Source organism: Sciurus carolinensis, chromosome 18 (genome assembly GCF_902686445.1).
Source record: "Sciurus carolinensis chromosome 18, mSciCar1.2, whole genome shotgun sequence".
Lineage (NCBI taxonomy): Eukaryota > Metazoa > Chordata > Mammalia > Rodentia > Sciuridae > Sciurus > Sciurus carolinensis.
This window is the reverse complement of record NC_062230.1, coordinates 34,511,573-34,582,427: the sequence shown is the minus strand read 5'-3', so window position 1 is coordinate 34,582,427 and position 70,855 is coordinate 34,511,573. Positions and strand designations below refer to the sequence as shown.

Sequence of the window (70,855 nt, the reverse complement as noted above, 5' to 3'; positions counted from 1 at the left end):
CTAAGTTGTTGAGGCTGGCTTTGAACTCTTGATCCTCCTGGCTCAGCCACTGCCGCCTGGCTCCCGTTTTGTTTTAACAGAGATATTATTCCTACACTAAAGTATCCACCATCCTCTTTTTTTCTGGTACTAGGCTTGAACCCAGGGATGCTTAACCACTGAGCCACGTCCTTAGTTCTTTTTATTTTGTGACCGGTTCTTGCTAAGTTGCTTAGGGCCTCCCTAAATTGCTGAGGCTGGCCTTGAATTTGTGATCCTCCTGCCTCAGCCTCCAGAGCCTCTGGGATTATGGGTGTGTGCCACCCAGCCTGGCTAGTATCCACCCTTTTATACTGCACAGTTCAGTGGTGTTTAGTATCATCCCCAAGTTTTACAGCCACTACTACTATCTAATCCAGAACATTCTCACCACCCCTATAAAAAGCCACATACCTACGTCAAAAGATAAAATTGCAACAAATTTAGACTAACAATCTTACTTCACTTTTATTTGTGGTTCTAAAATCCAGCAACATCTCATTCTATAAAATAGAATGAGCCAGGCATGGTGGTGCATGCCTATAATCCTAGCAACTCAGGAGGCTGAGATAGGAGGATTGCAAGTTCTAGGCTAGCAAGCCCTCTCTCTCTCTCTCTCTCCACACACACGCACACACACGCACACACACACACACACACACACACACAGACTGGGATGTACCTCAGTGACAAATTGCCCCTGGATTCAATCCCCAGTATCCTGGTCCTGCCCCCTACCTCCCCAAATAGAATGAATTTTCTGATGAGGAGAGGGGTTCACTTTTTTTTCTTTTCTTTTTTTTGGTACTGGGGGTTGAAATCAGGGGTACTTTCCCACTGAGCCACATCCCCAGTCCTATTTTGTATTTTTGTTTAGAGACAGGGTCTCACTGAGATGTTTAGTACCTCACCATTGCTGAGGCTGGCTTTGAACTTACAATCCTCCTGCCTCAGCCTCCCGAGCTGCTGGGATGACAGGCTTGCTCCACCGCGCCCGGCTGGGGTTCACTTTTTGTTTGGCTTGGTTCTGGGGTTTTTCGGGGGCTGGGGATAGAACCCAGGCCCTCACGTACTGGGCAAGAGCTCTACCTCTGGGGTGCAACCCAGCCTGAGGGGTTGATGGGATAGACCGGAAACAACTGAGCAAAGCAGCAACAAAGAGCAAAAGGCAGACTGGTCCTTTCCAAGTACCCTCTCCCGTAACAGTCGAATGGCTAAGGCTGGCTCCCTGGGAGATGTAGTAGATCTCTCTTCTGATCACTGGGAAGATGAGATCAACAGCTCAGGTTTGGTGTGATCAGGTGGAACTTGCACGTGGGGAATTCCATTTGGTTTGCAGTCCTGGCGAGGAGCTCAGTCGGAACCTGTGCTCTTCCATCAGTTTTATTCAACATCTATCAGCAGTCACTGCCCCGGCCCCCATCCCACAGCCCCGGCCACCACAATCTACTTCCCGAGCACGGATTTCCCATTCGGGCTACTTCACGTAAATAGAAGCATATCATTTGTGGCCTTTTGTGTCTGGCCTCTCTGAGTTACCGGAACGTGTTTGAGGTTCCTGCACATCACAGCATGGATGGATGCCTCGTTCCTGCTCGTGGCTGATGATATTCCACCACAGGGGTAGGCCGTATTTGATTTACCCACTCACCAAGTGGCCGTGGCCGGTCTTTGGCAATGGTGACTTTCCTTTCTATTTTTGATTAATATTGGTCTTGGGCATTTGCAGACTGTCCTGGGATGGGAATTCCTCAGATCTTTTTCTCATGGTGAGACAGGAGTTATAGTTGTTTCTGGGGGAAGGGAGGAGTTGCTGGAGAGGAACCCAGGGCCTCACACAGCATTCCACCACTGAGCCACCCCCCAGAACTTTTGGAAGTTTTATTTTGAGACCGGGTCTTGCCATTGTCCAGGCTGGCCTTGAACTTGTGATCCTGCTGCCTCAGCCTCGGGCCTCTGGCCTGGCTGGGATTATTAGTGTGCATCACCATGCCTAGTTGTGGGTTTTGGGGAGGAAAACCATGGGGTAAAGTGCTCTTCTGCTCACTTTGTGTTTGGGGTGTCTACCAGCAGCAGCATGCTTTATCACTGTTGGGGTGAACCTTGATCACCTGGGGTCTCTCAGTTTTCTCTACTGGAAGTTGCCCCAATTTGAACAGACAGGTGCATTAATTTTCTCTTTTCTCTGGCTGTGTGGTTAGAATTCTAGTATTAATTTTTGCTACATAGTTATTCAAAGAAAAGTTAATTTTAAGTTATTTGATTAGAATTTGTACTTCAAATAAAGACTTTTTTTTCAAACAAAAGTTATATATAGTTGAAAAATCACACTGGCTGTGGGTGATGACTTGGGCCTATGATTGCTGCTACTGGGAAGGCTGAGGCAGGAGGATCTCAAGTTCAAGGTCACCCTGGGCAACTTAGTGAGACCCTTTCTCAAAATAAAATTTCTTTCCTTCCTTCCTTCCTTCCTTCCTTCCTTCCTTCCTTCCTTCCTTCCTTCCTTCCTTCCTTTGTTCCTTCCTTCCTTCCGTACTAGGGATTGAATCCAGAGGTGCTTACCACTCAGCTGCATTTCCAGCCCTTTTTATTTTTTATTTTGAGATAGGGTCTCACTAAGTTGCTGAGGGCCTTGCTAAGTTGCTCAGGCTAGCTTCTAACCTTCATTTCTTTTTTCTTTTTCTTTTTTGGATACTGAAGATTGCCCAGAGGCACTTTCCCATTGAGCTACATCCCCAGCCATTTTCCATTTTATGACACCATTCCGCTAAGTTGTTTAGAATCTCATTAAATTGCTGAGGCTGGCCTCAAACTATTTTTTTTTTTTAAGTTGCAGATGGACACAATACCTTTATTTTGTTTATTTATTTTGATGTGGTACTGAGGATCAAACCCAGTTCCTCACATGTGCTAGGCAAGTGTTTGACCACTGAGCTACAACCCCAGCCCCTGGCCTTGAACTTGCGGTCCTCCTGTGTCAGCCTCCTGAATGGCTGGGATTACAGGTGTGCACCACCATGCACAGCTCAAAATAATATTTCACGAAGGGCTGGGGATGCAGCTCCGTGGCACAGCCCTTATCTAGCAAGTACGAGGCCCTAGTTCTGTTCCCAGCCACACACAAATAAAAAATGTTAAAAAAAAAAAAAAATCACACAGAAGTAATTTGCAGAAACTTTTAAACAAACATTAATATCCAGTGTTGCTGAAGATGTGGGGAAGCATTCATTGTATAGTCCATCTGGGGTCGGGGTGGAAATGAAGGGGGAAATTTGGTGATTCACAACCAAAGCTTTAAAAAGTGCTACTTGAATCCATTAATTCCACTTTTAGAAATTTCCATGAAGAAAATTAATACCCATGCAAAGATCAGGCCAAAATCATCATTACATTTTTATTTGCAGAAACCAAAAATTGAAAATAACTCAGGTACCTCCAAATAAGAAATTAGTTTTAATATTGATTATTGATGATGCAAAAAGTCCACAATGCAATGCCACACAACCATTTAAAGACGGTCACCACTTATTAAGTGGCAAGAAGAAGGAGGAGGATAAAGAACATGATTAAAAACAGTGTGTAACTCTACTTCATGTACAACCAGAGAAACAAGTTGTACCCCATTTGTTTACAATGAATCAAAATAAATAAATTATTTTTTAAAAAAACTGCGGATAGCTCAGTAGTGGAGAGCATGCTTGGCATACATGAGGCCCTGGTTTCAGTCCCCAGCACAAACAAAACAAGACAAAACAAAACACAACAACAACAAAACCAGTGTTTGTAGGAAAATACATGAATGCATAAAAAAATAATAAAAATGTGTGTGTATCTATACATATTATATACATAAAATGTTACATTTGGTTTTGGTTGGAAAGACACTAGTTTGATTATTTCTCTCCACTAATCTGTATTTTTAGAATTACTTACAATTAATATGGTTTGGTTCTTCAATAGAACAAAACTGGTTTTAATTTTTAAAATAGGCCATACATGGTGTCACACGCCTGTAATCTCAGTGGCTCGGGAGGCTGAAGCAGGAGGATTGCAAGTTCAAAGCCAGCCTCGGCAACTAAGCAAGGCCCTAAGCAACTTAGTGAGGCCCTGCTTTAAAAAACAACTACAAAAAAAAAAAAAAAAGAAAGAAAGAAAGAAAAGAAAAGAAAAGAAAAAAAGGACTTGGGATGTAAGCATGGTTCACTTTATGCTTTGAGCAACCCTGCCTGCTTGGCCACTGCAAAGTATTTTTTAAATGGACATGTTTCTTTCTCTTCCTCTCTCCTGCTCCTCCCTAATCTCTCCCCCTCCCTAATGTCAGGGGAAACAGGATGACCTTTCTTTCCCTCCTAGGCAGAGTTTTCTGTCCCTGAGCACACACCCACCACAGGAAGGAAGTCATCCAGACTTTGTGGATGGTACCAGAAGATCTCAGAAATGATCTTCTCCCAGACAAGTGAATGACAACTCCAACAGGGAACACGTGGAACGTAGCCTTTGAGTCTCCTCTTTAAAAGCCCCCTGCTCCTGCTGATGGGCAGAATCACAGTCTCTGGGACAGGAGTCTCCTGTGTTTCTCCATTGCTAGCAAAGCAATAAACCTTTTTCCTTTTTCTCAAAACCCTGTCCTCATTATTGGATTGGCATCAGGGATAAGAACTGAAATTTTGCTAACAGGGATGTGGCTCAGTGGTTAACACCTGCCCCTGGATTCAATCCCTGATAAAAAAAAAAAAAAAAAAAAAAAAAAAAAAGTTTTTGAGGTAGTGTATGAGATGGTGTGGTATGTATGCATTTAGCCATCCATGTGAACTTTAGGAAAAACTTTGACAAATAATCGTATAATGGGGCAAACCAGGCAGATGCTGACTCCTTGTTATCTGCAGCAGCCAGGGTCCTTGCAGGAGTGAAGGTACGGGGCAGTTCAAGGGACCTCATGCTCTGAGGCCAATAACAGCCAGGTACCAGCTCTAGGGTGCAAAGGGCGAGGGGAGGGACCCCCAGGAAAAGTCCTGGGGTCGGGGCATGGACCAACATCCTGCAACTCCACAGATATGAAACCGGAGAAACAAATCCCCAACTCACGTCCCTCCTTCCGTCTGCTCACCGAGGGCTGCCCGTGGCTGAGCTTGGTGGAGCTAGACAGCACTGCAGCCTGTGGAATTTGGCCCCAGCTCAGCCTCCGGTGACCACGGGCAGAGCACGCAGGGTGCAGAGCGGACTTGGCAGGGTGGATGGAGGAGCCAGCACGCTGGCCACATGGCCCTGGACGAGTTGCTTACCCTCTGTGGCATACTGCCATGGGAAATATATTTGGCCAGGAGCCTGGCGCGGTGGCACATGCCTGCAATTCTAGTGACTTGGGAGACTGAGGGAGTAGGATCACGAGTTCAAAACCAGCCTCAGCAACTTAGCAAGACCCTAAGCAACTTAGAGAAACCCTGACTCAAATTAAAAATGGGCTGGGGATTTAGCTCAGTGGTAAAGTGTCCCTGGGGGTCTATCAAAAGAAGAAGGAGGAGGAGGAGGGGGAGAAGAGAAGGATGATGGTGAGGAGGAGGTGCAGGAGGAGGAAGAGGAAGAAGAAGGAGGAGAAGGAGGAGGAGGAGAAGAGAAGGATGATGGTGAGGAGGAGGTGCAGGAGGAGGAAGAGGAAGAAGAAGGAGGAGAAGGAGGAGGAGGAGGAGAGGACGGGAAGGCAGAGGAAGCAGCAGCAGCCTTCTGAGGACTGAGCCCTCAACTTGGGGTCTGTCGTTAACTCCGGTAGACAAGGTCAGAATTCAGCTGAATTATGGGAGACCCGCTGCTGTCCGGAGAACTGGAGAGTTGCTTGTTGTGTGGACCGCCGCCCCCGACATTGGTGGCGTACGGGTAGAAACAGACCTCGGGCCTCTTCATGTCTCACGTTGGGATGGGTAAAGGGGAATGAAAATACTGACCTCCATTTGCGAGGCGCAGATGGGACTTGGCATGAATGTGGCAACAGGTGGAATCGTGTGAGAGGTACTTTCTGTTCACGTTTTTATTACTTTTCCTGCGGGCTGCGTCCCGGCTTTAACACGTCGATGGGATTTGTACCTCCCGATATTGGGGTCTGTCCAGAATCTCCTTCTTGCCCTGTCATCGATATTTGCTCTCTCTCCAGTATCAAGTTCTCCCTTCCTTTTAGGGTGCCTGGAAATCCCTGACCCAGTTCGCTGAGTTAGGCAGGGCCATATGACTCATTCTGGCCAATGGAATATGATCAGAAGTGACGTGTCACTTCCTTTCCCACCCGCGAAAAGCCCTGCAAGACTCTCCAGGCTTTGTCCGCCCCACTGTGCAGGAAGCTGTGTGCTGGAAGGGTGGGGTCACAAGCTGGAGGCTGCCTGGATCCTCGGGTCACCCCATGTCATCACACAGAGGAGGCGGATGCCCGGAGAGTCACCTGGACCCAGAGGAGGCTTGGCCTGAGCCAGGCGTAAACTTCTGCGGCATCTAGCCAGTCTGACCCTGTTAAGCTCTCTTGTCTGCTCACAGCAGCAGAACGGATCCTGAGTAGTGCAGCACAGATGTTTCCAGAAAACAACCGGGAGCATTTGGAGGGTCCGGCCCGTCCTCTCCTGTCCGCCACCCACCACGCGTCTGTGACGCTCCTGTCCTCAGGGGCTCTTGCTTTCGTGGCTAGGGAGAACCCACAGACACACTGCGTCTTTGGGAAGCGGTTCTGACGTGCCAGGTCACGGGCACCATGACCTCGTTTGGGCGAGTCTGCAGGAGGCTGCTGGTGTTGGACTCTGCTTTTTGCAGCGGGGAGCCTCTAAGAGAACCCCAAAGATCCACTCCCTGTGTAATGATTCCCGTAGACTGCCCGTCCCTTGAGTGTGGGTCGGGTTTGTTGACCTGCCTCAGGTGCCTGAGAGTGGCAGTGAGGGGTGGCTTTTCCCCTTTGTGTTAACGGGGATCCGATACACACATCCATTTGCATGCTAGGCAGGTGCTCCACCACTGAGCTGCACCCCTGGTCCTTTTTATTTTATTTTGTAACAGCGTCTCACTAAGTCGCCGAGGCTGGCCTTGAACTTTCCATCCTCCTGCCTCAGCCTCCCTGGTGACTGGGATCACAGTGGTGTGTGATGGATGTCACTTCGGAGAGTAGGTTACAGAAAACCATGGCTTCTGTCTTGGGCACCTCTTTCCCTCTCTCTCCTTGTGAACTGCTCTGTGGAGAGCTGAGACCCATCACCAGCCAACTGTTTGCTTTCCCAGAGGGGATTAGAATGTAATCTCCTTTGTAATCTCTCCTTCTCCTTCCTCCCTGCCCTTCCCCACGTCTATCTGCAAACTTTGATGCTCTCTGTGATGATCAGCTAGTTCACATTTTCTATGATTTCGTGTAAAAGGCATGAATAATAAAGCATCTGATAGATGCTTCTTTTTACCCAGCATAATTACCGCGAGGGTCCCTTATGTTGTTCTGTGCACCAATGGTTCATTCCTTTCCACTGCATCTGGGTCCCAGCCTGTTTGCTCACTTGTTGATGGACGTTCGGTTGCTTGCAGGTTTTGGCGATTTCAGATGGGGCTGGTGTGGACTTTCCCCTATGAGTCTGGCCACGGGCTTCCCTTTTTCTTTGGTGAGTGACTCTGAGCGGATATGACTGGACTGTATGAGGAGGTGTATATTGAATTTGTTTCTTTTTCTGGTTGTATGTGTGGTTCTGGGGATGGAAACCAGGTCTCACTCATGCTAGGCAAGCGCTGTAACACTGAGTCACACCCCCAACCCCTGTTCATTAAATTTGGTTCATTAAAGATTGAACCCAGGGAGCTCTACCACTGAGCCACACCCCCAGCCCCCTTTATTTTTAATCTTGAGACAGAGTCTCTCTAAGTTCCTCCCAGAGTGACCCTGAACTTGCCTCGGCCTGCCCAGTTACTGGGATCACAGCTGTGTACCCTGGCGCCCAGCTCGAAATCTTGAAGTAACTCCTGAGTTATTTTTCAAAGGGATCAAACCATCTTACGTTCCCACCCGCGCCTTCCAGGGTGTTTGACAGTGCTGGCACTCTGTGCCGGGGTCCTCAGTCATGGTGGCGACCCCGAGCCCTGCTTGTTTTCTAGGACTGCCCACCACAGGCCAGGCGGTCACCGTAGAGGGCCGCAGGACCAGGGTTGCTTTGGTTCCTGCGGCAGGCAAGGATGCCTTCCACTTAAGAAGATGCAGGGCAGGAAGGGATCTTCTCTCACTCACTGCTGCGTTCATGGCCGAGCCTCCATCACCAAAGTCAGATCAACACATTCACTTGGTGCCAGTTCTGTGTGATACGGAGACTTTGGAGATGAAGACCTAAGGGTGTGGAGCCTCGGGCATGCTTGTGCTCAGGTTGAGGAGCGTGGAGTCGTGCAGAGGTACACCTGCCACAGCGCATGCGCCCTAGCGAAACACACCAGGGACTCAGCAAGCCCACCTTAGAGAAGAACCCCTGAGACTCCCCTCTGGAGGTAAGCACATTATTTTCCTCTGACCTGTTGAGAGGACCCTCAGAGGACTCTTTCTCTGTTGACAACTTGCTTTGCAGGACAAGGCCAGGGGAAGGGAGGGTGACCTTCCACCCTGTCTTCTCAAATGCCAGGCTGCCATATTTGGGGGTTTTAACTTGAGCTGAATTCACTGTGGCCCATTTCACGAGATAGTAACCAGAGCAAGAGGCAGCTGCTCGGGGTCCGCCCTGCCGTGGCCTTGCATTTGTGGTTCTTGGGTTTCTGAAAAGACCAGTGCGCTCTTTATTTAAGGAACCGTGGTTTACGCTCCTTGCTGAATCACAAGGCGGTGGCTGGAGTGGAGTCAGATGACCCGATAGCTTTCTATTCTTAACTTTCTCTCTGGCCCGGAGCCTCCCGGAGCCTCTCTGGGGTAAAAATAAGCAGTGTTTGGTTATCCTGAGCTGTAAGGTGGTACTTAAGTCAAAAGCACACCTGAACACAGCTAATTTGCCCTAATCACTCTCACCCACTGAGGATTAGCCAGCGGGGAAAACACTGTGTCGCAACCACAGGCTCGCACTGTAAGACTCCGGCAGGCCCAGAAGCAGTTTTGATTTCTGAAATCTTCCCAGGCCCCGATGCTGTGGTTATTAACTGGAGAACCCCTGGAGGGCTTGTTAAAACGCAGATTGCGGCAGGCACGGTGGTGATGGAGGCTGAGGCAGGAGGATGGCAAGTTTGAGGCCAACCTCAGCAATTTAGCGAGACCCTGTCTCAAAATAAAAAATAAAAAGGGTTGGGGACATGTCTCAGTGATAGAGCACTCCTGAATTCAATCCCTGGTACCCAAACAAATAAACCAAAAACCCCCAAAGAAACAAAACACAGATTTCCTGGGTCTGTCCTTAGAGATTCTGGTTCCATATACCTGGAGCAGTGCCTGACACTGTTCATTTCTTTCTTTTTTTCTTTTTTTTTTTTTTTTTTTTGGTCCTGGGGATTGAACCCAAGTGTGCCTAACCACTGAATCACATCCCCAGCCATTTTTTGAATTTTATTTAGAGACAGGGTCTCACTGAGTTAGTTGCTTAGGGCCTTGCTAAGTTGCTGAGGCTGACTTTGAACTCTCGATACTTCTGCCTCAGCCTCCCAAGCCATTGGGAGAGATTGCTTATTTCTAACAAGCTCTCAGATAGTGCTGATGTTACTGGTCCAAGGGCCACTTTCAAAGACCTTCTTCCCTGTTGGAACCGTATACAGTTGTCCCTCAGTGTCTGCATCAGATGAGTTTCAGGAACCCAGGAGGAAGCCAAGATCTTAGAATGCTCAAATCCCTTCTATAAAATGACATGTATTTCCATATAATCAACAGTCTTCTCATATACTTTAAATCAGCTCTATAGGTTACATATAATGCCTTAGGACGATGCAAATACTATGTAACTAGTGATTTTGCTGGATTGTTCAAAGCATAATGATCAGGAAAACAGACTGGCCTGGGTGTGGTGGTACATACCTGTAAGCCCAAAGACTCTGGAGGCTGAGGCAGGAGGATGTGAATTTGAGACTAGCCTCGGCAACTTAGGAGGCCCTGTCTCAAAATAAAAAATAAAAAGGGCTGGCATGTAGCTCAGAGGTAGAGTGCCCCGGGTTCAATCCCTAGTACCATACACAAAACCAACCCCCACAAAAAATGCCTATATATGTTCAGTACAGATGCAATTGCTTTTTTCAAACTTTTCCCATTCTTTTTTGTTGTTGTTGTTGTTCTTTTGCGCTACTGGGGATTGAACTCAGGGCCTTAAGTGCTTGCAAGGCAAGCACTCTACCAGCTGAGCTATCTCCCCAGCCCATAACATTTGCCATTCTTGCTTGATGAACCTGCCAGTGTAAAACTGTGGATACCCAGGGCTGACTGTGTTTGCCAATTTAAAGTCATGTAAACCAGGTGCCGTGGTGCACATCTGTAATCCCAGCAAGGTAGGAGGCTGAGGCAGGAGGATTGTGAGTTCAAACCCAGCCTCATCAACTTAGCGAGGCCCTAAGCAACTCAGTGAGACCCTGTATCTAAATAAAAGGCAAAAAAAGGACTGGGGATGTGGCTCAGTGGTTAAGTGCCCTGGGTTTAATCCCCGGGACCAAATAATAATAATAATTTAAAAAATAAAGTCAAATACTTCCAACTATAGCAGCGGTCCTCACTGGAGGTGATTTTGCACCCCTGGGAAGACATTTTTGGTCATCAGCTGGAGGAGCGGGTTGTGGGGGAGGCAGAGCTACTGTCCGCTAGTGGAGAGAAGCCAGGGATCCACTCAGCATCCCACCGCATGCAGGTCTAGGTCGCCCCGACAGCAAGGAACTCTGGCCCTGAGTGTCGCCGGTGCTGAAGTTGAGAGATCTTGAACCACAGAGACTGCTTCCACATGCTGGACGAATATTCTCAGAAGTCATAAATATTCTGCATTCTTTAGGAAGAACACCTCTCTTAGAGGAGGGGAAGTTTATTCGGGCTCATGGTTTCAGAGGTCTCAGTCCACAGACAGCGACTCCACTGCTCTGTGTCTGAGGTGGCCAGAACATCAGGGCAAAAGGGCGGAAATGATGGAGGAAAGCAGCCAAGACTGCGGTGATAGGCGGCGAGAGGCCTCGGGATCTTTCTAAAGGTGGAGAAACGATCGGCATACAGGAGGGAGGACAAAAAGTGTCACTTGTTTCACACGATTTTCTCTGTCCTCTTTCATTTCCTACAACTGTCTTCTTGGTGTCTGTTTTTACCGAGGTATCACCTGTCTCCATTCCTAGGGTAAAGTTCCCGGGACGCCGTAAGTGAGTGTTCCGTGGTTGGCAGACTCAGGAACGGGTAAATCAGTGTCTGTGAGCGAATCCGTGGCGTGCGGGTAAACGTCTAACAACTGGCTCCGATCTGTTGCACTTGCCAGTTTCCTTGGTGTCACTCTTCTCCTGGTGGCTGACTTGAAGCCACCTCAGGATGTCATTGGGGCAGAGGTGTGTACAACTGATGGTCCAAGCCCATAGCAGCTGGCTCCCGTCACCACCAGAAATAACGATGTTAATATAAAAGCCTGGAAGGAAAACCACTGAAATGCTAATGGTAGAGCAGAGGAAGGTGCATATGTTAGACCCCGGGAAGCTCTAGCTTCATATGAGATGAAGCCAGGCACAGTGGCACACCCTTGAAGACCCAGCAACTGGGGAGGCTGAGGCAAGAGGATTGCAAGTGCGAGGCTAGCTTCAGCAACTTAGGGAGGCCCTATTAAAAAAAAAAAAAAAAAAAAAAGAAGGGGCTGGAGACGTGGCTCAGTAGTAGAGCACCCTTGGGTTCATGCCCCAATACTGCAAAGAAAGGAAAAAAGGAGAAAGAAAGGAATTGAAGGAGAAGGGCATTGGGTTAGTTAATGTTTCCCAAGGAAAGGTAGCCATTAATTAACCTAGCCATTAGTGTGACCATGTTCCAGCTCCAGGATCTCTGGGCCGTTGTGGCAGGGGAGGGGAATGATGCATATAATAACAGTCTCATGCAAACAGCCTCGATGGGGAGGCCAGACAAACAGCCTCGGTGGGGAGGCCAGGGGAGGGGGCGTTCAGGCTGTGAACCACAGGAAGAACTGCCTGGAATGTGCCCTTTACATCATGCACACGTGTGACATTGTGGGACTGAAGCCAGCAGGCGCGAGATGCTGGGTTCTCCCACCACTGAGTCCCGAGGCCGTGGGAGAGACCTTCCCCTATAAACCCCCAGCCAGCCAGCCCCGCTCACGCCTCTGAGGGCGCACACAGACAGCGCTGTTCCGCGTGCACGTGTAAGGCTGGCCGTCCCCAGGGCTCCTGGCTCCTCAGAGCCTCAACTCCCCATCTCTCCTTGCTGACCCTAGTGCTGGACTTGGCATGGTCGCTTCACTTGGGGACAACCGGCAACACACGTGAGTTCTGGGCTGCCTTCGAATGGTCGAAGATAATGGCATGTCTGAGCTGCGGTGCTGCCTCCCTGGCCACCGGAAAGGAGCAACATAAAAATCACGTGAGAAGAAATCACTTGAGACACAGAAGGGGTCTCAAATGTGTTGGCCCCAGAACCTGCAGACGCGGCTGGGTGTAGCTCAGTGATGGGGTGCTCACTAACAAGCCCAGGGCTCGGGGCTCCATCCCCAGAACCCTAACAAACAAACGTGTGACAAACTTGCACACAAATATTCACAGTACTCTGACTGATAATAGTCAAAAAGTGGAATGAACTCAAATGTCCATGGTAGATGAATGGACGAACACAGGAGGTCTAACCACACATGGAGCGTTATTCAGTCACCAATGTGCAGGGCTGTGGGTGTGACTGAGCGCTAAAGCACCTGCCTAGCATGTGTGATTGTGTGTGTGTGGGGGGGTGGGTACTGGGGATTGAACCCCAGGGTGCTTAAATCCCCAGACCTTTGTTTTTTTTGCGGGGCTGGGGATTGAACCCAGGGCCTTGTGCTTGCAAGGCAAGCACTCTACCAACTGAGCTATATCCCCAGCCTGTCCCAGCCCTTTTTATTTTTTAATTTAGACAGGGTCTTGCTTAGTTGCTCAGGGCCTTGCTAAGTGGTTGAGTCTGACCTCAAACTCGTGATCCTCCTGCCTCAGCCTCCTGAGTCATGATATGTGCTCTAACATGGATTAAGCTCCAAACCACTGCAATAAGGAAAAGAGGCCAGACTCAAAAGACCATGGGTTACATGCCTCCATTTGTGAGAAATATCCAGAACAGGCAAATTCACAAAGTGGAGAAGCAGATTTGTGGTTGCCAGGGGCTGGGGGGCTAGGGAGTGACTGCTACTGGGTGTGTCGTTTTTCATAACGGTCATCAAAATGTTCTGGAATTAGATGATGGTGATGGTTGTACAATATAATGAATTTATTATTATTATGGGGGGGGGTCCAGGGATTGAACTCAGGGGCACTTAGCCACTGAGCCACATCCCTAGTCCTATTTTGTATTTAATTTAGAGACAGGGTCTCATTGAGTTGCTCAGTGCCTTGCTTTTGCTGAGGCTGGCTTTGAACTCCCGATCCTCCTGCCTCAGCCTCCTGAGCTGCTGGGATTACAGGCGTGCGCCACTGCACTCGGCATTAATTTATTATTAAAACTGCTCAACTTTACACTTCCAAATGGTGAGTTTTATGGTAGACGAGTTATATCTCAATTAAAAAATGAGTTCAGGAGGTTGCAATCTGACCTAGTTGTACACAGACTTGAAACTTATAACTGCTGGTTGTCCTTGAAATATGACTTCCAGAGGAGACCCTGGGAATGGGGTGATGAACAGACATGCTGTTGCCAGCAAAGGGAAAGGCTCTGTCTTAGTCTATTTGGTTTTGTTGGTGTAACTGTTTACTGTAGGCTGGGCAATTTATAAAAAAAAAAGCTTAGCTGGGCATGGTGGCACATACCTATGATCCCAGTGATTCAGGAGGCTGAGGCAGGAGGACTGTAAATTTGAGGCCAGCCTCAGCAACTTAGTGAGGCTCTAAACAACTTAGTAAGACCTCATTTCAAAATAAATAAAAAGGACTGGGGATGTAACTTATTTGTAAAAGCTCTGGATTCCATCCCTGGCACCAAAAAATAAAATAAAATAAAAGTTTACGTGGCTTAAGATTCCAGAGGCTGGGAAGTCTAGGAGCATGACCCCAGAGTGTGCTCTGCTCCTGGAGAGGACCTCCAGCGGGGCCTGGGCACGGTGGAGGGCATCCCATGGTGAGACAGGGCAAGCTCGACTTTATAAAAAGCTACTCCTTCGATGACCCATGAATCCATTAATCCATGGATGGATCAATCTATTTGTGAGGGTAGAAGCTTCACGGTTCAATTACCTCCCTGAACCATCACTTTCAAATGACATTAACGTGAATTTGGGGATTACGTATCTGAGGGACACATTCAAGACCTGGCAGGTTCCACACTGGATGGACCCTTCCTGTGGCCGTGCCCTATCTCCTCAGGATTCACTCTGCCCCTGCCCGGGTGCTTCTCCCTCAGCACCGGTGATTGACAGCTGCAGCCTGGCTCTGGTCGTAAGAGGAGTGCCACCTACGCATAAGGTGGCCCAAAATGCTGGGAAGTCACCACCACCCCTAAAATGGACCAATAAGGGACAGGACCCCAGCTCCCTGGCTACTTGTGTGAGGTGACACTGAGGCACATCCTCTCCAGTACCCAGCTGTAACCTGGTCACCAACACAGCCTGTGTTGGGCCCTTTCCCGCTGACTTTCCCATTGCAGGGTCACCTCCCATCCTTGTCCCCTGCTTCAGGGGAACCCAATCTAGGGAACCATTCTGCTCCCCATATTATTTGAAATTATTTTTTCACAGTAGACCAGAAGTACCTTCCTTATCAGAAGTAGACACCTTTTCAACTTTGCAGCTGAGCGAGCATTGGAAGACACTTATCAAGTTCCTGCTGTGGGCAGGGCACTGTTGAGGGACATGAGAACAGGACCATGCAGCTGCGGAGCAGACGGCCTGCACACCCAAGAGGACGAAGACGTCTCCTCCCTCCCGTGATGGGCAAGTGCCGCAGAGAGGAATGGAGGTGAAGGAAGAGCATGTGACAAGAGTGGGGAGACGTTTTCAGACCAGGGGCATCCGAACTGAGACCTGAAAGCCAAGAATGAGCCCCCGGAGACTTGAACCTGTGTTGCGAGCTTGGCTGGGAAGGGCTGTCCTGCTGGAGACAGTCTGTGCTCCCTGGGGCTGGTGCGAAATGCAGACCCTCAGCCCCACCCAGACCTACAGACCCGGCTGGAGCCTGCACTCGAACCCAAGGCCTCGCATTACTGCTATTTTAGAAGGCAGGTCGTGGTCAGACAGGGTGGCCGTTGTGCATATTCTGGTGTCCTTGCAAAGCTGATACACCTGAGACGTCCGAGCTGGCCAGTGGACTTGAGCCTTCGTCTTTTGTTTTCAGAACCGTGCCACTTTTAGAACAAATTGCTTCCTGGAAAATCAAGAAATCATTCAGATGTTAGGAGTTGGGACACTGAAGAGAAAAAAAGTCCCTTGGGAGGGATTGGAGGCACACTCCAGTCCAAGCGCCAGGGAACCGCCTGCAGAGGCTGCACATCGGGAAGGCCACAGGGATATTCTTTCAGAAAATGCACTTAATTGTCCATGATTCAGCCTCAGAGAGTGCTCGGAGTGAGCGATCACATTATCATCCAGTCTGCTCTCTCAGAACTGGCAGCAACTTGCAGATATAGTTCAACGCCTGGGAGGGCCAGGGAAGGAACACGCTGTTATCATGGATAAAAGTTGAGTAAGCACAGTGGGCAAAGCAAAGGCAAAAACAAACAACCTCAAATCCCTCCAAATTATGAAACATCCCATTCGGTTAGCAGTCTGCAAATTACCACGAGCTTTACCTACTGCAAAGAACCATGAATTGTGTTTCGTTGGTACAGAGACCTGACCACAGTTGCTTATGTAACACAGAGGTTTATTTTTGCCTACATAAAAAAAAAAAAAAGAAAAGTCTAGAGGTTGGTAGCCCAGGGGTGACCAGAGTCCTTCACCAGGGACTTCCTACTTTCCACTCCACTGTTGTTAGCACAGGTGTCCTTCCTTAAGGTTACTTCATGGTGGAACATGGCTGCTGCAGCCTGGGATATCTTGTTTGTGACCCAGGCAGCAGGAAGGAGGAAGTAGCAAGAGGGCAAGCTAAGTCAGTTCCTTTTCAGTAGCTTTCCTGGAAGCTCCACCCAATGACTTCCTCTTATTATTTCATCATCCTCCTTTAGCTCCAAGGGATGCTGGGAAATGTAGTCATTAGGCTGATCCCATTGCCCACTTAAAATTTAAGCTGTTAGCAAAAAATAATGGTGGAATGGAAATTGAGAAGGGAGCTAGCAGACTGCATTACGTTGGGAAAATCTATTTCCCACATCAGATCTGAGATTCTTTGAAAGTTTTTCTGGTTAGGGGTTGAGGGCATAGCTCACTGGTAGAGAGTGTGCACAGCATGCTCAAGGCCCTGGGTTCTGCTCTCTTTTTAAGTGTTGGAACCTAGGGCTGTGTGCTTGCTAGGCAAGTACTCTACCACAGAGCCACATCCTTGGCCAGAGTTTTCTAGAGGAAAACATCCTCTGTGCTCAGCTTCAGACTGGCTAGGTCTGATTTTCCTCACTGTCCTGGCTCACTGAAAGATCAGAGTTGCAGGGAAATATGAGACTTCTCAGTGACAATGTTCATGGTTGTGCCTCTCCCCCAGAGTTCTGTACACAGCCGAGCTGCCCCTTCCTGCTCTTTGCCTCTGGCCTTCCATCCTGGCCTGCCACCCTGACTGTACCACCTGCAAACTGTATGGCTTCACATGAGTTAGTTAAGACTCAGTTTCCTCACTTGTGAAAGGAGGCAGTTGATGGGAACTGTGTGTTTGTAAACTTGATTTTTAACTTTTTAAAAACATAAGTCTAAGCAACTTTCATAATTGAAAAAAATTGTAAAAAAGAAAATACATAAAAGGGATGAAACATTTTTATGGCTATTCTTGTAATCACATAAAAATCTGGTGTTTGAAATGTGGATCTTCTTTTTGTATGGGTCTATGGTGCTGGAGAACGGAACCCAATGCTTAGAGATTACTAGACAAGCACTCTGCCACTGAGCTTTACACCCAGCCTGAAATCATTCTGACTATCAACAGGGGCAGGAACGATCACCTGATTCACAATCTCATGAGGTTAGGTCTTTAAGCTGAGGAGAAGGCAGCTCTTGATTGAAGCCTGTAAATTAAAATTACCTTCTATTTGTTGACTGCTGGTCATGTACACATCATGCATTGTCATTTTAACATTCCTCCATTCCAAGTGCCATTGATAATAAGCTATTATGCAATAGCTTAAGGACTCTAAGACCATCAAACCAGAATTCAGAAGTTCTGAGAGGATAAAATACCGAACTTATAGCTTGGGGGCAATCAAGTGGACAGGTGATTTTTCTCTGATGTTTATTAGAGACCCAGATTTCCTGCAATTCAATTTCATTCCTTCTTGGATTGATCCATGGCTGAAAATAGTTGTCTTTATAAGGAAAGGTCAAGGTCAGAAGCTTCTCACAGTGTGTCTGAATTAGGTGAAGAAGAACAACAGCAGCCTTCCTTCCTTCCAAACTACAAACTTAAGCTGGGCTGTCAAAGTTGAAGCCGTGTGTGACTGTTTTACACAGGACATAGAATCTTGGGGTTGATTAGTTCCTTTTTTGTTGTTGGTAGGAAGGATTGAACCCAGGAGTGCTGTACCACTAAGCCACACCCCCAGCCCTATTTTGTATAGGGTCTCACTGAGTTGCTTAGTGTCTCACTGTTGCTGAGGCTGGCTTTGAACTCCCAATCCTCCCGCCTCAACCTCCTGAGCTGCTGCGATTCTAGGTGGGCGTCACTGTGCCTGGCTTATCCTTTATAAATTTTGACACAAATTCTTGCTAAGTTGCCCAGCTTGCTATCCTCCTTCCTCAGCTTCCTGGGTGATGGAATCACAGGTCTGCACCACTGAGCTGCGCTAAATATTTTCTGTCAAAATAACCAAAGATTAAAAGTTTTTTTTTTTTTGTAATTGTTATTGAAAAGATTTTAAAAAAATATTATAAACACAGCCCAACCTGTGTTTTTGCAGGACCCATACAAAATACGCCGGTGACTAATACTGAATGAAGCAACCTGCCTGCCTCTTCTCTTCCACTCTGGTTCGCCTAAAGAACCTGAGCTTCCCCGTAATCCCTCTTCCTTGTCGCTGCGTTCCTAAAGCCTTTGCTTGGAGAGTCCTTCATACCATGGCCCATCCTCCTCCCCTTTCTTTCTAAACCTTATCTTTTAGGATTCAACTAGGAACAAGACTGACAAGACATCTGCCATTTTAGAACCTATTAAAAATTTTTTTTTTAGTTGTAGACAGACACAATAGCTTTATTTATTTTATTGTGGTGCTGAGGATCGCCAGGGTCTCAGTCATGCCAGGCAAGCGCTCTACCACTGAGCCCCAGCTCCCTTTAGGACCTATTTTTTGGTGAGATGACACACAATAACAATCAATAGCGGATCATTTCGGACAGTAAGAGACGCTAGGGGAGTGCGCAAGGCCGCCTAGGCTGGTCTCTCTAGGACTCCTCGCACACCGGGCACTGGGGCCAAGCCTAGAGATGGGGAGGAGGAAGAGCTTCCAGACGCTGGGCTGAGACAGAAGAGAGCATGGCTTTCTGGAGGAGCGTGGCAGGCCAGTGCGGGTGCGCGGTGCAGCCACAAAGCGGATGGCACGCTGTGGAATCAGGGCTGGGCCAGGGCCTTTGAGGCCGCTGCGCGGAGGCAACATTCAGGCACCCTCCCGCGGGCTGAGAACCAGCTGTCAGCGCGGACCCAGGGGGTCTGCAGTCCCGGGCTGGCACCGCGCAGGGGCTGCGGCCGCACGTGGCCCGGGGGCGTGCTTTCCCGGACAGGTGCGGGCGCCCGGCTCGAGGAGCGCAGGCGCGGCCCGCTGCTCCCGCCCGGGTCCTCCCTGCTGGCGGGCGCCCCCCGACTCGCTCCAGCAGAGCGCGGGGCCGAAGGACTGCGCACTGCGCTCCTCGACCGTTTTTCTTTGGACGCTCCGTTTGCCGGAGGAAGAAAGGGGACGGCGTAATAAAGACGGGAAGTCCCTGGCAAACTTGGACACGAATTGCGCGTTTTATTTCCTTTCCCCATTTCCCTCCTCCCCCCGGAGCCCGAGGGCTGAACTAGGCACTCTGCCACCCGTCACGCCCCTCCGTGCCAGCGGTGCCCTGCCACACTGGACTTCGCGTCCCCAGCGGCCTGGCAGCGCCGGAAAAGCCCCCGCCGGGTGCGGTCGCTGGGCAGGGTCACGTGGCTCTCGCCCGGCGCCCCACCGCTCCGGGGTATCAAGCCTTGCGCATGCGCTTCTACTAATCTCCCCCCCACGACTTGGCAGACTCGGACGCAACCACTGACACCACCTCCCCCTCTTTCCGTCTTCATCCTTCCTGACATTTCCTCCTTTCCCCCGCCCATTGATGACGTCAGGCAGACAGGCCGATAAGCCAATCCCGACGCTGTGTTCAGGGGCCGGCACGCGGAACCGGTCGGCTCGGACCAATAGGGGCCCTCGCAGCGGGCGCGCCCCAACCGCTCGGGGGAGCCGCGCCGAGGGGGCGGTGCTTCCCAGTCAGCATGTGGGCGGGGGAGGGCGGGGACCAGCAGCCGCAGAGGCGTCGACGGCGGCGGCGGCGACGACGTTGCTCAGTCTTCTGGGTGGGCTCGGCGGCGCAGGCCGGGTTACGCGGAGGGCTCGGCGGGCAGCAGCGGCGGCCTTAGGGAGGCCGCGGCGCCATGGGGGGGCGGTAGGCGGGCGCGGCGGGCGAGGCGAGGGCCGTCAGCGGGCCCGGCGGCGGGGAGGCCCGGGGCGGGGGTCGTCCGGGCTGCGCGGGGCCGCGGGGCGGGGTCGCCGGCCGTCGGGGTGCAGGAGGCCTGGGCCGCCGCGAGGAGCCGCCGCCGGCCGCCGGGCCCCGCCGCCGGGCCGCTCGACGACGACGCTCCCGCGGGGGCCCCGCCTGAGGAGGACGCGGCGGCGGCGACGAGGCCGCGGGAGGCCGCGGAGGATGGAGGAGCGGAAGGAGGAGGGCGAGGCGGAGATCCAGGAGCACGGGCCCGAGCACTGGTTCTCCAAGTGGGAGCGGCAGTGCCTGGCCGAGGCCGAGCAGGACGAGCAGCTGTCCCCTGAGCTGCAGGAGGAGGCGGCGGCCGCCGCGCAGCCCGAGCACAAGCAGCAGAAGCTGTGGCACCTCTTCCAGAACTCGGCCACCGCCGTGGCCCAGCTCTACAAAGGTGAGGCCGCGCCGCCATCTTGGCGCCGCCCGCCCGCCGCCCGGCCGGGTCCCGCCCGGCCCGCACCTCCCGCGCCCTGCGAGGCGGCGGGGCCGGGCGGGGCGGCCGCGGGCCGGGGTCGCGCCGCGGCCCTCCTTCCCCGAGACGGCGCCGCGGGGGGCGGCCGGCGCCGGGGCCTCCCCGCCCACCCGCCCTGGGCCCTGGGCGGCCCGGAGTCCCGGGCTCGGCGGGACCCGACCCGACCCGACCCGGCCCGGCCTGGCCCGGCCCGGCCCGGCCCGGCGGGCAGGGAGGAGCCCCCGCCGCAAGATGGCGAAGGCGGCGGCGGGGCCATTGTGCCCGCGCCCCGGGCTGCGGGCCGCCTCCCTGCGCTGACGCCGGGGCCGCACCGCCTCCCCGCCCGCCGCGACCCCGGGTCCGGGCCCCCCGCGCCGCCCGGGATCCCGAAACCCCGGACAAAATGGCGAAGCCTAATATGGCCGTTCGGAGTGATTGACGCCCAAATAACATTCTCTCCCCTGTCTCTGTCTGTGTCCTTGTGCGTGCGTTTCTTTTCGTTTTCTTTCGTCCTTTTTTTTTTTTTTTTATGTTTTGTTTTTTGTTTTGGTTTATCGTTTTCAGACCGAGTGTGTCAGCAGCCAGGACTTTCTCTCTGGGTCCCCTTCCAAAACGCAGCCACCGCGGTCACCAACCTCTACAAAGGTAAAGATAACCTTGCTGCATTGCCGGTTAAGGGGAAGGGCGGCTCGCGTCGGGTCCTGGCCTGCGTTCCCAGTGTGTTCCCCGCAGCCCCGAATACCTTGCAACTTGAGAGTCTCGGTGGTGTCCTAGGGCGAGGGCGGGCGGTTTTGACACCCCCTGACGCCTCCCCCCTCCCCCGGGGACATAGGGCAACACCTGGGGACGTTTTTGATCGTGAGGAGGTGCTACTGTGGGTGTCCCCGCAGTGCCCAAGAGAGCCCCTCGCCCTCGCCTTGCAGCCAAGACTTTTTCAGCCCCCAAAGTCACTAGTGCCTAGGTTGAGAAGTCCTGAGCTGGAACACGGCTAAGACCGCCCTTCTCGTTGAAAAGGCAAGGGGGGAAGAAAAGAGTTTTTATTTTTTTATTTTCATTTTTTTAATGGTAAACAAGTGGGACAACCTCAGGGAAGATTCTTGAGTCAAGCAATTTAGAGCAAGGTAGTTTGGCTTTTAAGTGCTTTGAAAACGTGTTAATTGGAAACCGTCTGTGCTTATTTATCTGCTACTCTTATCCAGCAATTTATCAGGCATTTTCCTTCAAAACTACCTTAAGTCTGTGACTTTTTGGCAGGAAATCTGTGATCAGTTTTGAATTGATAGCTTTGTGTTTTATGTTGGTGCTTTTCTGAAGTACATTTTCTCTCTGATGAAATGAAGGTATGTAAGTAAACGTCCTGCCCATTATACTCTCCTGATAACAATGGCTTTAGATGTTGTGCCTTACAGATATGGAAGATTTTGAAATCAGAGTTCCATCTTTGGCAAGTTTTCTGTGGAAAAAGGATTTAGCTTTGACACTTTAATGAAAATGCCATGAAATTACATGCTTTCAAACAGTAATGGAATCTAGTGCATTTAAATATATAATAGGTTGAAACAATTTGTGAACTATCTCTTGATTCTCAGGTTTTTACTTTTCTTTAGAATGCTCAGGTGGCAACATTTTTTAGGATGAACATTCCTTATTGTGAGTTTTTTTTCAGTGGACTTTGCAGTTTTGAGGGACAGTAATTTTGAGAGCTGTTAACTGAAACTGGTGAATAAGAATGTTAATTTTAGGGAATGAGGAACTAATAGTATATAATCTTATAAAGAAAAAGAAAACCGTTTAAATGGTGCTTTGGTGGTCAACTTTAGTTATATGTAGCTGAGTTTCATCAGTTTTGATTACTGAATAAATTTGCTTTTTAACATCCATCAGTGCTCCAGGGTCTTGGGCATTCTTTTTGGAATGGCCCTTGGTTTCATTTGGAAAAGGAATTTTGGGGAAAAAACCAAAAACTAAAACTCAATTTAAAAAAATTTCTTGCAGTACGGTTTACATAAAGTAAAATGACTGATTTAAGATGTTGTTTCAGTTGGGCAGATATGTATTACTAACAAATAGAATTTCTGTTTCCCCTACCCCAGACCCAGGCACCCACTGATGTGATTGCTGTGTACTGTTACGTAGTTTCCCTTTAACCATATTAATATTTTGTGTCTGGCTTCTTCCACTTGGTAAAACATTTTTGAGCTGTATCAATTGAATGTACATTGCAAGTACTAGCAGTTCAGTAAGATTTTTAATGACTGAGTAGTATGTTGTATGGGGTACCTTCCATGGTCTAGCTTTTTGTTTCTGTTAACTTTCTGCTTAAAAGGGAAGGCAAGACTCTTGACTGTTCTCTGGTTTTGGTGGTGTTGTGTACTGATAGGATGTATATCTCTAGGACTATAGCTAGCAGTTTTCATTATAGCTTATTTATTTTACTTTTTTTTTCCATTTGTTGGTACTTATTTTGGTTTATTCTGAGCCAGATTTCACTACATTGCCCAGACTGATCTTGAATTTGGGATCCTCCTACCTCAGACTCTGGAGTTGGCTGGAATTATAGGCATGTGCCACTGTGCCCTGCTAGTGCTAACTCTGTTAAAGAAGATGGTCTCAGAAGTTGAACTCTGAAATAATTCTCAATTTGATTACTTCATTTGAAACGTTTATTTTAATTTACTAGTTATCTTTGTTCAGAAAGCTTAAGGAACGTTAATTTTATTTTAAATATCCCATGTGGTTCCTGAATTGTTCAGTTGGAACTGTTTTATTTTGTGTTCTGTAAAATGAAAATGTCCCTTTTTTTTACCTAATAGAATAGTACTGTGTTTAGTGGAATTTGGAAGTGTAGTAGCATCTTATTTTTTTCCTATTTGTTGCCAGAAGAGTGGATGAGACTCTGCAGATGCTTACACCTTTCCTCTTCTACAGGGTGTGGTCTTTAGAGAACAGGCATACAGCTTTGGGAATAATCAGGTACCTTAAATAGAACCAATAAAATTAGCAGGGTAGTGTTACAAGTGTGTTCAGCATTAAATAGTGGTAAATTTAGGTAAAATACTTAGCATACTGGGGGGAAGATTTTAGGAAATTCTTTAAGTAGGCAGTACTCTCATATTTTGTATAAGTAAGTACTTACCTGGCAAACCAGAACTGGCTGCTTCTGCAGCATGAAGAGTTTGGCACTTGGATCAGCTTCTTCCAGTTTCTTGATAACTCCTAAAATGAGCACAAAGGAACCTCAGAATTGAGGTTAAAAACCTAGGAGAGGGCCTCTTAGTTGCAAATGGGCTTTTGAAAAGTTAAACTTTTGTTGCTTGGTTTGATTGGAATGTGGCTGCAAGGATTTGGAAAACAAAGTTGGTGGTGCCCCCTCATCGAGGACAGAATTCAATAAAATGAGTGCATTGTCCTTCTTCAGATGGTAGGGGCAAACTTTGGTTTCATCTTTTGGGAGAAGGGAAGGAAAATCCCTATTCTTGACTTTAAAAATCCAGAGGATGGTGGTTCTTCAGTATCATTGGGTCTCTGGCTTAGTGTGTTTTTTAATATCTGCAACTAAAGAGGGAAGTGAGAAGTTACTGAGGTGGTTTTAATCCAGCCAGGGTTGATGCTTACCTTGGCCAAGCCTGTTTGCTTTTTCTTCTTTTGCCCCTGTGCTGAGGATGGAACCCCAGGGCCTTTGTGCCTGATAGCCATATGCTCTAGCCCTGATCTACACCCCAGCCCATGTTTGCTTCTTAACTCTACCTCTTATTTCTTGGGTGACTGGTTTCAGTTGCTGTCTCTGACTCCTTGTTAGGAAAGTGTTCTCTTTAGTTCTGAATTCTTCTGTTTGGGGCTGCTAGTTTCCTAGGTCTGGACTGATGGTTGTCCTCCAGGGCAAGACCTTGCTAGGTAGCCTCCCAGGGCTGACCTGGGAGCCTGGGCCCTAGCTCTTTAGCAGCCTTTTGGGAGCCAGTGCTTGATCACATCCCATAGTCACTTCTCTGATTGTTCTTTCTCAACTTTTTAATGTTTTTTCCTTGATTATTGTTTTCTTGGTCTTGACATTTTGAAAGTGTTTGAAGCATTGGTTGACTAGAGCCCTGTGAAATCCACTGAGAGCTTTCTCTTGATCCTGTACTTTTTAAAGATGTTTCTGGGAAAGGGGAAAAAAAAAGTTTTCTGGGTATCTCCTTGAATGTCATTTGCCTCAGGTGTCTTGTGCTCTAGCAATGAGGTTTAGCTTTGTTATGGTTAAAGTCTTGGAGTCTACTGCCGGATTGTTTGAGTTCATGTGTTGGCCTGTGCTTAGCTGTGTAGTGCTGGAGACAGATACTGGAACCAGGTATTTTACCATTGGGTCCATTGATCTTTATGTAAGTGGGACTAAGTATCCATAAATTATAGCTCTTAGTTTTGTACTTGGTATATAGTGAGCGCGCAAGTGTTGATGTATAGGTAGGTAAGTTTTAACTACTACTCAGAGGTTTCTCACTTTGAGTAGTGATTTATACGAAGGGAGATAATTCTAGTTTATTTTTTGTCTTTAGATTTTTTTCTTGTGTTGGAATAAGGTTTGTGGTATATTTGTTCCTCTTTTACCATCATCTTTTCCTAAGAGGGGCACATGTAATAGAACTTGCACGTGAGAAGCGATGTGAGAAGCGATGTGATGTCAAGTCTTCTAATATGATGTTCTACATCAGATGTGGCCATTTTGGACTTCTGTGTAGGTTAATGGTGAACAGAACCTAATGAAAATTTGTGGGCCAGTTGGTGGGTGACTAAACAAACAGGGAGATAGATGACCTTGGTTTGTGACTCTTCGTGGGGCAAAAAATTATTACTGAGCTTTGAGAACATTCATAATACCTTTAGTGTGGATTATGGTCAGAAATCCTAATCCCTGCCAGGTGGGCGGTGCATGCGTGGCTGTGATCCCGGCTATGATCCAGGGAAGAAAAGGGATTGGAAGCCAGGCTGCAGGCAACAAATGGTGGCTGCTCCCGGTTCCTGTCCTTTGTTCTCTGTGCTAGGTGAAGATTAAGAAGGAAGAAGTAGTACGTGGTTTTATATACAATTGGAAAAAGTTTTATTTTGACTTTGACTCAGATCTTCAGGTTCCTAATGAAGCATTACTTTTTTCCCTCCTCCGTCAGACCGGATGGTTAGTGTAAATTTAATTAAAGGCAAATATTTTGTAGTCAGTGTTCCTTAGAAGTGTACCTAGCAGTATGCTGTTATTCATAGATTCTCGTAAGGAGAACGAGAGGTAGCTTTTTCTTTTGTTGGGGAGGAAACAGGTTGTAGAAGGAACTCTGCCACTTGCCCAACTTTGGACAAGGCCCTTTGAGCCTTGTTCCTTATTTATGAAATTGGGATACCTATGTGAGCTGACTCGCATAAAGTTGTGTATCAAAAAGCATTAAAGGGGACTGAGGATATAGCTCAGTTGTTGGAACTTGCCTCACATGCACAAGGCCCTGGGTTCAGTCCCCAGCACTGTGCTTGCCTCACATCACAAGGCCCTGGTTCAATCCCCAGCACCACATAAACAAACAAATAAATAAATAAATGGCTGGGGGTGTAAAGCTTGGTAAAATGCATGCCTAGCATGCTCAAGGTCCTGGGTCTGATGTCTAACTCCAACTGAGTTTGTCTATGGATCATGTAAGAAGGTGCTTCTTTTGGTATTCACCTGAGGATAATGGGACTGTGGGCACTATGCCCCTACTTCATCCTCCTGTGTAGTGGTGGGAAGAGTTCTCAGATCTCTTGTGCATATTCAGGTTCTTAAGAAACATAAAAAAAAAATTGGACATATCCTGTAAGAAGTGTTTAAATCGGTTTTTTTTAAGTAAGGATCAGTGTGGTGTTAAGGGTTAGATTGACATTTTGATACCCTTGGATATTCACCTGTTGTTCAAGTTTATGACTTTTTTCCACAATGGCTTTGAATTTGGTAAAATAGTGTTGGATACAAGACTGATCCATAGTTTCTGTGCTTTGCATTTTTGGGCAAGTGTCCTGAGCGCTTTCACTTAGAATTTGGGTGTCCAGTGCCCAAATTTAGGCTCAGTCTTCAGGAAGCTGTCTGTGTGTATGCATGTGCGTGAGGAAGTCCTGAACACAACTATTTTAAATACTCTAGAACCAACAGAAGACATCCTATTTAGGGGAAATATCAGGCTTGATTAATTTGGGTGGTAAAATGATTGGACTTGGCTTTCAGAATATGCTGTTAATGCTACCAAACTAAGTTAAGCACCAAGTAGTGTGAAAGCATGTACCTGAGACCTTAAATATGATTTAAGGTCTGATTTTTTTCTTCCTTCTAGACCACAAGTTGGTGTTTTAAAAAAATGACCGATTTTTATCAAACTCTTAGTTGGTTGTGATGTTGAGACTTGGTCAAAAATTTTGAGGTGCAGTGGTTGATCAGCTGCATAGTTTACTATATTTTATTTATTTATATTCTTTGGTGGTGCTAGGAATTGGACGCAGGGCCTTGTGCATGCTAGGCAAGCCCTCTACCAACTGAGCTATATCCCCAGCCCCTATTTTATTATTTTTAAAATTTTTGGTACCAGGGATTGAACCCAGGAGGCACAAAAGCACTGAACCACATCCCGAGTCCTTTTTTTCATTTTGAGACAGGGCTTTGCTAAGTTGCTGAGGTGGCTGACTTTGAACTTTCAATCCTGGGCTTACAGGTGGCTCTCTTGCATCCCGTCAGCTGCATAATTTCTTAAAGAAGTTCAAAACTTGTTGATTTCTAAACCAGACTACTAGTGATACTGTTTTCCAATGTTTGGAATCTATGATGAAGTCATCAGCTTTGCAGATCTGACAGTTGATACTTTTAATTTGGTGTGTATGGTCTATGTGTGATGCTGGGGTGTGAACCCAGGCCCTTTTAAGAATTGGGCAAAAGTTCTACCACTGAGCTGCATCCCTAGCTCTGTTGGGATTTATGTCCTTAATCAGAATAGTCCAAAACTTGACCAAGCTCATTTGTTCCTAGTACTGGTTTTTAAAAGCATCTTATGTGACCCCCTCCCTTTAGCTCAAGTTTTGTATCAAGCATAGACTCTCTTTGCTGTCTGGCTTGTCAGGTGTATGTTTCTGCACCTGCTTCATCTTCCTTTGCACTTACTATGTGTGGCTGCTTTGGGCTTGTTCCCTCTATCCCCGTTCATGTTTCCAACTCTTCTTCCATGTTTCTAATTCTGGGCCCATTTTCCCCCATCCCCTCCCCGTTTTTTTTTTTTTTTTAATGGTATTGGTGTTTGAACTTCTCCTGAGCTATGTGTCTTCAGCTTTATTTATTTTTTGTAGTAGAGATTTAACCCAGGGACACTTAAAACACTGAGGTACATCTCCAACCTTTTTATTTTGAGACAGAGTCTCACTCATTTGCTTAGGGCTTTGCCAAAGTTACTGAGGCTGGCTTGGTACTTGGTGGTCTTTCTGCCTCTGCCTCCTCAGGTGCTGGATTATAGGTGTGTGGCACCATGGTGGTGCCTGTCTACTTGTAAAAATTTTGAGATGGTTTCTCTAAGTTGCCAGGCTGACCTTGAACTTTGGATTCTCCTGCTTCAGCCTTCTGAGTATTGGGGATTGCAGGTGTGTGCTACCAAGCTTAACTTTCATTTGGTTCTTTTTTTTTTTTTGGGGGGGGGGGTGTTGGGGATCGAACCCAGGGCCTTGTGCTTACAAGGCAAGCACTCTACCGACTGATCTATCTCCCCAGCCCCTTCATTTGGTTCTTGAGAGAGAATTTTCTCACTGTTGGGAAGCAGAAATGAAAGCATGATTGAAAACGATTCTTCTGGGTAGACAGGTTTGTAAAAACCTGACTGCTTCTAGGTTTGCCCATATTTTCTATCCTCTTTCTCTCCGTTCCTGGGATAGGCTTAGCTTGCTCAGTGATTTGATTTCCTTTAAATAACTCCAGCTCTTTCAGGATTTTTTAAGGACTAAATACAGCTTTCCAAGGTCATGTTGGGTTCATCATCCTCTTAAGGTTAACTTTCCTGTAAGTTCTTTCTCCAAGAGATGGGAAGGTGCTGTCTTACCCTCATAGAGGACTCCACCTTTGAAGTGGATTTCACGCCTGCTTTGTGAGTGGTGAAATGAGCAGTTGTCATTGTGCTTTAAGCCATTATTCTAGTAGAGACACTAGAAAGGCCTTCACTGTAGGACTGCTTTTATATCTGTAGAATTAGGCTGGTCTGTTTTCTCAGAGTTGTGATTGTTAAGTGAGAAGATGTGAAAACAGTCTTGTATACCACGTTGAATTCTAGTCCTGGTCCTTTTTATTTTTTTTAAGTATTAAGAGAAAAATTCTCCATGGCCTGATTATTTTCTTGTTAATCTTATAGCATTAAAGGCTGGTCCTCTTCTAAGGGCTAGGCCTTGTTCAGACTTCTGCCTGTTTTACTGCACTCTTGTCATCTTTCTTTTTTTGTGAGGTTGGTGGTACTGAGGATGGAACCCAGGGGTTTGTATGTGCTAAGCAGCACACTGTGCCACTGAGCTACATTTCTAGTCATGTTCATTGAGATTGGGGTCCTCTGCGATATCTGGATTGTTGTCTGTTTTTCTAGGACATGGCTCTACATTGTGTGTTGCTTTTCCTTTCAGACTCTACTCCAGATGTAGCAGACATGGAATTAAAATAAAACCAGGATCGGTAGTAGAGAATATATCTTGTTGCTTTTATAGAAGGATCAGGGATAAAGGAGCTATCTTGGACTGGGGATATAACTCAGTTGGTAGAGTGCTTGCCTGGCATGCACAAGGCCCTGGGTTCAATCCTCAGCACCACAAAAAAAAAAAAAAAAAAAAAAGGAGCCATTTTGTCTTGCCTTGCAGTGATTTTGTGCTAGCACAGCAGCCTAATAAAAGTTAATTGCAGTGACTTGAATTTTCAAACTTTTTTTGTCAACTAGATAAAACCTCTAAAGAGCAGGAATTTTTTTTGTTAGATTCAGGTTCAGTATATATGAGGAGTTAAGAATAGGAATTTTAAAGCAAGGGAATGATTATGAATTACAAAAAGTTTCTGGGAATTGGAAGAAGAATGAAAATATGCCCACAACAGTGAATGAAGCTTTTTGTTTCCAACCTCCTGTTTGGTTTTTGTGTAGAGTTGTCGGTCAGAATTAAATTTTCCCTTATTCTTTCCGAAACGTTTACTGCAGTCTTGTGTTAATTCTTGGTGCTAAACCTGCCAGTAGGGGTTCATCTCAAGTTAAATGTGATATTGAGACATCTATTGAATGATGTGATGCCACTAAGACTTTTATGAGAATCCACTGAACTTTTTTGTTCTGAGGATTGATCCCAGAGGTGCTTTACCAGGGAGTTACACCCTTAATCCTTTTTATTTTTAGATAGAGGCTTGCTAGGTTGTTGAGACTGGCTCAAACTTGCGATCATCCTGCCTCAACCTCCCAAGTTGCTGGGTTGTGTGTCACAACTCCTGGCTGAGAATTTGCTCTTCTGAAAGAGAGCAATCTAACTTAATGGGCTCACAGACTGTGGAGCAAAATTCCAGCTCTCTGGTGTGCTGTGACCTTGAAGGAGTTACCCTGAATACCTCATTTCCTCTTGGAGTAGGGACAGTAGCACCTGTCCCAAGATAAAGACTTATTACTTTCTCATGTGAAGCTAAGTAAAGTACTAATAAACATTTGATAATTTAGCTATTGTTGGTACTCTTAAACTAAATTAGGATCAGTAAGTTATTGTAGGAAGTTTGACTAAATATTTCTTTTTAAGAACAAATTTTATGATTATGTGATGTGTGAATTCTGAATTTAGAACACAGATTTACATCTAGAGCTGGGATGTACCTCAGTGTGGAACACTTGCCTAGAATGTGTGAGAATGTAATTCTCCACTGCCACCAAAGGAGAAAAACATGTATAACATTCCAGTGTGACTGACAGACATTTCTGATTATCAGATTACTTGTGGGTTAAGAGGCCTCATAGTTCATAATTCATTTTGGTTAACTTATAAAAGGTTTTCTTTAGATGGAATGTAGTATGACTCTAAAGATCATCACGTTATCTTTTTTTCTTTTCTTATAGAAAGTGTGGATACCCATCAGCGAAGTTTTGATATTGGAATTCAGATTGGCTATCAGCGACGCAATAAGGATGTGCTGGCTTGGGTTAAAAAACGCAGAAGAACTATTCGTAGAGAAGATTTGATCAGCTTCCTGTGTGGAAAGGTTCCTCCACCACGAAACTCTAGAGCTCCCCCAAGACTGACTGTAGTGTCCCCTAACCGAGCTACTTCAACGGAAACTAGCTCATCTGTAGAGACTGATTTGCAACCCTTCCGGGAAGCCATAGCTCTGCATGGTAAAGCCGTTTAAACATATTTCTTTGGAAAAATGGTTAAGAGTGTGCCTGTGGACCCATTTTCACATTAGGTTTAGGTCCAGATCCATCGTCTGTTTCTTTGTCTATTATAGTAAACACTTGCTCTAGAAATGTTGAAATAGAATGTAAGCTAAGAATTTAATAGGCAATTTTTGACTGTCAGCTAGTCTGTCCTAAAAATGTTTTTAGAAAGTTAGTTTGAGCTTACTGGTGTTACAATAACAATCTATTTTTCAACATTGATTAGAATTTGTTGCTTTATGCTTACATGTTGTACATATTTTTTACTTTTTGAGTCAGGGGAAGTTCTTATGTCTTATGAATTCTGTTATGTTTATAGTTGTTTGAGAGCCTGGTCCATGACAAGTAAAGCAGGTAATTGTTGGGTTAGTTCTCATGTGAACTGGGAACTGCCTTTGACACCCACCCTTCATTATCCTAGTGTGCTGTAGAGGATGAGAGTTGATGACTCAAGTGAGAGGGGACAGAGAGATGAAGAGTCATCGATTTTCCTTCTGCCTGTTGTCCCTCAGGTCTGCCTTGCTTTGATAGTCAGGATTGCCAGAGGTGCAGCTAGGGAACAGGTCCCTGACAACCTCCCTAGCCAGATTGTCATCAAAAGGCATTCTTGGTTAAGGGCTTGTGTTACTAGAGAAGCCTGGGGAATGCAGTCAGTGATGAGTTTGTTCCTTGCTGCTCATTAATGCAGACTTCCATACAGAACTGAAGACTTACCATCTGTACCCATAGCATGTAAACACTGCTGCAAAAAACAGCAGCAAAGTAATAAGACTTGATTGGAATCAAGATGAAAACCTGGATCACAAACAGACGACTAAGCAGCTAGCATTAGCTAGTGAGTTAGATCATGAGTCCTGTTAAAAGTTAACATTTCTGGGCCATAGAGTAGGTTTATTGGAACAAAGTTAACTTGCTAATAAAAAAATGGGATATGTATAAAGGACTTCTATAGCATGGGAACTGTAATTCCTGCAGATTTCTCTTTGACAAACCTTGATTCTTTCTTACACCCTTATTTGGAACATAGAGTTGGAAAAAGTATTGTTTTTAGCTTCCTGATTGCAAGTTTGTTTATGGTAAGTTAAAATCAAAACCACTTATTGCAGCAAAGCCAGTGTCTTTGTCTCCAGTCTTAAGACTATACACTGTTTCTTATGTATTGGAATAGTTAGGCAGTTCAGAACGATTGGAGTTCAGGCAAAATGAGATTGATCTGTTCCTACTCAACTAGTTTCATATCTTTCCCCTTCAGTTTGGAAAACAGCAATGAGGTGTACATAGTTTGTCAGATTAATTTTAGTGCATGATAATATGTGATGTAGTTATCTCTCCTAGGCATTCTGATTTTCATCAAGTGGATTTATGACTCATTCCATACTTAAAGTATGCTTTTCTGTATTATACTTCTATCCTGTAGAAGACAGTTTTAAGAAAAATAAGCCACTGTTACTATAGAATCTTAATGCAGAAGTGTGCATGGCAAAAAGGATGAACTTAGCCCTCCTGAAAAGCTACTCTGCTTCCGCTTCCTTTACACTTCCTCACATCATATGTTTTACTACTTTTTGAACTTTGGGAATTTTAGTGATGAGGTTGCTGAAGGGACTGTTTATAATTTTTGACCTATTGAAGTTAGGGTTTTAGAAAGCTAAAACATAAAACTTTATGCAGAAAAGTAATTTTTCCCTACAATAAATTTGTAATGTAGCACTAATATGTTGGAGGTAGAATGTATTCTTATTCTTCAGATTCGTACCTCTCTCTAATTCATGTAGTTAAAATGTAGTGGTGAAGTAATAGGCCCCCTTAAAAGAGGCTACAGAAACAAATTATACTGAGTTCTGTGCTCTACTAGTGGTTTGCAGGAATATCAGTGTATTCAGGAGAATGCTGGCCTTACCTGAGTATTCAAAGAAAGTAATTTGTGTAATAAGAGGGCCTCATTAACTATAAATAGTAATGTAGATTAGTGACTGACTTTACTCATATTATCTGATTTATATACTTTATGAATTGAAGTGAAAACTAGGTTAAGATGCTATTTTTTTTTTTTTTTTTTTTTTGTGGTATTGGGGCTTGAACTCAGTTCCCATTCTAGGCAAGTACTCTACCATTGAGTTACATCCTCACCCTTTTTTTTTTTTTTAAGATAGGGTCTCCCTAATTTGGTGAGGCTGGCTTGAACATGTGATCCTCCTGCTTCAGCCTCCCAAATTCCTGGGATTACAAGTTGGTGTTGCCACACCTGGCCCAAGGTGATTTTTAAAAATGTATTTGGAAACATCTTAATGTGGATAAATACTAAACTAGAAATCTGCTTTTCATATAATTTGCTTAGCCATATCTGAAATATAACTAAAATCAATTGAAGTTTTTGAAATCCTTCATTGGAGGGAGAGTCTAAATTCATGAAGTTTTTATAGAGCAAGGAGATGTGAGAAAAGTATAAGTATGTTGAGGCAGACTTGAATTTATAATCCAAGTAAACATCCCATTTCTCCTCATGCTGTCTCTTTACACAGAAGACAGTTTCCTCCATGCTGTTTTCATCAGCTCCTAGACACCTGCCCTACCACTACCTCTACCACATACCCATAAATACCTAAAATTCCTTTGTTTGAGGGAAAGTGGCAAAGACTTGAAATATTTGCAGAGCATTTCATTGTAGATAGGATGCGAAGATGAATACCTTCATCAGCCTTGGGCCCACCTTACAGAAGAGACTTGTGTAAACAGTTGTAATCAAAAGTATATCAATTTTCTAGTGTGGTGGCACATGCCTATAATTCCAGCAACTTGGAGGCTGAGGCTGAGGTTGGAGGATCACAACTTTCAGGCCAACCTCAGCAACTTAGGGAGACCCTGTCTCAAAATTAAAAAAAAAAAAATAAAAATAAAGGACTGGGGATGTGGCTCAGTGGGTTAAGTTCCCCTGGGTTTAATCCCCAGTACCAAAAAAGTTAAAAAAAGACCAATTAATGGTTTTTAAACAGTTCCATTCCAGGCGAAGCTACTTTAGTTAATGCTTAGTACAGTTTAGGCTATAATTCAGTGCTTTATTTTGATACTGTCTGCATCATGTGGCTTCTGTGTACTAAGGGACCTAGTCATTGGATGTTAGACTAAAGAAATTAAATGGGTGCATGCTGAATTGATATTTGTCCTTGTTAATTTTATCTTAAAATAACATTGAAAATTTACTGAATGAAATCAGTAACTTGTTTTTGTGTATATAGTATTTCAGGTAGACCAAAACTCACCTGGACCATTTTGTTATCTGCCTGTCTGATAGCTCTTTAGTCACCTTCTAGAACTACTTTTATATTCTTTAATGCTACTCTAGCCTTCCTGGCCTTGCTTAGGATTTTTCATTGACCTGAACTAAATTTCCTTGGATTCTATGGCTATTTGCCACCATCTGGCAGGGGCCACCTCACTCTTAACTTCCAGATCTATACCTTTGTTTAGACCTTCTCTGGACCACCGAATGTGTGTCTCATTGTTCTCTGAAATACATCTGTTAGCATATCCTGTAGTTGTTTTTCTCAGATGACAATTAGACTGGATTAGCTGTTCAGATCTTGTGCAGTCTTGAGGAGTATGTGAAAGTGTTTCTTTGGTTGAGGCAAGCGTGTAGTTGGATGACTTAATGTCATGAATGTGGTGTAAGATATTCTGGGGGCAGAAAGATATTCTCTGCACAACTTTGCTGTGGGTTCAGGGAGGGCCCTCTGGAGGAGCTGAGCTTGGATGTGTGTGTGGGGAGTTCGTTGTTCTTGCTCTCCTGTGTCTGAGTTTACCCAGTCACTAGTCCATCTTTCATGAGAGCGCTGGGTGATCTTTACACTGCGGCTTTCAAGGACACTTTACATTACAAGGCCCTTGTGTTCTGATCTTGACCTTGGGTCAGCTATCCCAGGCATACTCTGTAAACTCTTGAATACCCACGTTTTTTTTAATATCCTGTTGGACTGATCAAATTTTATTTCTGTGACTCAGCTTTCCTCGAGTTCCTCCATTCTCTAAATCCTTCCCTGAACAGGGCTTCAGTTTGTTTCCATGACTGTTCCTTCCTGCTGATGGGGGGCAGTAGTAAACAGGGACCTTGTCTTGTTCCTTCTGGCTTTGACAGAACCTAGCAAAGAATCCTGTGTAGGTATATTCTGTAGTTGTGTTTACTGTAGGGAAAACACAAAGTCTGAAAAATGAATGAATACTGCACGGTGGGACTGAGAACCTTTGGAAAGAGTCGAGGATTGCAGTTCCCAGATGACTACAATCAGAAGAGAATCTAACCTATGTATGTATCTAGGGGTGCTAGAAAGGAATCTCACGTTAGAGCAACTCGGGAGTTTGCTGTGGCTGAGGACAACAGCATTAGAGCTGCTCTTTTTGTGAGTCTGTTGTATTAGTACCAAGCTAAGGAGATGCTCACACAATCCTCACACCTACTCTGGATTATTACCACTGTATTGATGGAGAGCAGTTTGGTTAAGACAGAGCAGGTTAACAAAGGCTCTAAAATACATCCTCTTAACTACTGTACCTCTGTTATTTGTAGATTCAACCTATCTTACTTCCCACTCCCTCCTTTGTAGGACTTGGGGGTGGGGTGGGAAGGGTCTTAGGGCTTCTGCTTTGGGGAATACGTGGATTGTGTGTCTCGGGTTTCCCCCATAAGTGAATCTGGATAAGTAGGCTTGAAGTTGGTTTGTGACCACCATAGTTGGAAGAGTACACAGGCCTGTGTAGAGGCCATCATCCCTGCATAACTGTGGTCTTAACATCTCACAACCAGTCTCATTTGTGACGGTGATAAACTTAAAGGTGGTGTATGAGGAACCAGTCAAGTCACCTGACCTGTCATGGTGCTGTTTGCCTTGAGGAAAGGAGGTTGCTGGTTAGCTCTAGCTGTGTCCTGGCATGGGTGTCCACTTTGCCCTGCATAGTGAACCTCAGAGTAGACCTGGAGCCACGATCTTTTTTCCTAGTGGCCTTTGAGAGAATAAGATCCTTTTGGCCTGTTTTAATTGTAGTTAGCACTCCAGAGAGAGAGTTAAAGCTTTTTATTGTTAGTTACTTCTTGAATGTTAACATGCTAATATCTTGAGCTTGTTCCATGTTGACAAGCGGTGAGTCGGTTACATTCTCTTTCTGATTGGAGAGACTGACTTGCCCAAGGCAGTGCTATGTGGAAAACCTGAGGTTTGAGTCTTGATTTTCTGAGTTCGTTAGTCATCGTAGGGATCTGTGAAAGGGTCCAGAGTAGGAAGGTGTGCACTCTGGGAGGCAGAGCCAGAGGCTGAGTTGCGTCTTACTCAGTAACTGTTCAGTCACCCTCATTTGTCATCATCTCATATAGGTGGTCTTTATAGGTGTCTGATGCTGGTTCACACTGCCACATGGGAATTGAGACACTTGGTTTCAGTCCCAGAGGTGATTTTGATGACATTCTTGATTTCAGTACTTGGAATTAACCCTGCTGAGCCTGGGTTATCCCTTTAAAATTCCACATAATTTCAAACTCAAAAGACCTCTAACATGCAGGGTCTGAGGTTACCATAGATATGGGTGGGAGCTGTTGCTGTCATTAGCACTTGGCTTTAAGATACCATCTTCTCAATTTTAAATTCCCCTCATGTTAAAAGCAAATTTACAGTGTAGTTGGCTACTGCATTTGCTAGCATGGTGCTTAGAGGGACTTGGTAAACTCAGGTAGTCTAGACTATAATATGACACAGGAGAATTTTTAAAATAAAACAAAAGCAAAAGTTCTCTCCCTCCACCCCCCCAACTTTATATTTTTTAAAACTAAGTTTTGCTAAGTTGCCTATACCGGGCTCAAGTGATCCTCCTGCCCCTCAGTGCTAGGATTCCTGACATGGCATGTTTTTTTATTCTGGGGATTGGACCCCAGGGCCTTGCATATGCCAAGCAAGCATGTGCTCTACCATTGAGTCACACCAAGTCCAGGAAAGGTGTCTTGAGAAAGTACTTTGTGAGTTAAGACAGTGGCTCCTTAGAGTCAAAGGCCCAGGCATTTAACAAAGAGCTTAAAAACCCTTTTGTTTTCTTTGTGAATTTGGTTTATAAGTTGATTTCTCCAGTTGAATCCTTGTGCAGAAAGTGTGGCTGTTGGCAGACAAGAGTTATTTGTCATCCTGTAGCCCTTTTTGTATCCTAGCATTTGCTGAACACAGTGAAGCACTCTTGTTTATTGGAGGTAGGGGTAGGTGATGAAGGGGATAAACTCATTTTAGGACGTTTCTGGCCTAATAGAATTGTATCAGTCTGAATTATATACACACGGTCAGGTTGAGGCACAGTGTCATTGCCTTGGGAAGTCATAGGCTGTTTCCAGGTTGTGGTTCTGTATCTTCCACAGTCAAGGCTTCATGAGAATTCTTATTCTCTTAAATCATATAAGTTACTTGATAGTTTCTTGGTCTGAAAAAGTAGAGCATAGAGCCTTATAGGAAATATAATCACTGGAAATTGGATTCAGGGGTATAAGGTCAGTTAGGAATTTTTACTCAGAAAAGTGAGGCAAATTCCCAGTTTGTCAAACTCAAAGTATAAAAGGCTGCTTACTTTACCTTAGAGTTTGTGGAAAGCTGAGTTTAGGCAGCCTGGAACACTTGACTTTTCTCCTTTGAGGCCAGGTTTTTGTACCTTTTCGTTTTTGTTAAAACATTTTGACCCAAGTGTGCCAGATCGATATTGAAGGGAAATTATCAGATTTGAGAGGAAGTCTTTCCTGATAAAATTGCCTAGGCAATTTATACTTATTACATGTTAAGAAATTTAATCAATTGTTTTGTGTGTCCCCCTCCCAATGTTCCTGTCACTTCCATTGATGTAGCTAAATGTTGAAAAATTTATCTTGACAGCTAACACAGATGTTTAGGTTCAGGATTCTGAAACTGACATCCCATTGTAGAAGAAACTCCAACAATGTTCTGTGGCGGAGGACTGTTAGAAGCGGCCAGTGAGGCTTTATGTCCATCTGTCTTTTAGTCCTGCTCTCTGAGGAAGTGCACACTCTAGCAGTGTGTGGAGCACAGTGGGTTCTTTTTGAATGCTTGTTGAATGTTGCACTCTGCATCTTCTTCAAATAACAGAACTGTTGACAGCTATTTAATAGTAAAATGTGTTTAAAAAACTGATTTGGAAATTAAGATGTAAGAGATTAATGCACCAAAGCAATCTCTTAATTGCTTAAGATTGGTTATGAATCTCAAGGAATCTTCAGTTAAATTTCCTCTGAACGCTGAAATTTCTAAATTGTCTTTTCCTCACACCAGCCTCTCAGAACAAGAACAATTAGGGCAATTAAGATAGCATTAAAATTTCTTATGAAAAGGATTAGATATAAACAATAAAGTTTCTGGAGGTAAGCCCTAACAGCTTCCAACATCAGTAATGCAGAGTCGTCTTGAACCTGCAGTAAAATTTTGTTGGGACTTTTTTTTTTTTTTTTTTTTTTTTTTTTTTTAAATAATTGCAGTGAAAAAGGAGGCCATGTGGCCATGCCTCAGCCAGTTCACATAGCTAGTACTTAATTTAATAATCATCTTTTGGTAGTTATGAAGCAGTTTAATATCTGAGTGCAATTTTCTGACTTATTTCTTAGAATATTTGAAAATTTCCAAAAAGTAAAAATAAATTCAGTATCTTGTGGTCCTACATGCAGTTAAATGTTTGGTGCATTTTCTTTCAGTCCTTTTATCAATGTATAAATATTAAAATTATTTCATAGTTGAGATCATACTGCATATATGCTACTGTATCTTGCTTTTTCATTTTAACGTCGTGAGCATTTTTTCCCATGACATTAAAAACTGTCTTTGAAAAATGGAAAGCTTTTGGGCTGTCAGCATAACTGAAAATGTTTTCTTGGTGTGACACATGTATCTTTGTAATTGGTTTGATTTAGTGTGCTTTACTTCAATAAAAATTCAGTATTACAATTTACAGATCGGGGTGGGGAGTGGTATCTACTTCAAATTACCAGAATCTTCCTAGTAGAGTTCTTTTTTTAAAAAATGATTCAACTCCCTGATACATCTAAAACACTGCATCGACACTACAAGTGCTTGCCTGGCATCTCAGAACACAGCTTTGTGCACAGGGCATGCTGCACATCTGCCTAGTACAGTTCTTTTCCAAGGCAAGAATGCCAGTTTCTTAGGGCTTACGGGCAGGATGTTACCCATTTTGTTCCAGTTTGGGGGATTTCAGATCCTCCTTTCTCCAGGAGATGTCACTGGTGGAGCATATCTGCAGAGGGCCCTGAACCTGTGCCTGTGAATCAACAGTGTGCCTTCTCACCTCCAGGGCTAGCCTTCTTCACAGGGGCCTGAGACTCTGGGCACCCCATAGAGCATGTAGACAGAGCCTCAGCCCCTGGCTGGTGGACCAAGGCAGTGAGATTGACTGGGTCAGCATTTGCTCTTTCTCTGCCTGTGTGTGACAATGTGCTGGGAAACTGGAATTACATGTAATCAATTCTGCAAACAGCATTTTCTTATTACCCAAAGCATGAACTTGGTATGAGAATAATAGCTCTGTGCTGCTTTTAATAATTTGCCATGTAACTTGGATTCCTATAACCTGGACTGTAAATTTGTTTTAGTTCCAATGAGAGTTTTCAAAGTCTGATTAAATCATCCTAATCATTTATTACCCTGTTCCTGCACTAAATATTTTAAATGGATGCAGAACCTTTAAAACTGATGAGTTTATTTATCCTGTGTTAAGCAATTGAGACTTCTCTGTCTAATCATGCTACTTGTTCTACTGCTTTTGTCAATTGATATTCCCATAGCGTTTTTGAAAAAGTGTGTTTTTGGTAGAAATTAAGTTGTATGCCCTCAGGACATACAACTTGGTGTTTAGTTTTGAAGCATGTTTAGATTTTCTGTACTTGTATAGGCCTAATTGTTTATGTGGCTTAGCTAAGGTTTCCTAAGCATCTTCTAGTAGCTGTCATTGGTTTGTAAAATAAAATTTGGGCTGTTTAAAATGCATATATTTTTTGGTTGTTAATCTTAATTTTTTTTTGACACTTGTGTTAAATCTTTTTGGGGAAGATTAGTGAGTGAAACTTAAAAGATTTCACTGCTGAGAGTAGCTAATAGGTAGTGTTGCACATTGTGAGTTTACTTGAGCTGTTAAACTCTAGGTCATATATCCGATAATGATTATGATTTTCCAAACATTACTGGGGAATTTTCAAATTGGCCAAGTTGATGTTTAATGTATCCTCTTTTTCATGGGGAAATTTAAGATAAATTTGCTTAAATTGTCTAGTCAGGCCTATTTCTGATAGTGTTTTCTAAGCCTTTGCTATTTGTCATTACTGCCACAGGACCATGCCTTAACAAAAGGGGTTTTGGGCTGGGGTTTGTTGACTTCTTTCTGTAGTTTCAAATGGTAGAGGGGATCTTGAATTTAATTGTGGAAGTTGCCTGATTTACTAAATTCTAAAATTATGGAACTAGTGTGAAAAGGTTATAGGAGTACTGGGCATCTTCTAGTAGTGAGTGGGATTAGGAAACAGGAAGGCACAGCTTCCCTGCATGAAGCTCACAGGCTATGATAACTTTTCAAAAATGCCAACAACTTGGATAATTGAGTTTAAAATGTGATGGCATTGATTTAAATGAAGCAAACAGCTTGCAGACTGGATTTATTTCCTGATATCCACATCCGAGCCTCAGATTTCAGTAGATTTCAAAATGCAGGGTTGAACTTTGAGGCATTATTCTTTTTCAGAATCAGTGAGTGTTCTGTGCTGAGTCCTTTAGATGGAGATGAAAAGATTGTCTATAGGCAGAGATGATTGTACTAAATAAGAATAGCCCTAGATGTTCCTTTTCTTTGTCTTTCAAGTAAGCCTGTGGGTCGGGAAGAGATAGCTCAGTTTCTCTTTAAAAATGTGGAGTGTGAAATGTCCTGAAGATAGATGGACACTTGGTGAGCTTCTGAGGCAGGAGAGGGGTCTGCTCCTGTGGTCCAGCTCGGAAAACACTGGTTGGTGCCTGTGGGCAGGATAAAGGTTGGAGGAGCTCACCCAGGTGATACCTGCCTGTTGGGCAGAAGAGAACCCAGCAGAGGCAGCTAAGGAGGGAGCAGAGAGTTGGAAGCAGGAGGAAGGGAAGAGGAGCCAGCAAGAGACTGAAAAGGGAGAGGTAGGAGAACCAGGAACAAGCCTGCAGGAAGCTGGAGGAGCTTCTGAGCCTCAGGCAGCAGGACTAAATGTTGATGAAGCAACGCAGGCCTGATTTGAGGAAGAACTGCAGATCGTGGAGACTGGCAGTGTGTAATGAAGTCTTGGGATGGAGTAAAGAGGTCAGGGAGGGAGAAAACTGTTCAGAGAGAGAAGCCTACCTATGCAGGCTGGCCCTTGACTCAAAGCCTCTTCCTTGCTAAAACAATTAAGGCTTTAAGAAGGGGCAGTATGAAAGTCAATAGAAGTGTAGATTCCACTTGAGTAGGGATCTGTCTTGCTTAATATAGATTAACCTTTCATGCATTTTTTTTCTCCCCAAATCAGAAATTGAACCCAGGGATGCTTAACCACTGAGTCACATCTCCAACCTTTTTATTACTTATTTCAAGATGGAGTTTTGATAAGTTGCTGAGGCTGACCTCACACTTCAACTGACTCCTGCCTCAGCCTCCCCAGTCTGAGATTACAGGTGTATGTCACTGCACCTTGCTTTTCAACTTGCTTTTCATCTGTAGAATTGGGTGATGTAGATGTTGTAGAGTTACCTTGAGGATTAAATTTAAAAGTACTTGATAGAGTGCCTGACCCAGGAAGGTACTTGGGTATTAGTGCTCCTCACATCCCCCCTCCTTTTTTTTTTTTTAAAAACAGGCACTGGCCTTCAAAAGGTTGAGAGGTAAAGAGGGACACTTAGATTTCCTCAGACCACCATCAGTGTATGTGGAGGTGCATCTTCTAGGGGAGACCTTGAGGGGACTTGGAGTAGTGGAGAGAGAAAGAAGAGTGAAGGCCCCTGGAGCAGGAAGTTGCAAGCTGCTTAGCAGGGAGGGGTGGGCCACTGAGCGGTGGCAGAGATGGGAGGTGGCTGAGGCCCTGGGTCGAGAGCACTGTCCTCAGGATTCATAAAGAGTGAGCACCATCAAAGGGAATTCAAGTACATTTGGTGTGGTAGGAGACAGGGTTCTTCTTTCAACCTAACTTTCAAATTCAAGCCACATTTTTAGAGTTCAAAATTAAAATGGACTCCTACCAAATCAAAACACTAAACTTATTTTAAAAATCTAAGAAATCTTATTTTTCAGGAACATCAGTTATACTACTTGATATAAATTCAGGCAACGACAAAATCCCTAGGTGAGGCTAGAATAGTGAGAGGGGACATTCTTAAGGTGGAAAATCTACTGTCGGTGCTAGGTTTTTTGAGTTCAGTGCTATGGTTTATGAAGTGTCCTCGCCCGACTTGTGCCTTTCACAGGTTTGTCCTGAACATTTAGAAGTGGAATGTAAGTTTGGCTCCTTGAAAATTCTGAGGAATGAGTGTCCAGCAACCAGTGCTGGTTATGTTCTGATTTAATGATGTAAAAGCAAAGCAGCAGGACTATCCTACCACCATCTTCCCCTCCGAAGGACTAGAGACAGTATTGACATGGGCTCTCCTGAGGATTCCACCAAGTATGACCCATTTGTATAGACGCATTTGTCCAGAGTACCCCCACTTTGTATGTGATGCCCCAGCATAATTTTTTTACAATGACCCTTTTTCAGGCTTGACAGAGTTTATTTTGGATGATAGTCATCTTATCTGGAGGGATGTTGGACCAAGCCCTCTCAGGCCTGGAAATTATTTCTTGCTTCCCCTATGTGCACCACACACAGACATGCATCACAGGGATCTGATGGGATGGTGACTTTAGAAAATCAAAATGTGCTGTACAAATAAGCACCTCCTGTGCCTCTCTGCAAATCGCACAGTACCTACCTGATAGAGTAGGTGGGAGAATCTCATGGTGCACGTGTACACCGAGAACAGTGCTTGACAAACGGTAAGCCTTCTGTAATTGCTAGCTACCAATATTGTGTAAATACCATAGATATTGGTAGTGTTACTAGTAAGACCCATGTCACAGCCAGATGATTCATCCTTCCAGAATAAAACTTAACTGCTCATTGGTGACCCCTTACAGAGAAAATTGGCAAGACACCCTTTGACACTGTGGCAACGTGGAAAGTGAAGTGGGTTGCTTTCAAAAGGGCTAAATAATGGAGCAACTCTAAAACCTCTTTTCTTCTTCCTAGGTCTTAGTGGTGCAATGGCTAGTATAAGCGTGCGCTCGAGTACCCCAGGCTCTCCTACACATGTAAGCAGTGGATCGAATGCTAGTCGAAGGAGAAATGGACTCCATGATGTCGATTTGAACACTTTCATATCAGAAGAAATGGCACTCCACTTGGACAATGGTGGAACTAGAAAGCGTACCTCAGCCCAGTGTGGCGATGTCATTACAGACTCACCAACCCATAAACGCAACAGAATGATCTAAACTGCAAACATTCTCACACCCACCATGCTGCTTGAAAGCCACTCGATCCTCAACATATACTATTATTGCAAAGGCAACATGAGGCCATCTTCCCTTGTTCACTGTTTAAGACAAGTGAATTCCATAGTGGTTGCCATAAAAGGAAGTTCTAGGTATTTACAGTAGATGCCTCTTGTAATATGGCTTTCTCAAAAACTATAATCCTAGCAGAGGACATCAGATATCGTGTAGTCATTAGCAAGATCATCATAGGCAAACATATCCGTTCCAAGGCTAAAAGTGACCTTAACTGTATTTATTCTCAAAGGGAAAGGAAATATCAGATGTTTATTTGGTTATAGAATGTTTTTTTTTTTTCTCCCCAGTCCATTTCCTGCTGTGTTGAGTATTTTGCTTCAACAGTATTGCCAGGTTCCCCAAATTATCTGAAAACAGGATTTGACTTCGTTGTCAGATCTGCAGGCTTCCATTTTTACAGCTGCACTGTACCATGCACCTGGTTTCTATATAGTAACGGTGTGCAACTTCTAATTATTGGACTGTGCCCTGTTTTTAGTTTTCAACACAGTTTCTAATTCTGGTGATTGTGTGATGTAAAGAGGTGCTATGATGGTCATGCAATTAATACTTAATATTGAATCAATACACAGAACTTTATTGGATTCACTTTGTGTGTGTTAGTGCTCTAAAAATAGCAATATTATTGAACTGCCCCAGATTAACCCTGTAGGCTTCAAATACTCAGTTTTAAGACAAGTACTACTTCTATGCGGGGTACTCCTTACAGTAAATGTAAACTTGTAGACTGCATTCAAGGTGACCTGAAATAGAGAGGTCATGAACTTTGAGAGTGGGCTTCCTTTTGGTTCAGTATTAGTGAGGGGAGATGGATGGTGGGGTAGGTATTTATTCAAGCCTTTCATTTCCTGCTTTTCATTTTTCATGGATGCCCTACTTTGTGCAGTTTCCATTGTAGTGGGTGGAAGGTGACAAAGCTGTTTTATCTACTAATAATGTGATCACAACCTAAGTAGCAGAACCCAACTCCCCCTGTCCCTTCATTCCCCCTCCTAAGAAGTGGAGTTTGGAATCTCATTCTGGAAAAGGTGGAATCGCATGGAGGTTCTCTAGATGTTAGGTAGACCTAAATAAAAGTTCTCAATAGAGTCCTCTTGGAGTAAATATAAGACCTCTTGTAGCTACAACGTTTTAGAGCATGTTTCATCTTCATTTTTAATATCTTGAACTAAATGATAGTCTTTTTTAGATGAAGAACTGATGTCAGCCTGCCAGGTACTGTAATTTATTCTATCCTATTATTATATATCAAGTAGGACAGTGAAAAATGTTTCCTTGCAAACTTGTAGTCCAGTATCAGTTACTTCCTATTTTTATCCTTAAATGACCATTGCAAATCAGTGTAAGGGTTTTTCCAGTAATTACTCACAGCACTTTGTTAAAGTTTGCAATTTCTTCAGCCATTTAATAATATCTTTCTGTGAAGAAACTTTGCTAAGTTAACCATATTGACTGGGTGGGATGTGAATGGAATGTTAGAAATGTTGTGTGAATTGAAGTTCTGTATTCGTTATAGATATAACCCTTATTTAAAACAGTGAAATCCATACTCAAAAGTAGGAATGAAAGATTTCTAAATTTTTGCAACAGTGGATCATTTTTTGTTAGAGTATAATAGCAGGAAGAATTATAGCAATCTGTCATTTTACCTGAAACGGACATGCCTATGTATTATGAATACTTTAAAGCTTCCCTTTGGAATATACCAAGAAATGCATTTGGAATTATCTTTGCTTTTCTGTCATTGTAAATTTAGGTTCCAGAATTGGGGTTTGGTGGTGTGATGCATTGCTCACGAGAGGCCAGAACTCCTATTCCTACAGGATTTTGCGATGGAGGAACACATATTTAATCTCCCCTTCATGCCTTGGTTCTTGTTCCTCTTTCTAAGTTGAATAACAATATTTTTGGTTGTTTTGTTTTAAGTTGGTGCTCTGAAGCTTAATCTTAGTACCCTTTACTCTCAATTGTCAAATTTTGATAAAACATGTGCCATTTTCTTTGGTAAGAGAAAGCAGGTCTGCCAGAACACAATTTATATGCCTTATCGGCTCCATTAAACTTTTTAAAAACTTTAGCATCTGTTACTTTTTTCCATTGCATTTAATCTGAAGTGCTCCTTGTCACCTGTGGTAAACTTTCCTCCACTACTGTGTCCCATTGCGCTCTTCATGTGTCCCGAGCACAGAACGACCCTGAAGCCCCTAGTATGAAGGGAAATGATTGCTAATATTAGGAGAATTTTAATTTTTATAGTTTAGTTCAAAATCTTTGGAAACTTTTCTTTGTGACAGTTTAGATGCAAAACAAATCATGGAAGATTGCATCCTTGTGTGGTACAGAAAAATAATGTTGACTATTTCAAGTCTCTTGAGAACAACACAGACTGAAATTTAGAACTTAGAAGTTTGGTTTGGGCCAGCAGAACCTTCTTCATCTTCAGCTGGAGTCTGATTCCTTAGATGTCACAGCTCATTAGTTCTGCTCCTGTTGCCTTAACTTGGCACGAGCGGGTTTTCATCCTACACTGCAGCGTTCTGAGCATGGCTGAAATATTAGAACTTTATTCTAATGTGTAGTATTTTATATAACAAAATTAATGGAAAACATTTGGCTAAATTTAAAGAACTGCAGTCAGATTTTTCAATGTGGTTTACCCAACTGGAGTAGATACATACCTTAAAGTGAATAAATCATTTTAAAAACCCAAAAAACCATGGGGCTTGTCTGCAGTTTTGTTTTGAACATCACATCTGAATAACTTTTTGATGTAATTAAAGGAAGTTTAGGGTTTTGAAAAACAATTAACATTTTAGATTCTGCCCCCGCTTCCCCAAGGGCGTTGAACTCACTAAACTTGAATTATTGTAGCTTTGGGCCTGAAGGTTTACACCTGTGAAAGCTGGGGTGACTCCCTTTATAGGAAGAGGGGCTGACCAACATCTAACCAAAGTGCAAGAAACCAGGAGATGATTTTGAAATGATGCCTTTAGTTGCAGACACGTGCAGCACTGTTAATTTAGAAAAATGATCGTGAGCAGAATCATTGTTTTTGGCATGATGCTGCCTGCATTTTGTGAGAGGTATACAGTAGTGACTTAGCAGATGAATCCTGTTGCATTTTATTTCATACAGGTTGTCATCTGGCAGTTGATGCCTTAGATGGGTCATCACTAAGGTATCTGTTGAGGTTGGGAATCTTCATAGAGAGATTCTGTTTGGAATGAACATCTTGAAAGGTCTGCCACAGGAAGCCCTTGTTTACTCTCACGTTAAACCTGGTCATCTGTGGATAGAGGAGGTTCTGATCAGGTGTTAATGGCTCCTGCTTCCCCCCCTTTTTTGAAAGCCACCTGGCTTCAGTGGTTCAGACAATCTCGCCCTTCAGGGTAGCTGTCAGACTCCACTCTGGAGTGTTCGACAGTTTTCATGGGCACGTTACTTGAGAGAGGAGCAGGCCTGGACACTGAGGTGTGTGTCACACTGTTGCACTGGCACACTGCACAAGGAGAGTGTGAGGTCTTGCCTGCTGTGCTGCTTCTTGGCACTCCTTGTGAAGTTCAGTGGCTGGCAGCCCGTGTGTGACACAAGTGGACTTCAGGTTCCAGGGCAGGTTTTGAGGGCTTCGCAGACTGGCAAGTTTCAGTGCTGCTCTTCAGTTTGTGATGACCCCTCCTGTTTGGATTGATTTAGTGCTTTAAGATTTAAAACTGCAAATATCCTGCCACACAACAGATAATGCAGTGTGCAGATCTTTCAAATGGTGACATTTGATGATGGGATGCTATTCCTACGTGTGGGTAGGCATTTATTCAGATCCCAGTTTTTCGTAACGAATAGAAGTGGTGCAGCAGTGTCTATTATGGCTTCTTTAAGTCTCCATAGGATACATTTATGCAGATGAAAATAGCTGACTTAAAGGAATTTATGTTCATACACTATAGGTTCTGCAGTGTCCGTGAGTACTTGGATCGGCATGGTCATTTGTGCCAGGAGCCTTGCATCTTAGCCTGTGCTAGGCAGCTGTGATTCTTGCAGGCAGCATGATCTTGTGACCTTAATTGACTTTTTGCCATCCTGTGTGAAGGAACCGTTTTTTTTTTTCCCCTTCTTCTCTTGCTGTCACGTGACTTTCGAATGCTGGAACCATGGCTAGGCAGCAGAGGCCAGGTGAGTTGCCTTTGGTGGGCTCAGTTCCAAAACTGAAAAGGTGAAAGAGAACGATGTAAATCTTGGTGACTGGAGTCCCTTGGAACTTGAGTACATTTACATGCACATTAGCATCTGCTTGTCACATAGTTTATGTCAACATGCCATCGATTTCAGCGTGCCACTGAGAAATTCACATGCATTCTTGTAAAGATAATGAAAATGTCAGACATTAGGCCCTTTTTGACTCGTCCTCTCCCTTCACCAAAGGTAGGACTCCAAATAATTTTGGAAGGTAACCTTCCAGACAGTTATTTTTGCATATTTACAGGTCTTTTGAGGAGCCATTGAAATGTGCTGGTCAGTGGGTGATCACCTGTGAGTTGGTGTTGAGAAGCGGTTTTGGGAGGCTGGCACTTGGAAGCTAGCTTTGGAAATTGAGTCATCCTGGCCTGGGGCAGCGGAGGTGGAGGTCACAGGCCTGGTAAAGCCTGGTGTGTACTGTGAAATGGGAGTTTTCAAGGCAAGGACAACCACATGAGCGAGGTCATGTGCCCACTGAGGAACTGCTGCAGGTGGGTGGCTGTGCGAAGTAGTGCTTGGTTCTTGGTTGGGGAACACGCCTCTGACGCAGGTCCACAGGGCGCTGGGCGCTGGTGAGCGCTTGCACTGCCGTTCTTGGCAAGGGCTGTGGCGCTCCTGTGCTTTCGGTTGGCACTGCAGGTGTTCAGGCTCCAGTCATTTCTGGAACTGCTCGGAGAGCCTCAGTGTCCTGGGGCTTCCTCTGGCTTCAGCAGCAGAGAGGACTCTGCAGGCTCAGAGTGGAGTGTGGCAGCCTGACTCGGGAAGAATAGCTTGAGGTTCTGGCCTCTTTTCAGCACCCGGGGGCCCAGTGGCCTCGGCATTTGCTTTGTGGAGGCATAGTCCATGTCTTCCATAAAGCCACAGAGGCATGCACCACTGCAACTGACCCCCCAGCCCCACTTTTGGTAGTGGAGATTGAACTCGGAGGTGCTGTGCCACTGAGCTCCATCCCCAACCCTTTGTATTTTTAAATTTTGAGATGGGGCTAAGTTGCTGAGGTTGACCTTGAACTTGTGATTCTCCTGCCTAGCTAGGATTACAGGTGTGCACCACCACACCTGACTTGTTACTGAGTTTCAAGAGAAGATGCTGTTATTGTTGCTTACTGTTCTTCAGGGATTCAGGATGGTGGTGCCAGAGCTGAAATCCCAGGAAAGAAGGAATCTCATGTCACTCTGTCCTTGGGTGGTGGAAGGAAGTTGATTTCACACTTCACCCAACTCTTCTCCCCATGGCAAATCTCAAAATCCCAATCGCTGTGTCCATTTCAGGGTTTATCTTCAAAGGGGTGTGGGGTTTTTTTTGGGGGGGGGGGTGGCAGGCACTACTGGGGATGGAACCCAGGGCCTTGCACAAGATAGGCAAGCATCCTGCCTTCGAGCCACATCCCCGGTCAACAGGCGTTCTGATCTGCTGTTGGGGCCTCTCAGGTGAGTAGAAGTGTTGTGTAGACCCAACTGTGTCTGCACAGTTGCATTTGGTGTATGGAGGCTTACCTCTGGCCCTGTTTCCTGGCCATGCTGGACCGTGACCTACAGTAAGAAGTACTTCTCCACGAGGGCCTGCTGTGCACACGCACGCACACATGTGCATGCTGCACCCTGTTGAGGCTGGATGGTGCACTGCACTCCACAGGTCCTTAGTAAGCTGCTTATATGACCCTGTTAGTTTCCAACCAGCTTGGAGACGCAGGCGCCCCGGATGTCAACACCTGGCGCAGGGTAGGTATGAGTGAATAGAAAAAGAGTGGTGTGAGAGTTTTGTGAATATCCCTATTCTCCTGGGACAGTCGCCAGTCAAGAACAAGAGGGCGTGGTGGTGAAGAGCAGGACTCGGGTCAGTGGGGTGTAGATGAGAATCCAGCTTTCCCACTAGGACCTGCCTCCCCAGCCCTGCCACGTGTCTGGTGTGGTGATGCCTGGCCCTGGTGTGCACCTAGATGGTGGACCATTAATTGTGGTCATCCTTTGGATAAAATTCCCTTCTCAGGGTCTGCAAGGGCTCTGCTGGGTTCTCAGCTTGTCTCCGGCCCCCATCTCGCTCTACCCCTTCTCTCCTCATTTTGTGGTTTTCAACCTGTCTGCATGTTGGAATCGGCCATGGTCAGGATGTACCCCAGAAAAACTTGATGGGACTCTTGGGGGTGGGGCCCAGGTACCAGGATTTTTCTTGCTCCACCTGTAGAGAATCACTGTCTTGGGCTCCTGTCCAGATCAGCTTGGACTCCTTGGGCCAGCCCTGAGGCTGAGGGCAGCTGGTTCTGCCCGAGGGCTCACCCTTGCTCTGAGCTGCCTGCCTGCGGGCCTCCAGACCTCCAGGCTTTGAGGAAGTCTGAGCATGACCAGCATTCCTCTGGGGCAGGGTGTCTTCCTGGGCTTGGCTGGAGGAAGTTGGCACCCACAAGGCCCCAGCATGATGAGTCATAGCTCACCAGGAGTGATCCGGCCTGACTGGCCTGTGTCACCTTGGGTTGGTTTAAAACAGATTCGTGGACACCCCACCTACACACAAACACTGAGTCCAAAGGTCTGGGGCAGGTCACACTTTATTTTTAAGGTAAATTGGAGTCATAAGTGAATCTTTACCACCTATTATTAACCTCTTTTTTTTTTTTTTAAGACAACATGGACAAAACGCTTCCTTTGGGGGGTTATACAGGAAGGGGCAGGCGATGTGTTCTGAGCAGTCCACTGCTCCTGTGTGTCACATTGTGCAGGGGTGCCCGGCGCCACTGCAGCCTCTTGGGACCAGGAGGAGAGTTGGGCCAGGTCAAGCTGACGGGTCCAGCAGAACACAAAGACCCTTGGCCCTGGAGTGGTCAGCCATTGCATGGACTCCTGCGCCCTGTTTGCATGGAGGTCTCAGGCCCCGTGTGGGCCTCCAGTGGTATTTGAGAAAAAGTTCACGCACGCATTCCTGAAAAGTGGGTGGAAAGTGCTCACACACACTGCACGTCCTGTGCTTGGTCCTCACCTCTTCTTCGGTCTCCCCTGCAAGGATGGACTGATGGGTCAAGTGCTGTGGGAGTTGTCACACCTGGCAATCTGGCTGCAGGATGGCATTCTCCCCGCTTCTCCAGTTGTGAGTTGGCCAGTTGAAGGTGGAGGCTGTCCCTAGGTGAGAGGAATCTGGTGTTGCTGGGGTTGGTGGGAAGAGCTTGTTGAGACAAGTCCCCAGGACGTCTGCCATGCTCACGCACCTACTGTGGGGACTGCCTGTCCCCAGTGATTCACTGCAACAGGAGCACCAGCAGGTGGGCTCTTGCAGAGCTGCCTGTGAGCCCGCAGCCAGGTCCCCTGGGCCTGGGCTAACTCCTCGAACAGGCTGCTGGAGGCCCCATGAGGGGGTGGGTGTGGATCATTTCCAGGCTCCTGGGTGCTGAACTGGCCTTTCTGAACCTCCTTCAGAGGTCTCCCCTTGCCCTAGCTGCAGATGTGACCTGGAATTCTTTGCCCCTGGGATGCTGTTCTGCCCTTGTTTCTCATCTGGACTTGTGATTTGAGTTGCTGGTTCACTTTTGGTTTGGGTCTGCTTTTCCTCCGAGGGCAGGGCCTGCATGTTCGCTGTTCTGCCATCAGGTAGATGCCCGGTAAACCAGTGAGGGAAGGAGGGCCTTCCCACTCTACAGGTAGGAGGAGTGGCCAAGCCAGGATCCCAGCCGAGGTTTGTCCGGATTCTGTGCTTTCTGGAAGGTACTTGTGAGCCTTTCTCGTGCTCAAGCTTGGGTTCAAATTCAGGGGGAATTGGAAGCATGGAGGGATAGGAACTTAAGTGGAGACCACTCAGCCAGAGGCTCAGTTTCCACATCTGAAAAGTGGGCATGATAGGAAGCTATGTCATAAGAACGGGAACCCAGTATATAAAGCACGTTGCTGGCTTTTCGCCTGGCCCGGGGGCCTGGCCTATCAAGAAACCAGCGCGACCTTCAACTTGGATGATCCTGGATCCCGGCTGAGACCTTCGCAGCACTCACGACATTCAGTGAGCTCCTTCCCGCCCCCTCGGCCACGTACCCGCATAGGCTTGACCCCCTCAGGGCATCCCAGGTCGTCCGCTTGGAGCCCCCTAAGTCCGTGCACCCTGCATTCTCCGGCAGTGACTCACTTCCTGTTTGGGCCAAGGAATGTGGAGACAGAACAACGCTGAGCCAGCTCCATGGAAACTGGGCCCGCCCACCAGAACCTTAAAGCGACAGTCCTCCCAGGCCGGCTTGTCCTGGATTGCAGATGCAGGGACCAGGAATGGGGGCGGGAGTTGAATGCAAGGGCCCTGCTGCCACAGTCGTCAGCTCAGACTTGATTTTTGGTTCCTTGAAGGAACTCCCTGCTGCCTCCACCCTTCCCAGGGCCCCTTAATTGGGAAGGGTCTGCATGCAGCCCCTGCCTGCCAACCATTTTAACCTGCCGGCTCTGGGCCCCGCTGTTTCGTCTCAAGCTGGGTAACAGTACTCCGGGCTTCTGAGGATGCGAGAGAGCCTGCCTGTCAGGGGCAGGTGGTGAGCAGAGCTGGCAGCCGCCAGAGGGGAGCAGTCGGCGCGCACATCTGTCTCGACACAAGACAACCGGTGGCGTTTGCAAACACCACGGCGAGCTCGAGGTGGAGAGCGCTGTCTGGTGCCCTTGGGTCGGGATGCTGGAGATGGGTGGGTGACCTTCCATGCCTTCAGAAACAGGGTCGGCTTTCGGGGCCTCACCTTCCCCATCCTGCCTGCCCTGGATTTGGGCTTGTGGGTTGGGATGCCCGGAAGCCAGTGATTGTACTCGCTGGTGCCTCTTTGGGTCTAGGTCCTGCTTCCCTATCCCTGGGCTTCTTGTTTCCAGACTTCCAGGTGGGCCTCCTGTGGCGCCCTGAGCCTCCCTTCAGGGCTTTGTCCGCAAAATTCCTAAGTCCCAATTATGGCTATAATCCTTCTGCTAGCCTTGGGCAAAAGACAAACCATGGCTGTGTGCAGAGCAGGCTCCAGCCTCTGTGCGGGAGGGTGGGGCTGAAACAGGAAGCTGGCCAACCCTGCAGGAATTCTTGTAATGCTGAGATGTGAGGGGTGGCGGCAGCTGTCACTGAAAACCAGCCCACCTCTCACTGTCTCCTGGGTGCTTTGCGTAAGTATCCAATTTCATAGTTTTCCCCAGCTCCAGAAGCACGAGTATGCCTGTGTTGCTAATGATCAGAAAGGGCGAGCCTCTTGCCTGGGGAGGCCCAGCTGGAGCTCCAACTTGGGCTTTTTATCTCTAAAGTCTGAACTCATCCCCTGTGTGACATGGGTGGAGCGAGATCCAGTGGGGAACGATGACATTTTTATGTATTCTGAATACATGGTAGTGTTTTATGGTCTAAGTGCAGAGAGGTTTCTCAGTCCTGCCTTTATCCATTGAATTATGCTTTCATTTTATGGTAAAAATGGAGCTCTTTATTAAAATGACTGGCTTAGAATATTAATGCTTTAAAGAAGAATAGCACCACATCAGGACTAAAAGTAATGCTGAGGTTCAGTTTCTGGAGCCAGGCTGCCTGATTTGAATCATGGCTCTAGCACTTGGCCAATCATGTGATCTTAAGCAAATCCAATGAACCTTTTTGGGCCTCAGTTTCCTCATCTGTAAAACATGGGTAATGATGGTTTCTTTTCAAGTTGTTAGGAAGCCTAAATGAATTTAATGACTTTACTAATTATAAAGTCTTTAGTACTTGCCATACAGTCAGTACTACCTAAGTATTTATTAAATAGTCTACATAGATACAGTAGAGTGATCCTCAGCACAGATGGAACTAATATCCCTGTCTCCCCCAAATTCCCATTCTTGTTCTCGCCCCAGAGGCAATTTCTTTTCTTTTCTTTTTTTTTAAAGACCATTTATTTAAAGTCTTTTAATTTAAAAGAAAATTTTACAGAATACATTTTGATTCATTGCACACAGATGGGGTCCAACTTTTCATTTCTATGCCCAGAAGTAATTTTTGATATCAGTTTGCTCTCTGCCTTTCTGGGCTGGGGGTTAGCAAACTACCGACTGTGAGCCAAATCGAGTTCATTGTCTTTGTAAATCAAGATTTATTGCAGCACTGACACTGGCTGGTCTATGGTCTGTGGCTGCCTTCTTGGTGCTGCGTAGTTGTGACCCAGACAAAAGTATGTGCTCCTTGATGTTTTGCAAAAAAAGAAAAAAAAAATAAAAAACACCAAAAAACAAAAAACAAAAACAAAAAAACAAGGAACTGTGAAGGAATTCACAGTTGAGAGCTGGATGCAGGGGTGCACACTTGTGATCCCAGCAACTTGGGAGGCTGAGGCAGGAGTATCCCAAGTTCAAGGCCAGCCTGGGCAAGTTAGCAAGACCCTGTCTTAAAATAAAAAGGACTTGGAATGTAGCTCAGTGGTTAAGCATCCCTGGGTTCAATCCCCAGTACTGAAAAATAAAAAATAAAAAGAATTGAGAGCTGAGACTAGTTAAGGTAATTTTGAAATAAGAGAAATTATGACTTAATTATAGCAATAATTAAAAGTTAGGAAGTTAGGTGCAGGGCTTGGGACATAGCTCACTCAATTGGTAGAGGGCTTGCCTCGCATGCACAAGGCCCTGGGTTCAATCCCCAGCACCAAAAAAAAAAAAAAAAAAAAAAAAAAAAAAAAAAAAGTGAGGGCATGGGGAAGCAGGATAGCCGCTTGATAGAACACCCAGGTTTATGAGAATTTGGTCTTCTGTCAAGAAGTAACAAAATGAGAGGGAGGGGTACATTTATCAAGTAATAGCATTGGGAAAAGATTATTTGGGGGAAAAAATGAAGATAGAGCATCTTGTGTACTGAATACATTAAAAAAGATTAAAGGGCTAAATGAAAAATAAACATTTAAAACTGGAGGAAAATATATGTATATTATCAACTTTATAAGCATAGAGACAATGAACAATATTTTTCTAAAATACTGATTATGAGCATAAATGTAAATTTTTATCAGCAGTAAGAATGACAAATTGAAGTTCCCAGTATACAGGCACAGACATTTTTACATATGAATAAGAAGTGCTATGTCAGCTGGGTGCGGTGGTGCAGCCTCTAATCCCACTGGCTTCGGAGGCTGAGGCAGGAGGATCGCCAGCCTCAGCAATTTAGCAAGGCTCTAAGCAACTCAATGAGACCTGTCTCTAAATAAAATGGCCGGTGCAGAGGGAAGGGGGGGATAAAGTTCCTCCCATGCTTTTCATCAAAGCAAAACAAAAGGGTTGGGGATGTGGCTCAGTAGTTAAGCGTCTCTGGGTTCAATCTCTAGTACCAAAAAAAAAAAAAAAAAAAAAGGAAGGAAATGAAAAAGTAATATATCAAAAAGGAAAAATTAAAAAAAATAATAAGAGTGAGTTTTCAGAGGTAGAAATCCAAATGGCCAATCAATACTTGGAAAAAAAAGTTCAACATTTCCTTGCTTGTAGTTTCGATTTTAAAAATAGACACTGCTTTGAATGGGTTTAAGGCTAGGTGGCCAATACTCAGTGCTGGGGGTTCAGAGGTGACGTGCCCTCACGCACTGCTCCTGAGACATGCTAAAACATCTTCGGAAATAAGTTGGCTCAATCTATCGAGATCTTTAAAAGTGATCCTAGCTTTGCATCCTGTGACCTTATTTCTACACCTGCTTTCCAAGGGCACAATGAGAGTTGGGGAAGCGGATTCTTACGCACTGGTATGAACCATCGGGTCACCTGGAGCCCTCCCGCGGGGCGACGGGCCACACACCTTGTTAAGCTTCACCGGGTGTACTGCGGGTCCTCAGGAGGCTGGGGGGTGCTCATAAGGAGGAGAAACACGTAACCGCGCCATCTGCTTTGCCTGGGAGAGTGGCGGAGTTTTCCAGAAACCCTGGCTGCTGTCATTATGGACATGAAACGTCCAGCGACCTCCTCCCTTCCCTTCTCCTGCCTCGTCCCTTCTTTAGCTCTGTCATCGCTCAGCTGAGGGCAGCTGAGGGCAGCATCGCAGGTGGGCCCGTCGGGAAGGTTGTGGGTGTTGGTTCCTGGTGGCCGGAAGTCTCACCCTCCGGAAGGCAGCCCCCCCCCCCAGGAGAGTGCAGCCTTCCCTTTAGAGGTGTTCCCTGGCCTTCACCGGGCTCCGTTTCTGGCTGGACACTGCCATCTAGAGGCTCCTGCACCGCAGGGCATTCGACCCTTGTAGCCCTGTACACTGACCCCTCGGACAGCTGCTCATTTCCTGGAAGTCAGCATTAGAAGGACCCTCCCAGATGCCTATGTCAAGATCCCTAGCAGGGCAACGAAGCCTTTGGAACAGTTTCTTTAACGGTGGTCCTTGGACCTGAACCAAGGTCAGCTGGTGGGAGACTTAAGAGTCGAGATCCCAGGGTCTGTCTCCAAGCCCCTGACTCGGACCTAGCTGGCAGGGAAGGGGTGCTGAATATCTAAATTATGCCTGTCCTCCAAGTGATTCTGAAGGGTGAGAACCACCAACACAGACCAGGGACACTTTGTGGTTTGGCGGTGGTGGACTGAGCGCAGACCCGTGAAAATCGATGGGACCACAGACTCCCTGGAGGCACACGATACCTCCAGGATTCTTATGCTTTGGGGCTCACTGTTGCACTGTGGACTCAGGACAAGGAGTAGTATGTGTTTGCTGGCCTCTTGCTTGGGGCCAGACCCTCTGCCTGGGGACACAGTTGTGGACAGGACCTGGTTACTGCCCATATGGAGTTTATAGGACCACGAGACCAGGCAGTGGGACCAGACCTTGCAAAGGGTCTGGGTCAAGGGAGTGTAGTTGACAAGAACAGAAGGCAGTTTGGGGCCCTTGGAGAAGCAGGAGGGGGACCACTGGAGAAATGGAGGGGTGGGCAAGCTCAGTCCAGGCCAGACCAGCTGGGTCAGGATAAAGGACTCAGACTTCAGCTCAAGACTGAGGACAGCCAGTACACAGCACATACGTACTCAAGGGGACCGAAACGGTTCACCGCCAAGCTCCCAGGCCAGCGTTCGTAGCGGCATCTCTCACGATAACTCCAGAGGAGAACAGTCTACGTGTCCGTCAATGGATGTTTAAGCAAAATACAGATATCCACACAATGGAGTATTATTCATCTGGGAGAAGGAATGAAGCGCTGATTCCTGCTGCAACGCGGCAGAAACTCGGAAAGACGATGCTCTCCGGGTGCCATGGCGCATGCCTGTAATCCCGGCAACAGGAGGCCGAGATGGGAGGATCACAAGTTCAAGGTCAGCCTGGGTAAGTTAATGAGACCCCATCTCAATAAAAAATAAAAAAGGGTAGGGATGTAGTTCAGTGGCAAAGCACCCCTGGTTGCAATCCTCAGTAACACACACACACAATGTTAAATTACAGAAGTCTGACGTGAAAGGCCCTGTATACATGATTCCGTTTATCTGAAATGTTCAGGATGCACAATTCAGTAGAGGGAGCAGTTGGTTATTTTGCTGTGGCTGGGGAAGGCAGGATGCTGCGTGGTGCTGCTGGGTTGTGGGGTTTCTTGCTGGGGTGGTGAAGATGCCCTGGAATTAGACAGATGGGAGGGACGTACGACTTCAGGACATGCACAGAAACCACCCAAATGTCCACTTTAAAGCGGGGCGTCTGATGTGAATTTGACCTCAGTAAGAAGGTTGCCAATTATATGCATACTTATAACGATACAGAGGTTCAAAGAAAAGAAGTTTTGAGGGGCATCTGATGTTTGTTCTGAAGGTTTCCCCTGACTGCTGGGGAGAAGGACAGAAAGGACCAAGAGGGTGCAGGTCACTAGTTAGAAGACTCAGTGGTTCCCTAGCAGGGGAGACTGGGGTCCCAGACCAGGGCGGAGGAAATGGGAGTCAAGATGATTTGTGCAAGTTCACAGTGAGCTAGTACCAGGGCAGGGTGGCGGGTCACACATGGAGGGTGTTGATTTATTTATTTTTTGTGGTACTCTACAAAAAATTGACTCCAGTGGTGCTCTACCACCAAACTACATTCTCAGCCCTTTGTATGTTTTTTTTCGAGGTGGGGTCTTGCTTGTTTCCCCCGCCAGCCTGGAACGTGCGATCCTCCTGCCTCAGCCTCCCCAGTCGCTGGGGTTACTATCCCTGGCAACAAGAGACAGCGTTTTGAGTCTGAAACAAGACAATAGCGCTTCCTGACCTGTTCATTATTTTGGGAATGCCATTGCTTATGTATTGCTCCTGTTTCTCCCACTGGCTGGTTGCTCCTGAGTTTCCAGCTGTGTCTCTGGAGCTCGGGTAGTCTTGACTCCTGCCTGCTGCATCTTTGTCTTTGAACTCTTCATTGAAGTTTTTTTTTTTTTTTTTTTTTTTTTTTTTTTTTGTACTGGAGATGGAACCCGGGGTTCCTTAAACACTGAGCCACATCCCCAGCCTGTTTTTCATGTTTTTAATTTAGAGACAGGATCTCGCTAAGTGCTTAGGGCCTTGCTAAATTGCTGAGGCTGGTTTTAAGCTTGCGTTCCTCCTGCCTCAGCCTCCCAAGCCACTGGATTACAGACTTGTGCCACCGCTCCTGGCCTCATTGCAGATTTTGTTTCCCCCCTGGTACCAGGGATTGAACCCAAGGGGTCTTAACCAGGCACTTAACCACTGAGCCACATCCTCAGCCCTTTTTATTTTTTATTTTGAGACAGGGTTTCACTAGGTTCCTTATAGCCTCACCGAGTTGCTGAGGCTGGCTTTTAACCTGCGATACTCCCGCCTCAGCCTGCTGGGCTGCTGGGATTGCATGCGCCACCTCGCCTGGCTCATTGCAGAAAATTTTAACCCTATATAGGAGAGAGATTGGCACAGTGAACCCTGGCACAGCACACCTATCACCCAGGTGCCACACTGTCAGCTCATGGTCAGTCTTGTCTCACGTAGGGGCCTATCTAAACTGGGCGCGACGGTGCACACCTGTGATCCCAGCCACCCAGGAGGCCGGGCCGGAGGCAGGAGGATTGTAAGTTGGAGGCCAGCGTGGGAAATTTAGCAAGACCCTGTCTCCAAATAAATAAAAAGGACTGGGGTAGGTCAGTGGTAGAGCATCCCTGGGTTCAATCCCCAGTTCCAGGGAGGGGAAAAAAAAAAAAGGAAAAAAAATGTACCTATCTAGATTCCCCATCCCCCTTCTATTTTTTAAAAAATATTTTTTAGTTGTCAGTGGATCTTTTTATTATTTATTTATTTAATGTTATTCATATGTGGTGCTGAGAGTGGAACCCAGGGCCTCACGCCTGCAGGCAAGCGCGCTACCACTGAGCCCCAGCCCCAGCCCCCCATTCTATTTTAAAGCAAATCACAGACATTAATCTGCTTGCTATCGCTAAGGATTTGCCTGTTCTGTATATACAACATGTGGTCCTTGGTGCCTGGCTTTTCTCACTGATAACACTCCACAGTACAGACAGATTGCATCTTGCTTTTCTAATCCCTGGTGGATAGACCAGGGGGGTCGTTTCCACCTCTCGGTGGTTGTGAACAGCACTGCCATGAGTAGGTTCTGTCTTTCCTGACATGACCCCAGTAGCCCCGGCAGCTTCTCCATCTGCTATGCAACAAGACGGCCCAGTGGGCTCATTTTGTGCATTTCCTGCTCCAGACCTGGGCTGGCCATTTCTCCAAGGACCCCGCACTGTCTGTCCTCCCATCTCACTTGCCTGATCCTCTACTGTCCACGGTCCTGATAGCACACTCCAGTCCACCCACTTGTCTTCACCCCACCATAAGTGGCCTAAGCCAGAGAATGTCCCCTCTTACCTGGATGTCTGCCATGACCTCCCGTTCTGGAAACAACTTGCCCCTGCGTATAAGAAGTGGCCCCAAGTGCTGCAGGACAGGAGAAGATCCAGGATTGCAGAGGGCAGTGAGTTGGGGACTTACTGACAGAAGCATGGTCCTGGGTGCAGCAAGACCAGTGGATCCCTGCGGTTGGGTCAGAGGATAGGGGCTCATAAAGTTGCCAGGACAAAATGCCTTCAACCCAGATGATGATGTCCCTGGCATGTCTCAAGCTAGTATCAAAGAGTCAGCAGGGTGGCTGGTGCTGGGGTCCAGCTGTAGAGCGCCACATGGCACCTGATGGTTTTGTCTGTTTATTTCTAGATTGAACCCAGGCATGCTCTACTAGTGAGGAACACCCCCCAGCCCTCTTTGTTTTTTTAGGGTCTGGCTAAGCTGCCCAGACTGGCCTTGAACTTGCGATCCTCCTGCCTCGGTCTCCTGAGTTGCGGGGTGGTGCACACCGTGCCTGGCTGGTTTTGTGTCTTTATATTCTGCTGGGAAAGGAGTCAGGGAAACTGACCAGGGTTACGCCAGGGCAGTCGTGGAGGTCCTGACTGGAGATGGCCACGGTAGGTCAAGCAGAATCCACCTGCCTTCTCACAAGTCTTGTTCTGCCCACTCCCAGTCTGAGTCCCGCCCAGAAACCACGTGCTTCTGGATTTAAATCTTCCCAGTGTAGCCGGCCGGGCACTGCCTGCCCAGGACTGTCCTGTCCACTCTGCACCAGCCACCCTGGCCGCCCCGTGCTGCGAGCAGGCCCAGTCCTTCCTCACCGGGAGCCTTTATACCTGCCGGTCTCTCAGCCTGGGGCTCCCTACCCGGGCCACCCGCTCTGGCTGTGCTGGGTCCTCATCTTCAGCCCCTGGTCCACATGGCCCTGCCCAGCCACCCCTGCAGCTTCTGTCTCTTCCCGTCTTTGCCTTCCTCACTCGTGGGCCAGCTCGCCATTATTGTTCTTGCCTACTTCCCTCCTTTGGGGGGACCACCTCTCTTTTGCCCCACTCCAGCTGCCTGGCGTTGGTGACCCAGCGGGCCCAGGGACTCTGGCGGGCAGGGGACTGTGAGAGGCAAAGCCTAGTGGCCTGTGGGGGGAGGTAGACCCCCTGCGTCCTGTGACTCCCCGAAGCCCCCGTGCTTCTTCCCTGGTCCCGCTGGCCCTTCCACTGGAGCGCCCCTTGTTTGGGAAGAGCAAGATGGCGGGTGGGGGGACCTGGAGCACCCCGTCTGAGCTCCAGGGGGCCTCAGAGGCAGTGACGCTGTGGTTACCGCCAGGGTGGGCCTGGGTGGAGGCAGAGGTTCTGGACAGCAGGCCCCGCTCTGGGTGAGGGACCCCATCTCTTGGTTGTTCTGCACACTCCTCCCCGCCCCCCCGGGCGGCTGCACTTTACACAGTTCTGTGATAAAATAAGCAGTAACTTGTCTAAAAGAGAAAATTCTTTTATTTCTTTTGTATTATTTTTATTTTTTGTTTAACAGTTATAATTAGTGGTGCGTGTTCACTGATGGGCGGAGTGGTGTTTGACCACAGGGGCTCTGCTTTGGTCACTCCCGCCCTCCCCTCTCCCCCTCTTCCAGGCCCCTTCCCCTTCCTAATCACCTCTCTTCCACTTTCAGATCTTGAATTTTTGTTTTTTATTTAAAAATCTTTTAATACATGTATATAGGTAATAATGTCTGTCTCAATCTACCGTCCTTCCCATCCCCCTCCCCTCTGCACAATCCAAAGTTCCTTCATCCTTCCCTACCCAGCCCCCCACTATGGATCAGCATCCGCTTATCAGAGAAAAGCATTCAGACTTTGGTTTTTTGGAATTGGCTTAAGATCTTGAATTTTTTAAAAAAATTAATTTCCACATATAAGAAAAATGATGCAATGTATTTCCTTCTGTGTCTGGCTTATTAGGATGTCCTCCACTTCATCCATTTTCCTGCAGATGACATGACTTCATTCCTCTTTCTGGCTGAACAGTACTCCGTGTACATATATCCCACAAGTATGTACATTTATCCATTGGTCAGCTGACGGACACCTCGCTGATCCCGCATCTTGGCTCTTGAGAAGCAATCCCCGAGGGAGGTGCAGATATTGCTGTGGTATGTGGACTTCATTTCCTTCAGGTGTATACCCAGGGTGCTACAACTGGGTAATAGGAGGGTCATTCTATTTATTTTTATTTTTAATTTTTGTCATTTTGGGCATTAAATCCAGGAGTGCTCTACCACTGAACTACATCCCCAGCCCTTTTAAAAAATTTAAAATTTGAGACAGGGTCTTGCTAAGTTGCCCTGGCTGGCTTTGAATTTGCAATTCACCTGCTTCAGCTTGAAGAGGGGCTGGAATAACAGGCATGCGTCATTGTAGGTGACTGTTATTTTTAGTTTTGTGAGGAACTTCCATACTGTTTTCCATAGTGGTGTAATAGTTTATATTCCTGCCAACAGTGTATAAGGGTTTCTGTTACTCTGCATTCTTGCCAGTATTTGTTTAAAAAAAAAGAGTAAAATTCTGAATACACGGCTTTTGTATAATTTCTCTCTGCTGAGTAATGCAGAGAGGTTTATAACTCATACTTCATTAGCGCAAGGTACATGAGAAGAAGCGTCACAAAATATTTTGCAAATCTTAGCTCATCACTTGTAACTCTGTGACCTCAGTCATGTTGCTACCCTCTAAATCTCACCTATAAAAAGGAATTAACAAGGACTGCTCATTTCCCCCCCAAATCCATTCTCCCCTGATTTTGGGAGGGAGATGGAAACATGTACACAGAATAAGGACTACATTTCCCAGCGTCCCTTGCAGCTAGGTGAAGCCAGTGATCAAGGGGTGACCAAGGACTTAGGTAAAGTGGTATGGGAAACTTCTTGGGGGTGTCGCCCTATCACCCCGCTTCTTCCGTCTACTCAGTTGGGTTGCAGGCATAATGGCTGGAGACAGAGCCTTCATCTGGAGCATGATGTCACTTTAGGAATGAAGAGTGGCTCGTATCCACAGTGGATCAAGGAGACGGAAGGAAGTCCTTTCCCTGATACCTGGATCCACCACACCAGCACCAGATCACCTGGTACCAGGTTTTTATGTCACAGCAAAGTCAACTTGTACCTTATTTAGGTCACTACCATTTTGTGTTCTGTTACTCATACCTGAGCTTGATCCTAATAAATGTACTACCTCACAGATTTCTTGGGAGGATGTAACTTGCCTTTCGAAGTAATAGCACATTGTGAGCCCTTATAAATGGCTTTTATTATTAGCTTCTCTAGCATCTAATTATGACTGTCCCCAGTGAGAACACTAGAGATGAATTCTTCTGGGAAGATAAATAAATCAGGTTGTTAAGTTTTTTTGTTTTGTTTTGTTTTGTTCCAAACAATTATAAAAGAGGAAACAGTCTGATCATAAAGAACTAATTCAACTAGAAATGATATCATTTGAGTTCTTCTGTTTACAAATTTTAGCTGACAAAACTCAGCCTTGCAAATTTGCATGGTGTTTTAATTGGAGGGAAAGCTGTACAGTCTTTTAAATGGCACTGTTTACAAACACGTGGCTCAGTTGTTCCACATTTGAAACTCAGCCTTTCAAAACAATTCGGTCATGTTCTTCTCCTAGTTTTCTAGGTCGAACACTTTTTAGGGGCCAGTAGCCCCAGTTCACCTTTGTATTTTGTAACGTATGATGATCTATTTATCAAATCAATGATATGTACTATGTCCAATTAATGTTCTTTGACACCATAATTTCTTTTCTTTCTTCTTCTTTTCCTTTTTTGAGGCTGGGGATTGAACCCAGGGTGCTTTACCACTGAGCTACGCCCTCAGCCCCTTTTATTTTTTTATTTGAGACAGAGTTTCACTAAGTTGCTGAGGCTGACCTTGAACTTATGATCCTCCTGCCTTAGCCTCCCAAGTTGCTGGATCACAGGCAGGCACCACCACATCTGGTTTCTAAGACCCCATCGAGCTCTCAAGTTCTAGATTCTGCAAATACTGTTCATCTTCAGAATACAAAACTTGATTATTAAGGAATCCCCAGGGAAAAAGGACAAGGACAGCAAAACTGGAGAAAGAAAGTTGTTACAAAGTTTATTATCAGGGATGAAAGGAGAGAAGATAAAAATCAAGATGGTTACTCTGTAAGATTTAAAAGGCAACCACAAAAATTTATCAAAATTAAATATAACGTCAGAGGAGAAGATAATTTCTGTTAATAGTTTACATGGATAGAGTTTTTTAAAAAGTACATACTGATATTTTAGTTATGAAATAAAGCAGTATTTTATATATTAACTATTGCACATAAAAATAATATTTTCTGTACAATTATAGAGAAACTGCTATAGAGGTAGGTCCATTTAAAAAACAGGATGCATTTTATTTTGTTTATTTTTAGGGGTGTTGGGGATTGAATCCAGGTCCTGGCACATGCTAGACAAGTCCTCTACTTCCGAGCTATATCCCCAGTCCTTTGTATTTCATTTTGAGACAGGGTCTCTCTAAGCTGCCCAGGCTGGCTTTGAACTTGTGATCCTCCTGCCTCAGCCTCCTGAGTGGCTGTGAATATAGGTGTGCGCCACTGCTCTGTCCATTATTTAACTTTCCTGGCGTTGGGGATCAGTCCCAGGGCTTCGTGCCTGCTATGCTAGGATCGTTCTCTGCCACCGGGAGGCAGGAAGCGTAGCTCAATCCTTGAACTTGAGATCCTCGTTCTCCGGCCTGGGATCACAGGTGTGCACCCGTGTGCCTGGGTCCTCCCTCTTTATCATGATTTACATCTGATTATGTTTATTTAGGCTAATCCACATCTAGGTTTTAGCAGTTCCTCAAGGATAGGGACTGACTCCTTTTGATCAGCTTAATAAGCCATCCATCCCCATGCAACTTGTGAAATATTGTGGTTTGTATTAAGCATGCTGAATATTGGAGTGAGTGAAAAAAAAAATCAGGCTAGGTGTGGCAGCACACACCTGTAATCCCAGCAATCCAGGAGGCTGAGGCAGGAGGATTGCAAGCTGGAGGTCAGCCTCAGCAACTCAGTGAGGCCCTAAGCAACTTCGCAAGACCCTCTCTCAGAGTAATAAATAAAAAGGGCAGGGGATGTGGCTCAGTGGTTAAGTGCCCCTTGGTTCAATCCCTGGTACCGAAGAAACACAAAATACAAAACAAAAACAACAGCAACAGAAACAAAACCTGTACATTATAACCTGCTAGGCGCAGGTGTTGACTGATGTCTGCCATCTTGTCCCTGTTCCACTGGGAGGTCATTAGATCTCAGTAAGGGCATGAGGGTGGGGTCCCAAGATGGGGTCAGTGCCCTTTTCAGAAAGAGACACCAGAGAGCTTGCCCTCTCGCAGCCGTGTGAGGACACAGGGAGAAGGCAGCTCTCTTCAAGCCAGGAAGAGAACTCTCCAGAACCTGAGCCTTATCTTGGACTTCCGTCCTCCAGAACAGGGAGAAAATGACGAGGGCTCCTTGGGCCCTGCAGTCTGCGGCATTTTGTAACTGCAGCCCAAATAGGCCACAGAGATGCCTCTTGTCTCATTCTCTGCTTTCCCCTTTAACATGTGTGTCCTTCAAATGCTAAATCATTCCTTCATTTATTTGTTTGAGGTTTATCCCTAGATACATTCCTGGCTCAGGAAGGACAGAAATAAATATGTGCTACGTGAATGAATGAATGATCTCTGAGCCTCACAATTACTCTCTACGATTAATAGTATCATCCTATCTAAAGATGGGGAAACTGAGGCTCAGAGACCTGAAGACAGTCACCCAAGATCACACAGGCAAGAAGTGAAGGAGTCTGAGATGGGTGGGCCTGCTGCTGAGCCGGCTGCAGCTCCCGTGCTGGGAACTTGGCAGGACTGCAGGACAGGGATCACCAGACTGCAGTTTGGAACGAGGATCCATAAATGGGTGACAAGCTGGCCTCAGTAAATGCTCTTGAGGCCAACGCAGCACCGAGCGTGGGAAACACATTTCCTTTCCAGTCGCCTCCAGGGAGGTGCCTCCAGGGAGGTGCCCCTTGGCACCACTGCACGGTGCAGAGCGGGGGGCGCAGAGCAGTCGCAAGGCGCTCAAGGTCACCCAGCAGCGAGGACGTTCTAAGGCCAGATCCCAGCTCAGGCAGGCGGTCCCAAGGACTTCCCTCCAAACCCACAAAGCCTTTTCCCAAAGCCGGGCTTGGCCGCCAACTCTGGCCTCAGGCAGCTGGCTTGTCTTCAGACTCTCACCTGGAAAGGCCAGCAGCTGAACTCAAGGTCCCTTCCTGTGCTAAACATGTCCCCACTGTGGGGGACGGGCGGGCGGGAACTCTGGGAGGTGAATAGCTCTGGAGGGCGGAGTGCCCGTGAATTAGCGCTCTCTGAAGAGGCCCAGGGGAGCTGGGCACCCCTGCCACCCTGTGAGGACACAGTAGGAGGTGCCATCTGACCCAGGATGTGAGCCCTCCCCAGACGCCTGGGTCCGACGGTGGACGTCCAGCCTCCGCACGGTGAGCAGTGACTTTCCGTTGTTGATAGGCCACCGGTGTGTCCTGTGTTGTTTGGACAGACCAAGTGGACTGAGACTCAGGGCTGTAAAGCCAGGGAAGGCCAGGGCCCCCGGCCAGCAGAGAGGCCTGGAGGAAGCTCCCTCCCCGCTCAGAGGGACCGACTGCCCGCAGCTTGGACTCCCAGCCTCCAGAACCGCGGGGGAAGAATTTGGCTGCCTGAGCCACCATCTGGGGATCTCGGTTAGGGTGGCCCCAGGACACCGTGAAGGTGGGCAGTTCTGTGTCTCAATGGGACTCCGTGAAGAGTAGTGGGTAAGACAGGAGAAAACGGGCCAGTGGATCAAGAGGGTCTCTGAGAACAGAGGGCAAGAAACTTGGTAGAAGCCTTTCAGGGGCCACACCTGTGATCCCAGCTACTTGGGAGGCTGAGACAGAAGGATTGCGGGTTTGAGGCCGGCTTAGTGAGACCTTGTCTCTAAATAAGAAATAAAAAGGGCTGGGGATGCAGCTCAGGGGCAGAGCCCTGGCTTAGCATGTGGCAGCCCTGGGTTCCATCCCTCCAGACAGCGCTTGAGGACAGAACTGAAGTTAGACACTGCAGGGCTGCCTCAGGGACCAGGCGCCGGGCTGGCACCCAGGGCTGCTGCGGTCTTGGCAGGGTTGCAGGGTGCGCTCTTGACCGCTTCTCTCCACCATCCACAGATCCCACCCTCATGCCCTCGTGGAAACCTAACCACGTCCCAAAGGCCCTGCCCCTGCCTGCCATCTCATTGGGGGCTGGGGCTTAAAAATCTGAATTTTGGGGTGGGACACAATTCAGTTCATAGTTAGCAGAATGGGAAAGACAGAAAGTGGCGATTTTATAAAAGGACCTTTGAACAAAGACCTAGAGGGGGACTGGGGATATAACTCAGTTGGTAGAGTGCTTGCCTCCCATGCAGAAGGCCCTGGGTTCGATCCCCAGCACCACACACACGAAAAAGAACTGGAGGGGGTGAGGGAATGGGCCATTTGATTTAGAGACGAGGGCACAGGATGTGCAAAGGCCCTGGGGCAGGAGTGTGCCAGGTGGCTTGAGGGGCAGCATGGAACAGCTGGAGCAGTGTGAGGGAGGGGAGAGAGGAGGAGTCAAGGACAGAGGGGCAGAGGCTGCTGGGAGGACGTGGGCCAGGCGAGGAGGTCCAGTGTAGCCCTAGGAAACATGGCACACATATTTGTTGAGCACCACCAAGGTGCCAGGCATTGGGCTGCATGAGACTTGGGGTCTCCCGGAGTCCTTGGGGCCCAGTTGGGTGACTTGGCGTTTGTGATGAGAAAGGGCGCCGTGGACGCCTCTGCAGTAGAACAAACACCCTGTGGACATTCTGAGGCTGATTTATTAGAAGTGACTTAGGAGGCTTTCCTAGGGGTGATGGAGGCCGCCGCGCCCAGGCCTCTTTCCCAAGCCCCTGTTGGCGGCTGCATCTGGCGCATCTGCTTTCTCCTGTGGCGCTTTGGGGATGGCTCGGATAACACATTCCTGAAGCTCGGGCTCGGATAACACATTCCTTAGGACGTCGGTCTGTTGACGTTGGGAGCTGAGTGGTCCGGGCCACAGGCTGTTCTTTCCCTCCCCGCCCCGTCTGGGTTGGCCGTGGACCGCGCAGCTCCTCTGCGTGTGTGTGGCGCTCGGGGGCTGTTTCTGCTCTGTCTCTATTTCCACCTCAACCTCAGCAGGTGGACACCTGGCCTGGTGGTGTTTGGGACATCGCAGGATGTTTAGCAGTATCACGGGACTCTGCGTATTAGGGGCCAGTAGCATGTCCCCTGCAGCTTGTGATAACCAAAAAATCCCCAAAATCAAAAAACAAAAACTGTGTCCGGCAGCACCGAATGTCCGCTGTGGAGCAAACTCGCTCTCTGGAACCGCTGGCCTGTCCCCTTCTGCGTCTCGTGGACTCTGACTCTCGGTGATTCGTAGCTGGACGGCGCCCAGGACCGGGATCCCCAGGCTGCACTGATCACCCTGCATATTTTCCGGCCACGGCTTCTGCCTCGGTCCATCCAGGCTTCCAGGCAGCATGAGCGGTGAGCAGGCGAGAGGGTGAAGAAAGGGCCCGAGCGGAGCGCTGGGCGGCTCTCTGGGCGTGGTCATGGGGCACCTGGAGAGTCTTCTGGGCTCGCAGAAGCGGGGGTTTCCTCAAGCCTCTGGTGGTCCATTGTGGGGCCCAGTGCTTTGGATTTCAGATAAATCCAAGAGAGAGTGGCCCGTGGCCAGTGTCCAGGATTCCAAAAGACGCCTCAGCTGTCAGCAGGTGGCTGCACACCGCGGGCCTGTCCCAACCTGTGAACGTTAATTCCATGAGTGCCGGTGGCCTCTGAGTTCTTTATGGCTGAGGTCCTGACCTGGTCCCTACCCTGGGGACTAACGTAGCTGGCATCAGTCACTTTGGAATTTAAAGCTGTTGGTTCGTGTGGAAAGAAAAGAAAATAATTTTCTTTTACCTGTCTTGGGTTCTCAGCTGGATCCCTTAAAACAAGACTCACCAAAGACAGGTTAGCATGCTTGGACGCCATGGCGCACGCCTGCCAGCTCAGCTCGGGAGGCCAAGGCAGGAGGATCACGGTCGAGGTCAACCTTGGCAACTTAGGGAGGCTAAAGATAAAAGGGTTGGGGGTGTAGCTCAGTGGCAGAGCACCCTGAGTTCAATACCCAGTTACCCCCTCCCAAAAAAATACCCTAAAAAACCAAAAACACAAAAAAAAGTTAAGAAAAGGGCTAGCAAGGGAAGACCGAGCGCTTCTTACCATGTCCATGTGCTCACCTGGGGCACACGCGGCCATGAGAGCTCAAGTCTGACGGGACCCGGGCTTGAGTAGCACTTAGCAAAAGTTGGCAGATAGGTGGTGAGACCCAAGGAGGGACTTTGAGCTTCTTTTTTTTTTTTTCTTTTGCGGTGCTGGGGATCAAACCCAGGGTCTTGTGCTTGCAAGACAAGCACTCTACCGACTGAGCTATCTCCCCAGCCCGGGACTTTGAGCTTCTGGGGTGGCAATTGTGGGTGGGCGAATCTACAGGATGGTGGTGTCCATGTAAGGCTTGCTGATTAGGGTCTGGCCTCGTCACCTGGATGAACTTTGTCCTTGCTAGTGGCTAGAGGGGGGTCACCTTCATAAATTCACACCCTGCTTCAGGGCAGCGAGCTTTTCCCGCCCTGCTTCTTCTCGGTTGCCCTGGCTATAGAGTTATCCTTAGGCCAAGGCGGCGTATTTTGGGGTGGCCTGTTCTGTGGTCCTTCCAGGCAAGACATGGTGCCCCGGGAACCTTCCCTCCTCTGTCCCGAGTGTAGGCTGGACCGACGTTCTGGACGTAGTCATGATGACACAGAAGGACACGTCTACGGCGAGGTCCCCCGAATTGCCGCCACCTGTGGCCCTGATGCCTTTCCCTCTGTGAAGATCTTAGGGGTCAGGTCCCTCACTTGGGAGAGGGTCACGGTCCTTATGGAAGGTGGCCAAGTGGCAAGATAGAGGAGGGTCTCATGTTAGTGTGGACGGACAGCCCTGTCTTTGAATCTAGATTCTTCCCCTCAACCTCTGTGTGGCTTCGGTCAAGCCCCTTCCCCCTCTGAACCTGTTTCCTCTTCTGTGAGACAGGAACACCACTATCCAGTGGCGTCCCTAGCTTGTGTGGTGCCCAGAGTGGGTTTTGTTTTTTCCCTGTGCTGGGATCAACCCCAGGGCCTCACCCAGGCTCAGCATGCGCTCTGCCAGAGAGCCCCTCCCAGCCCCAGGGTGGATTCTCACTGAATCCACCTTTTTACATTTTACATTTTACATTTATAATTTGCATGCCATGCGATTCACTTAAGTATACAGTTCAATTTTCTTGGGCACATTACATTATTCACTTTAGAACTTGAGGCAAAATACATATAAGATTCACCGTCGCGATCATTTTTGGTGTACAAATTGGCGACATTGATCAACATCTTCATGACAGAATTATCTCCCATAATGGAAATCTGTAGTAGAAATCGTTTTCTTGTTCTTTAGTCTTAAAACAAATGATTAACAACAAAAAGAGAAGAACAGATTTCCATTTTATTATTTTTATTAAATTCTTTTGAATTGGAGATTGAATTCAGGGGTGCTTAACCACTGAGTCACATGCTGAGCCTGTTTTATTTTTAATTTTTGGGGGGACAGGGTCTCAATGAGTTGCTCAGGGCTTCACTAAATTACTGAGACTGGCCTCAATCTTGTGATCCTTCCAGCCTCCTGCGTCTTACAGGCGTGAGAACCACATTTCAGTTTTAAAGATCGTATTTGAAACCTATAGAAAATTTCATATGGGAACTAAAATCTATGCTTATCAGACAAAAACAGCCCATTTCCCACATTCCACCATTTTGCTGTTGTAAACTATAAACACAAGTAAGAATTCTAAATGTCAATTTTTCTACTTTTTCCCTGCGGTGCTGGGGATTGACCCAGGGCCTCGCGCATGCTCTCCTGAGCCCAGCGCCAGCCTCCAGGTTCTCCTTGTAGGTGGAACGAGGCGGTGGGGCGAGCCCGGCGCTGTGCTTCTTGCTTGCCGAGGTGCAAACCTAGGCAACCAGCGACTCGGGCTGGTAGGGACCGCGTGACCAGGGCCCCGCGCGGGCCGCGCACGATCTGAGGTCCTGAGGTCCGCCTGTCGGTTATCAGAGCTCAGCAGAGAGGGCGGAGACGGGGGACCGTGGCCGGTTGGGTGCAGACGGTGAAAGGCAGACCAGCTGGAGGCCAGCTCTACAGACAGCGAGGCCTCTGGGTTGCCCAGGAGGAGCGTCTCGCCCTCCAAGCGCCCGCGGCTCCCGGTGCCCAGCAGGCGCCTGATACCTAATGGATGCCCGTGGTATGATCAGCACGGGCCACCGTGGCTGTTCGCACAGACCGGGTCTCGCCGCCT

General features: G+C 46.8%; 1 protein-coding gene and 1 long non-coding RNA gene across 3 annotated transcripts; both read left to right on the top strand.

Annotated features, from left to right (window-relative positions):
• The first annotated feature begins 19,758 nt into the window (after nucleotides 1-19,758).
• Hapstr1 (HUWE1 associated protein modifying stress responses) lies at nucleotides 19,759-45,513 on the top strand. The gene is made up of 4 exons (XM_047532802.1): nucleotides 19,759-20,346; nucleotides 20,968-21,048; nucleotides 30,486-30,761; nucleotides 43,114-45,513. Exons 1-4 carry the CDS (start codon nucleotides 20,121-20,123, stop codon nucleotides 43,356-43,358), a joined length of 828 nt encoding a protein of 275 aa, XP_047388758.1. The 5' UTR covers nucleotides 19,759-20,120; the 3' UTR covers nucleotides 43,359-45,513.
• Nucleotides 45,514-49,701: 4,188 nt separating this feature from the next.
• On the top strand, nucleotides 49,702-62,611 carry LOC124970687 (uncharacterized). 2 transcript variants are annotated; one of them, XR_007106164.1, is made up of 3 exons: nucleotides 49,702-56,894; nucleotides 61,335-61,525; nucleotides 62,340-62,611. It is a non-coding gene; the product is annotated as an uncharacterized LOC124970687 (long non-coding RNA). The 2 variants fall into 2 exon arrangements; XR_007106163.1 differs by lacking the exon at nucleotides 49,702-56,894 and adding an exon at nucleotides 59,105-60,000.
• The last annotated feature ends 8,244 nt before the right edge of the window (nucleotides 62,612-70,855 follow it).

Bases quoted from the DNA above. Each gene is read 5' to 3' on its own strand.
- Hapstr1 (XM_047532802.1), top strand. From the start codon at position 20,121: ATGGAGGAGCGGAAGGAGGAGGGCGAGGCGGAGATCCAGGAGCACGGG. The intron at 20,347-20,967 runs GTGAGGCCGCGC...TATCGTTTTCAG, and splicing joins CGTGGCCCAGCTCTACAAAG to ACCGAGTGTGTCAGCAGCCA. The intron at 21,049-30,485 runs GTAAAGATAACC...CTTTTCTTATAG, and splicing joins GGTCACCAACCTCTACAAAG to AAAGTGTGGATACCCATCAG.